Consider the following 68,623-nt stretch of genomic DNA (forward strand, 5'->3'; position numbering starts at 1 on the left):
TAAGACCTTAAGTTAAACCTAACTTACTCGACTTGTTATAATAACTATAATAGTTCGGGCTAGTATAATTAGTATAGGTACCCTTAAGAAACTTGCTCCTATTAATAGTTAGAGTAATATACTCCTTATATATACCTTTACCCTCCTAATAGGGCTTATACCTATTATTTCCCTAATAGACAGTGCGACTAGAAGTAGTATATATAAGTATAGCCGGAAGATAGTTAACGTTAGATCTAGAGGCTAGGTTAAACTTCTTATCCGCCCTACGTATTATAGCTACGATAGCTAGGTATAAGGGAGAGTTGCTACCCTTTTGCTTAAAGGTACGTATAAAGATAATAACGTCGCTATTGCGTAGCTAGGGAGGTATCTCGTTAAACTTCGATTTAGCTAGAGCGATTAGGATCTTCTATAGGATCGCGACGGTAATCTCGATCTCCTTTAAGGCTGCTCTCTATTAGTATAGGAAGGCGTATCTAATTAATAAAGCCTTACTATTATTAATTAACTACTGCTTATTATAGCGACTAGGCAACTTCTTATTCGGATCGTCTCCTCCGCTACCGCTACTACTACTACCTATACTAGTAGCTAGGCTACCTAGACTAGGCTAAGTTGCTATAGCTATAATAGTACCTCTAGTTAAAATTAGGTTATATTAAACTATATCGGAGAATTTCGGTTATATATTAGTTAGTAGAAAGAAGAAGTTTAAGTTTAAATAGAGAGCGTACTTCTTAAATATAGACTGCTAGGCTTACTATAGGGTTCGCTAAGACAGGGTCTAAGCAGCAAACGTATAGCAAGTACGACTTTACTTTTACTTTAATATATATAAAAGAACTAGACTAATTAGCGAACTAGGAGAAGCAACCCTATATTACTTAGAACGTAATATATAGGTCACTTATATCTAATTAATTATAAGGCAGTTATACTTTGTCTAACAATGCCTATAATAGCTAAGAAAGGGAAAAGTAAGGGAAAATAGCCTTTTATTCTAATAGGTTCTGCTAGAAGGGGAGTATTATAGATTAGTTAGTACTGCTAAATGCTAAGGCCTAATTTCCTAGTAATATATATAGCCTCTAGCTTAGATAGAAACTTAATTCCTTTCCTTATGCAATTCTATAGTTAATCAATTAATGACTTGTTCTACTTAGCTTAATCACAACACATTATGCCTTCATTGACTTTTTCAGAAGCATTTCCAGCACCTACAGTGACTTCTATATATAAAAGGCGCAAGCACAGCTGAAATGCACTCGGATGACTGGCATCTAGAGAATGATCCTAAGAAAAGAAAACGCATCCAGGACAGGCTGGCTCAACGAGTAAGACGTATGCTCAAATATGACAATGTACGAGTGATCATGCGGCAAGGCTGAAGCTTGTGCTGTGAATAGGCAAACGTCTCCGAGAAGCGAGGAATACAGACAAGACTCGACAAGAAGTTCGCGATGGACTGGCCTCAAATATCGCTCATTTTGTCTACGATGCTCCTTTCGTAGTAGAATTGGAAAGAGATGTCAATGAGAGCAATCTCGAAGTCGCTCTTAAGCCATCATTACAGCCGAGCACGACTCGAGAACAGCGAATCTCCTTGGCTTACGAAATTCCCGCTCCGATCACCATCTTCGGTGCCCTCTTCATCAATGGCAAGGTGCTAGGACTTTCATGCTTCAGTCAAGTGGCGACAAGATCATCACCCGCCTCGCCGGATGTACCACTATCTTTGCGGCCAACGGCGACGCAGCTCTTGACGCTTCACCTTACAGGCATCGATCGATTCCCGTTTCCAAAGATGCGAGACAACTACATCAATATGGGCGGGTTGATCGATGAAGAGGACTTTTCTCTCGACATATTCACCAAGCCAAGCTTTGATATCAAACCTGGTGGACCTGCCTGGGACCCAGATGCTTGGATTCCTGCAAAATCATTTCTGGAGAAATGGGGATTTCTGATGCAGTGAGTGAGAGTGGTCTCGGCTCACGACTATCCCCCCACCGACGCTTTGTTCGCTTATATGGATCTGGAGAGACGACTATGCCTTCCCAGCAACCTCCCAGAACCAATCCACAACCTCCTGCCTCCTCGGTCCCAAACTCGGAATATGATCCGCATCAATCCTCGCAACATCAACCTCCCTCCCACTCTCCCTCTCAATCATCTCAATCGTCTTCTTCTGAATTTCCGCCGGAATACACAAATCCTTCTCACAAAACAACCACGAAACAGCACCGACATCCTTATACCCAGCACGAGTCAACTCACTCGCAAACCCCATACCAGAATGCTGAACCCTTGTCTTCACCCACGCCTGACCCTCTTCTGGCGTGAGATCCGAGAAGGAAATCGCTGCGGTTTTGGCGGGATCGGTGTGTGTTAACCAGCCTTTTTCCCGAAATGATCAAAGAAAGTCAGCAGCAGCCATCCTCAAAAAGTAAGGGAACCAGTTCGAGTTTTTTTGCCCCCCCTTACATCAACAGTTGATCAGTCCACTTCCAATGCCACGCCGCATTGATGCTTCTCAGCTTCTGACCTAACTTCTCCCAAAAGAGGGTTGGTTCGTACGATTAGAAAGCATTCTGATTCTTCTGACTGTCAGAAAAGTGGGTCGCGGAACTTGAGAGCTGAAAATCGCTCCGTTGCCCGAGCGCTTCTGGTTCATAAAGAGGGGAGCAATAGAGTTGCGATCAAGAAAAGTTCTCCCTCTCCTAGAATATTCCTGCATGTACACTAGAAATTCCATTCCCTATTCGCAACATGGTATCGTAATCCGAAAAAAAAAAAGAGAAAAACAGGTCCCAGTAATCCCATCCGCTCGCTGTCGCTCAAATCGCTCCCCAAAAAAGAAAAATCTTACTTATACGGTGCACGTCAAACTGCAACAAGCGCCGAACGCATCACAGGCACACTCGCATGACGATTCTCCTTCTCTTTGGCTTCAGCCTGCTGTCTCAAAAGCGCAAAACCAGAAGCACTCAAGGCATGTCGTTTATGTTTCATCTTCACCTTCTCCTCCACATTCAGCCTTTTCGCAAGGTCGACGAGACTCTTACGTTTACTGAGTCTTTTGCTCTCCGGTCGTGCTGCAATGATGCCAGAATCTGGACGTCGTTGGCCGGAATTTCCGAGAGATGCTAGTGGCGATTCCGGATAGACTTCGTCGAGGACTTGGCTGAAGTGTTTGTCTAGACTTGTGAGGTCTTGGTCGTCTAGTTCTCGAACGCTATCGCGAGTCGCCGCCATGGAGAAATGTGGGAGCATGGAAGCGTATGTTCGTCGACAATCTTGGATGCGCATGGGACGGGTGGGATTCATTTGGTTGAGTTTCTCGGCTAGGATTCTTGCAATTGCGACTCTGTGACTGCGCAATTGGCACAGTTCCCAGGCCCAGAGGTGCTTTTGCATGAGATTGTGGTCGTTTACGAATGCGGCTTTGAAGTAGGTTGGCGGATGGTGGCCGGTGCATCTGGCGTTATGGTGGAATGTGAATCCGCAATGTTGGTTGAGGTTGGAAGATTGGAGGTGTCGCTCCAAATCTTTTTCGTTCGCGAAGTAGATGCGGCATTCGTCGCACTTGTGTCGCTTTTCTGTAAAGTCGAGCGAGTGATCTCCCATGTGTTGCGCCAGCGCATCCCCACAGGTGCTAAAGCTTTCGCCACAAAGGTCGCATGAGATTCGATCCTTGCGAGATCCTGGTTGCCGGAGGAGTTGTTTCACAAAGTCCATGGTCTGATCAGTAACCCCAGGCTCGTCGCTCTGATATCCAGAGTCGTTTGATTCGCGGGTGTGCGTTTGCCAGCTATGGTCTCCTTCATAGATCCAGTAGTGCTGAGACATGGACTTGCGCATTGGACATTCATACATTGGATCGATTGGTGGACTGTTCGACACCTGCACCATGCCATCGCAACCTCCAAGACCACTGGCTAAGTGCTTTGGTAGGTAAGAAGCAGGATACATCTTACCACACTCCGGGCAAGGTTCTCGATTGCTGTTGTGCCTTGTAGAGACATGCCGGTCCCGCTTCTCATTCGTCGAAAAGACCTTGTCGCAGCTCATGCACGGGTAGTTTAACGTACCAGCGCATTGCTGCGTGTGTTCGTAAAGGCGAAGACCGGTCGAATAAGACTTTCCGCAAGAGCAACAATATCGGCCAGATGGGTCTCTACCGAGGTCGCAGTGGAGGTGTCGTTCTTGAACTGTTTCTCTTCCTTCGGTCATATATTGCGCAGAATCCCGCTTGCTCGGTTCACCCGAAAGAAGCTGAGCAGCAACTCGATGGAACTCAGCGGGATCTACATTGATATCTGTGGTGGAGAAATGAAATCCCGGTAGCAGCATAGCTTCTGCTTCAGCCGGCACGAATCTTGGAGTTGTCGGCATTGGTAGATCGAAGCTTTCATTCGATGATGCTGGAGAGAGCGTGAGCCGTGGTGTCGGTGGGGTTTGCAGAGGCCATTTGCTTTCATCCATAGTGTTTGCATGCCCTCCTGGCGAGGAAAGCATGTTGTCTTTGATAACGATGCTCTGCTGCTTGTTGAGGTCAATGAGTGTGCTGCTGATATCAGCGCGTGCAAGCGAGCGATGATCTGAGGATAAAGAGTGTCGTCAGTGTTCGCTGACACCGAAGCAAGGGGTCGAGTGTTACAACACACAAGCCGATACTTGTGTGAGCAAGCAATTGAGTTCGGGCTCCGAGAGAGTGGGTGTAAGATAGTACATGTCGGAAGGAAAGAGAGTTTCCTATATTCTTACCGCCTGACCACTACGACCTCCTTCGGCGCAGGTACGCGTGTTAGGATGACATAGACTTCATGCTCAGCAGACAATGGAATCGCCGCGTGCCATGGGAACGTTGTACCGTTCGCCACCGCTCTATCAACCTGGCAGCTCTGCGCTTGAGCTCCAAGATGACCGAGAGGTGTGCAAGGAGCACTAGCACACACGGTCTTGAGCACACCGACCAGTTGGCGTCGATCAGCGCAACGACCTTGGACGAAAGGGGTAAGCTGCCGCCTCTCGTGACCACTTTTTCAAGCTCCTGCGACGCCTCGACTTGGATCGAGGCAGGACTTTGTCTTGGACACACCACGGATCTGAGCGAGGAGGGCGTCACCAAGAAATGAATGTCCCAGCTGCTTGGCCGTTCGAAGAAAGTGCTCGTGGCCAGGCCAGGATGCATCATTGAGATCTAGCAGCAACTTCATCCTTTCGTTCGACCACATGCTTCGCTACGGCGTTCCTGCATATGATAAGGCGGAAGGATGATCGGTCAGCAGAGCTTGAGCAGGTTTACGACTGCCCCTCGGCCGACGGCGACGAGATGCGGATTGGGATGTTACTGTAAGCGATCCTGCCGCGGAGTGAGATGTTGCGATTTGAACTTGCGCCAGGTACTCGACCAATCCAGCGCTGTACCGGGCCAGCCCTACCGGTCTACTACACATCGTACAGGTGGTGTAGTCACAAATCCCTGCTCCTGTCCGACGCGATCGAGATCATTGCTAGCTACCAGGCATACCATTGCGCGAAGAGCATAATTCTGTGCAGCGGAATGACGAAAGCTGTTCCGACCGTTGCCATCCAGTAATCAAATGCGTTGCTTTTCCTGATTTCTGCTTCCGGGTGCCGACCGTTGTGCCCGTGAGGCCCGAATCGACGCGACGTCATCCGCGAAAGGAAAGGGCGTAGTTCTAGAAAGCCGTTTCTTCATCCGTTCAGCAGCCATTAATGATTATTCCAGTAGTGATGCTGTGAAGATGTGCAGTAATCAAGTGCTCACTTCGATATAGTATGCATAGAGTAGATCATCATGCACAGGCTAGCTGAAGCACGACCGGCAATGTATCGGAAAGGCCTTCCGATATTTCGATCAATACAAGTCGCGATCGAGAGATACACGATTGCGGTGCGTCATGAAGCAGCCCCGATGTCCTCGGTGGATTTCGATCGAGAGAGCACCGCGTGTCTTCAACCATGGATGCCTCCGACCTCTCGCGCTGCCTTGCGAAAATCAGGAGCCGAATAATAATGGCCCTCCCCTCCTGACCGGAAGAGCCGCAAACAGTTCCGTAAGGCTGCTTGTCGGCAGCGCATTCCGAGCGTGCGCAGTGGAGATTTTGGAGCGATCGAGAAATGCATGTGCCATCGAACCGCGCGATTCGATCTCGGTCGTAGAATAGAGCAGGTACCTTTGCCGTTGAGACATAGATATCTGCTTCCTGCACTCCTGACGACCACGAATTTCTGACCCAGAACTTCAGCCGTTGGGCAGTGGGCTTGAGAGAAGATGTTGGTCGGGACGTTGGTGTTGGTGAGGATTCGGAAACGGAGGCAGACATTCACGGCTCCGATATCACAGTGGACGCGCCTACATCTACACTCTCATCGGACCGATCGCGGTCGCAGGAAGATTGACTTGGAGTGTATGCCCAGGTGTCAGGGTCCATCACGTGCCTGATGCCTGAGGCTGCAACTGCTGCACTCTATCTTCGGACTTCTATATAGATTAGTCCTTCTTCTAATACATTAGTTACATTAAGTGGTTATAAGCCCCCTGCGTTTCTAACGTATATAACACGTATTCTAATAGTTAATCCGACTACTACGTAGCTAGCGCTCGTTACTAAAAATTGCGCCGATACTATTATCGTCGCTACTACCCTTACTACCTCTTAAGTATTCTAGCAGGTACTAGTCCGACTTAAGTCGGTTACTATTAGTATTAGCTATCCGCTATACTAGTTCCTAATAATAGTATTAGCTATCCGCTATACTATAATATAGGCGCGCCTATCGGACGCCTCTTAAAATAAGTCTATAGTCTCTTTCTATATTATCGCCGTCGCTATTAGTAATAGCTCTCCCTACTACTACTAACGCTTATATAAGCAATATTCCTAAGCTAAAGAATAAGGAGAATTATCTAGTATAGGCCTACGCCGCTAAGGGTGCCTTTAAAGGTATATAGATATAGCGCTATATCTAAGGGACCCGCCTAAAGCCTAAGATTAAACTGTTATCTACTAAAACATAGGAGCAATTTAAAGACTGCTAAGACAAATAGGAGGCAAAGGACTAGTCGGCGCGTACGTAGATATTCGCTAACTACGTATCTAAGATCTAGTAGTCGTTGCTTAGACTCGACACCTCTAAGGCAGTATAGGATTATCTATATAAGAAATATACTAGTAAAGGTAGGTCTACTAAGTTTATACTCTACTAGGAATATATTACCCTTTACTATAATAGTAAGGACGTTAAGAAGTTCTATAACAAGTATAAGAAGAAGCTCGGTGCCTTAAAGAATACTAAATTAGCTATTAGCTAATATTAGGCTGTCTATATGTTTATTATACAGATCTCTCTATTCTACGAGGCTTTTATATAGATGCGCTATAAGCAGATGCGCGCCTTAGAATACACTATTAATAATAGCACCCTTAATAACATTATTAGCGCGTTGCTTAATAAGAATGTAGCTTAACTAAACTAGGCCTAATATAATAGTTTCTTCAGTCTCTAGCGCTAATAATAGCAAGGTAGCAATAGTAACGGTCGAGGTAACTCGAACCGTAGCGGTCGTAGTAGCCGCGGAAACAATAACAACGGTCGAGGCCGCGGTAGAAGCAACTAGAATAGTTATTAGTCTAATCGCGAGAAGTGCTTATACTATTAAGGCACTTACCCTTCTAACCGCTACTATACTAAATACTCTTATCTAAAGGAGGAAGACCGACTGCGTCGTAAATAGTAGAAGGCTAAGAAGAAGGGGGTATAGTAGTAGCAGCGTAGACTAACTGCTTAGCAATAGTAGTAGCCGCCATCTAGTTAGAATGGTGCTTAGGGGCTGTATGCGGCTAATGCTACCCTAGGGGTGTTATTAGGCCTAAGCGACAATTACGCCTTTACTATAAACACTATAGTTACTATTAGCGACTAGGTGTCTACGGCTCTTACTGCTAACACTCGGACTACTAATTAGGTTGTCGACTTAGGTACTAGCATATATATAGTTAATAACCCCTCGCTGCTTATTAAATATAAAGGCTGCTATATCCCTGTCCGGTTTAGAGGCAACACGAAGCACGCTACGATAGTTGGTATAGCTTAGACAGAGGTTGTTAATAAGCGTAGTATAAGCAGTATAAAGTTGTCTAATATACTGTATGTGCCTAGTCTAGTAGCTAACCTTCTATCTACTAAGAAGCTTGCCGACAAGGGTTGTTTCTACCGTAATAATAAGTGTGTGCTATTTACGATAGTAGAGGGCAATAAGGTTACTATCGCTTAGACATACCGTAAGAATAGTCTCCCCTATCTATGTATACTAACCTCTAGTCCGGATAGCTAGGTTGTTACGCTTCTATCGAAGAAGGGGGTACTAACAGGTACGATAGAAGAGTAGCATCTGCGATATAGCTATATTTATTACCGCAAGCTACTAAGAATAGAGTCTAAGGGCTAGATTGTTATTACTAGCGCTAAGAACGACTTCCGCAACTGCATTGCCTATCGCATAGCTATATTATATAAGGAATACAATCGGCTGCTACGCGTACGACTATCTACGATCTATTACATTGTCTATATAGATATAGTTACTATTACTAACCCTAGTCTGTTATAGGAGCGCTATTTTATACTGTTTATATACGCTAAGTTAGGCTATCGATACGAATATACTAGCACGCTTAAGTTAGGGGCTGTAGTAGCTATTAAGGACTATCGTATATATATTCGTATATAGACTAGTTGCTTAATCCTAATCTACCGCCTCGATAGAGGGGGTAAGTACAGCGGAAATCAGCTGTTAAGCTAGGCTCGTAATTAGGGCATTATACTATAGGTTATAGCACCTCATTCTTCGACTTAGAATAGCTTTACTAAAGTTAGCAATTACATCGTATATACGACTACGAGAAAGATAATGCTACACGCTAACCTTCTAAAGTCTCTATAGCTATATACTATTGCCTCCGCTATATAGGTCCTTAATATTACGCTAACCGCTAACGGAGGAAGCCTATATACTATTGTAGCTAAGGAGCTTAATTAGTTACGAACGTAGCTACGCCTACAGCACCTTCGAGCTTATAGCTATACTATAGTTGCCTACGATTATAGTGTAACTTGCGAAAAGAAGATAGACAGTAGAGGCCTAGTTAGCAAGCTAGTTAGCTATGCTAAAGGCTCTATAGACTCTGGAAAATACATAATTTACCTACCTAATTAACACAAAGTTATCGCTTCTAAGGACGTCTAGTTTATTAAGTTAGGGGGTAACCTCCTACTTCTAGATAGCATAAAGCCATACACTAACACTAACGACTTGTCTGAAAACGAGTTTGTTACCCTTAAGTCTATTATGCCGGCTTTGTTTAATTCTATAAGCAACGAGGCTCCGTCGCCTACCGAGGCTGCTAGTATAGTCTAGCGGCTTCTAGCTTAGTAGGAAGAACAGCCTATATAAGGACCTATATAGGGTATTAAGTTAGCTAATAAGGTTGTTAATCTATTGCCGCTTAAGGATAACCTTCTAGCTGTTTAGCCGCCTTTAAGTAATAAAGATAGTTTCTAGTTTGCTAAAGAATAGCTAGTATACGACCCGTAGGCTAAGAAGGGCGAGCCTAGCTAGTTGCCTAAATTTGAGCGGCTAACTAAGACAGGCAATCGTTCTATACGCAAGACACGAAGCAACAAGAGCGCTCGTAAACTGTTACGTAGATATCTGGCCGATTATAGCGTCTAGCGGTCGACTCGATATATAATAGCTAATATACCGATAGCCTATATTAAGGGCTTTATAGCCTCCTACTACATTGCTAAGCAGTCCGACAAGCCTAAAGAAACTATCCCTATTCCGAAGAGTTATAAGGAAGCAACTTAGTCGCTATATTAGCTATAGTAGAAGGAAGCTTGCGAGGCTAAATACAAGTTACTAATTAATAACTATATATAGGTTTATATATCTTAGTTAGAGGTGCTAGAAGGCAGGAAGGTTGTTCGTAGTCGTTAGGTCTTTACTATCAAGCGAGACGCTAATAGAAATATAAGCCGGTTTAAGGCTCGTTAGGTTGTCCGTAGCTTTACGCAGGTTAAAGGCTAGGATTACGACGAGACCTATACAGCTATCGCTAAGCTATCTATACTGCGGGCCCTATTCGGCCTAATCGCTTATTACGACCTAGAAGCTAAGCAGTACGATATTCTAACTGCCTTCCTTAACGCACTTATTAGTAACAAGCACAAGATCTACGTTAAACAGCTATACGGCTTTAAAGACCGTAGTAGCAAGGGTATAGTTTGCCTACTGCTAAAGGCCCTATATAGTCTAAAACAGTTACTAATGCTATAGTATAAAGAGCTTCGGAAGTACTTAAAGAGCCTAGACTTTATTCTAATAATGTCCGACGTCTGTGTGTTTAAGCACGTTGTTAGCGGCTCGATTATTGTTATCTACGTCGATAATATAATTATTATCGCCTACAGCCTATTAGCACTAGAAGCTATTACTTAGTTGCTAAAGGAGCGCTTTAATATACGAGAACTAGGCGACCTTTACTACTATCTCGGTATACGCATTATCTACGACTGTAACAAGCGCACTATCTACGTCGTTTAGGACGCCTACTTAAATAGGCTCTACGAGAAGTATAGTATGCGTAGCTATATCGGTCTAGCTACTCTAATAGCGCCTCGTTACGCTAAGATATCTATTTAACGCGCACCTAAAGGCTATACAGCTAGTGCCGCCTTTAAGACTTAGTATTAGGAGGGTGTTAGTAAAGCCCTCTAGCTAGTAATAATTACTCGGCCGGATGCTTGCTATACTACCGGCCTATTATTACGATTTATTTCTAACCCGACCGAGGAGCATTATACCGCGCTTCTTTAGCTAATTAAGTACCTAGTTAGTACCCTTAGCCGTAGCATACGCTTCTAAGGCAATTAGAACGAGGCTAACGACCTCAAGTTTGCTAGATACTATAATGCCTTATAGGCTAATAATCCGGTTACTCGCCGCTCTATAAGTAGCTTCTACTTTACTATCGTAGGCGGACCTCTATTATACAAGTCTAGCCGCTAGACGCTCGTTATACTATCGTTAACTAAGGCTAAGTATGTTTAGCTTACTATAGGGGCTAAGGAAGCAGTTACCTTAGCTCGCTCCTTAAAGGAAATTAGTTATAAGGGCTATATTCTTCTAGTTACGCTCTACGAGGACAATTAGTCCGCTATCGCTATTACTAAGTCTACTATTAATAGCCGTATAAAGCATATAGATGCTCGTGTCTACTATATTCGAGAGAAGATTGCTAATAGTACTATTATCGTCTAATAGGTTAGTATATATAATTAGATAGCCGATAGCTTTACTAAGCCGCTTAATAAGACTAAGTACGGCCGCTTTATTAAACAACTAAACCTAGTAGATTGCAAGGCCGCTATTAAGAGCGCTACAAAGCTAGCTACTAAATACTAAGAAGAAAGGGCCTTTTGTTTGCTTTGTTTATATAACCTAAGAGTAGTCTAGTTTGTTTACCTGTTTCTACTTACCTAATACCCCTTGTTTGCTTTGCTAATAGAATGGCTATTGTATTGTTTGTTTCATTCTATGGCGATATGTACGTGCTAAGGGGGTGACTTGGAGTATATGCCTAGGTATCAGGGTCCATCACGTGCCTGATGCCTGAGGCTGCAACTGCTGCACTCTATCTTCGGACTTCTACATAGATTAGTCCTTCTTCCAATACATCAGTTACATCAAGTGATTGCGACCATGGACTGCGACGTGAATGATGCTGTGAAAGATGCTCATCAACCTCGAAAGGGCTATCGGCATCCCTTCTTTTAGTCTCATCGCCGATGAAGCCGACCAGCGTGCAGAACCACGATGGTGACAAGTCAATGGACAGACGAGAAAATGCTATGTATGACGGAACGTTGGACAGCCTGTGACACGCATCGTCCGTCTATGCTTGATCTGACCCCGCCATGTTCTTGTATCGTTCTCTTACATGCTGTCAGCAGCTGCAGTGGACGACTTCGCGCAGTGCAAGTATTGAATACGCCAACTTGCTCAAGAGCTTTCCGCGTCTGGAGGATGTCAGTAATCGAATGGCATGTCTCGGCCCCATGATCACGTCGTTTTCCATCGGCAATGAGAACAACGGCGGGAGAGTGGCGCAGGATCGACTTGCTTGTGCGCCATGCAAAGACTTCAAGACTTCATCAGCTCTGCATTATTGGTATAAGCGAAGGTGCATTCAAGCACAAGCAAGGAGAAAGCATTGTCGTGAAAGCCTCATTCGGTGAGCTGAACTTCGCTCTCACATGCAGAAGAGCTGTAGAAGCGGAGGTAGCTAGCAGCAAAAGTCCGAAGTGGCAGGTGTCAGCATCACGAAAGTGGACTCTCTACCGCAGGTGGTGCAGACGTGGCGAGGCGAGCGAGGTCGAAAGTCCAGTCCAGATGTGGTTGAGGCGAGCAGTTCTCTCTCTGCAGCCAAAGCAGGTCTGGGGTGCGGCTGGCAGGATTGTCCGTGCTTGCGAGCAAACGAATGGTTCACAGGAAGTTTCAGGTTGAATTCGCCTTTTTCATGCTGCTGAGCGGCGGAGGAAGGCGGCTTGCATGATGCATGACTGGGGCTGTGATGGTGATGGTGATTTTTGGACGCTCATCAATGTCGGTGTGAGAGAATGGGAGGAAGATGATGGGTGTCTCCGAAGGCGTCAAAGACAAATCGAAGGCAAGGCGTGCCAGCACTCAGCATCGGGTCTTGCAATAATAGAAGGGTGACAATGATAATGCGGACACCAGTCCCACATGGCATCGACAATGAGGTGGCGGTATGGGGGAAGGACGGCCGGAATATATGGTCGCAGAGGCTGAATCACTGTTGATTGCAGCCAATAGAATATGCAGCGGCGGCGGCGGCGGCGGCGGGCGATGCAATGGACGAATCAAGGAGGAGTGTCCCCTTTGAAAATAGACTGCGCTTGACCCGAGTCGACTAGCCTGAGCCTCAGGCACTGTACATACAGCATTGAGGCCGGACACTGAGAAGATCGGCAGGCAGCACAGTGCAGTGCAGTGTGCATGGAGGAGGCATTCTTCATCCTCAAAATATTCTTGCGTCGTTGTCCAGCGCTACCGACCAGACGTGTGGAATTCGAGGAGCGAAGATTGCGTGCCGACCCGCGCTGTAAGGGCTTCGTTTTGGGTTGGTGCAGCTTGCTTCCCCAACGTGGACAGAGCCAGAGCCTATTCTGAGCTGAGTTGCAGCCATTGACTACGCAATCTTCTTCACACGCTCACTGCCGCCGCCGCTACCACTACCGCTACCGCTACCGCTGCCCGACTACCCTCCATCCACGCTCGCTTTATCCATCACTGACTACTGTAGCATTACTATTGCAGCAGCGCTCATGAGCATTGTGCTGCCCTGCCCTGCCCTGCCGCCACCCGAAACACGCACTGTACACGACCCGTGAGCGCCTGCTTGGGGCCCCCGTAGCCCGCTCTCAGACTCACCATTCGCTTTCACCCCCGACCACCACACGCTGTACCAACGACGTCTTTTGTGGAACGCGACCCGATCGACCTGTAGATATCACGCCACGCCACGCCACGCCACGCTTTCTGCCATCTGTGACCTTCATGCGACCATAGACGTGGGCCAGGAGCAGTGGTCGCGACCATCGCATTGCCGCGCCATACAGCACAAAACACACTGCCCCAGCTGAGCATATAGCACACAGCACGCACCACACCACCTCTATGCCGAAGGGACTGAACCTGAAGGCATTTGGACGGCGCAAGTCCTCAGGCAACGCCTTGGACCTTGGGCTCCCGGCCGACGCGGGTGGAACTGCCCCGTCAGAACAGTCCAGCTTTCGCGTGCTCGAGAGGCAAGACAAGAAATCCGTTTCATACAACAATGAGAAGCCGCATCGCCCCTTCGCTTCGCCGCTGAACACGCTGCGAGGAAAGTCGGTCGACGATCTGGGACGCGCGCCGAAAGCGTCTGCGGGCACATCGACAAGGAACCATTCCGCCTGGCCGCTCAACGCCGCTAGAGGCAGCGGCGGCACCACCAACTCAGGCTCAAGTGGCTTCTACGAGAGCTCCGGCGCCTCGGCAAGACACAGTTCGACTTCCACCCTGCCCAGCAGCCTGGACCAGGACAAGACTCCTGAGGACGACGACCTGTACCCCGTGCGCAAAACCCACACCACCACGGGCATGTATCGGACAGTGCCTCCCAATGCAGACGAGCCTCCACCCCCGCCAAAGTTCACTTCCAGAGCATTGAGGACCTTCTCCTTCGGAAACAAGCACAATCGAGGAGCATCCAGGGATAACGATGTGCCTCCGCTTCCTCCACTACACATTGACTCCGCTCCCTCCCTTCCACCTCTACCCATGCAGCCAACGCGCTCTCACAGCCCCTTCAGAGAGCGAGCGATGACGAACAGCAGCTACGCCAGCACCGCCGTGCCACCGAGAACCGAGCTTAGATTGGACGATCCGGACTTCGGCAACGACGACTTCGGCAGCATGTTTGAAAGTCTCAAGAAGGAGCCAGCGTGGGAACCGTCACCAATAAACACCTTCCACAGAACGGTAAGCATGACGGTGGATGCAGCGGAGAACTGATGAGTGCTGATCAGCGACTAGGAATCCGAACCCATGTATCCGCCAAGGACACATTCCCGGAATGCCCTCACCCCATCACCGAATCCTCAAAACATTTCGCGCAAGAACAGCAACTCACCCTATTCTTGTGACGATGAGAGCTCCAACGATGGTCTCCTCCACAGTCCAGCTCTCAGTTCTCCTGCGCTTCCGGACGGCGGTCCGAGCGGAACCGTTAGAAATGGAATTACCCAAGCTTTCCTTGGCAGTTCCAAGTCTGGTTACTCGCGCGTTCCTGAACGCTACACTTCTCCTGGCCCCGAACACGATTCACAAGAAAGCCTCTCAGGCTTAATGATTGGCAAGCCCAAGGAGAAAGAGCGTGCATATCCAAACCGACAAGCACACGTCGAGGATGAAGATCGTTGGGTGAGAAAGGTTGAGTTGAGAGATGGGCCTAGCCCACAATTGTCAACCTCCTCGAACAAACTCTCTGCCTCGAGTACGGGCAAGCAATCACTAGCCGGACCTTCTCGCGGTGGTGCTATTTCACCTAGCTCCGCCGGAGACTCTGCTCTTCTTGAGTCTAACACTACTACACCACGAGCCGCTAGGAAACTCAACGTTTCTAGCGAGCACTCGATGTTCGATTCATCCCCCAGTGCGCCAGCGTCTCGGGCCATCGGGCCAGGCGCTGGCCATCAGCGAACCGAAAGCGGTACTATCAAGAAGATGACGAAAGCACAGTTCAACGCACTGCAGAGGCAAAATGAGAGCAGTGCGGAGCAAAGCGAAGAGGAGGAACATTCTGGCGATGAGTATGATGACGATGATGAGATTGAGCGTGCAAGAAAGATGGCATCACAAAGACAGAAGCAGGAAGCCAACATGTCGGTGTATCGTCAGCAGATGAAGAAAGTGACGGGTGGAGGACCGACTGACTTGCCGTCGTCAACAGCTTCGACTGTGCGACCTGGGCTGGATCAAAGATCGAGCTCAGCATCTGTCAATGGTGGTGGCATCGGCCTACACTTTGGCGGCATCGGCGGCGCTCCACCTGAGGCCACCCAACGCGGTAGGGAGGACGAGGACGAGGATGACGATGTCCCGCTTGGTATCCTCCAAGCACATGGCTTCCCGAGCAGCAGCAGGCCGCCAACTCAACAGGGCGAGAATGATCTTGCGCACCAGCGAAGAACATCTGCTTCTGGATCGACAGTGGTTGGCGGAGGCGCTGGGCAAGGTAATCTGCCACCTTTCGCCCGCCGTCTCCCCGCCGATCCATACTTCGGTGCTGGCCTCGTGAACGCAAGCACACGAGAGTCTCTAGCCATGAATGGCTCGGGCGCTTCTGTTGTCGGAGTGCCTCCATCAGCACCACTGCACCCGATGCAGCAGCAGATGCCACCGTCGATGCCGCAACCGGCTCCAATGGGTCACCCTGGTGGTCTTGTGGGTGTCATCGCTGGAGAGGAGCGAGCGAGAGCCGCACGCAGAGGCAGCCCCAACCCTGCCGTTTTGATGGGACAGAACATGCCGCTGCCATCCAACATGAACATGCCACCGATGCCCCGCACCATGTCGATGGGTAATCTTCCGCCATCATCTGTTCACAATCCCAGCGGCTACCCTCCAATGCCTCCAATGCCTCTAATGCCACAGATGGGCATACCGGGAATGATGCCAATGCAAATGCCGCAGCAGCAAGATCCTGGTTCGCAGCAAATGCAGCAACTCATGCAGATGCAGATGCAGATGATGCAGAACATGCTCACCATGCAGCAGATGCAAATGGGTCAGCCTGGATCACCGTCGCCACAGGTACAGACACCTCAACAGCAGCAACAGACCGGAGACTACCTCGGCGTTAACTTCAACCAACAGAACCGTCGAATGTCGATGGCCAGTCACGCTTCGAATCAAATTGGCCCACCTGCCAGCTTGGCCAACCAAGGTCGTTCCATGACGATGATGAGCCCGCCCTCTGGCTGGGGAAGTGCAGCCAACCCCAGTGGTCCCAGGCCGAACAGTGCCATGCCATTATTAAATGGCTATGCGCCATCCGTCCAAGGGTTGAACCTTCCAGGCGGCGCTCCCGCGAATGGGTACGCTCCGTCGATAGCGCCCAGCGAAAGAAGCAATATCGGCCAGCCGTCACGCTATCGCCCTGTCGCACAAACTGGAGGGGGATCAAGAACGCAGAGCATGACTTCGAACCTCACACTTCAGGCCTTCCAGAAGCAACAGACCTCGCCAAACTTGCCGGGAACCCCATTCAATGCCAAGGAGGTGCAGACTCCTAAGCAGACCATCCGCATTGTGGACAAGCCGAAAGGCGCACCAAAAGTAGCTGCGCGACCGACGGACGATGATGACGACGATGGGTGGGCAGCTATGAAGAAATCTCGCGAACAAAAGAAGAAGTCCAAGTGGGGCTTCAAGAAGGAAAAGTCTGCGAGTCACTCTACAAACGAGCCCGCATTGAGCGAAATATACACGAATCTGGACTAGGAGCCTGACACACCACGCCGAGCGGAGTCACGATTGTCCTCCGCACAGAGCGTTTTACGAAGCATATCTCATCGCAGCGACCGAGAAAAGGACACTGGTCCTGAGCATGTCACATCTTTCGAGACTGGATAGCCGAACGCGGCTTTTCGTGAACCTACATACTAATTTGACCTACTTCATTGTGTATAAGTGAAAGCATTGCGATGGATACAAAAGGGGAGGGGATCTTTTGGATAACGCACCTGCCCTGCTACGCATCAGGCTAGAGTCGGTGGCGTAATGTGCTTTGTCGGAAAAGGGATCTTGACATACGAGGACAGGACGTATGCTTCTACTATTGTTAAAAGCAGCATTGTTAGGGTGGATCGACCGTGGCATGCTAGATACTGTGTTAATACATTAGTTTGCAAAGAAGGACACCTCCCTCATTCCTGGATTGTGGACGTGTTGCATTTTCGGAAGTTCACATGCAGTTCTCCGCCGATCTTGCTTAGCGTCATGCGGCTAGCCTGGCTGCTCGGACCCACTCTGGAAACGTCGTTTGCAACTTCGTCACTCACTCATTGAAAAGATTCTCTTTGAATGGGAACAACTCTGCTTGCTTCACCATCAACGCCGACTCCAGAGACTTCTCGACCCAACTCGACCTGCCACAATTTTCGCCTTAAAACCAAATATCCGCTTCCAGGGCACGTTCCTTGGAGCTGGGGGCGACATGGCTGGTCAACAAGAACTTCCATATCGGCGTCGAGATCTCATTGACACGCGCAAACGCCAACGCTCTGCAAGCCCTACACCCATACCTAACAAGATGGCGCGCGCAATCCCAGGCGATGCCGAACTCCGCCGCATCGTCTATGGTCACCGCATCCCAAACTCCATCTTTGAGCGACTCGAATCTCGCTGGATCGAGTTGAAGGATGAGGCGGCTAAACACGCGAGAGATGCGGCCAGCAACGCGAAAGAAGCCTCCAAGTCCGCGGCTCGAGGCATCGAAATCGGAAAACGTTGCAATCAGATTCATGATTTGAAAACTGAGATCGAGGGGAAGGAGAAAGTGATGCGAAAATTACAGGAACGTAATGGGGAGTCTGGCAAGTTGAGGGCGGAGAAGAAGGATTTGGAGGAGTTTATTGAGACTCAGAATCAGTTGATTGAAATTGGGACGAGTGCGTTGAGGGATCAGAGGATGAAGGTTGGGAGGTTGGAGGAGGAGAATGAGGGGTTGAAGGGTAGGGTGGAGGAACTTGAGACGGAAAACGGTCACTTTCAGGATCTTGTTGGTCAGATGGGTGAGGCGGAAGGTGAGGAACTTGTGGGGCTTGCGCTTGAGGCTCAGGCGATGAGGACGTTGGGGATGGTGAAGGGGCTTCAGAGGGAGGTTGAGGAGAAGGATGCGAGGGAGGCCAGGCGAGTGGAGGAGATTGTCAGGTATGAACAGCAGATTCTTGAGGAGCGAAGGAAAGTCACGGAGGCGGAACAGAAGAAGCAGGAGCAGGCTAAGCTTATTGAGGAGTTGAGGGAGGAGGTTGAGGCTGCAAGGCTGAAGGCTAAGGAAGCTGAGAATATTGCTGAGGAAGAGGGACGGTTGATTAAGAGGTTGTTGGAGCTGAAGTAGGGGGCGGTGGAAGGGAGTGCTCGTGTGCATGATTACAGCATGAGTTGAGTTGGATTTATAGCCGATCGCATGACATCGAAAGGCGCACAGGACCTGGGAACAAGACAAAAACTTGCATAGTTGCGAGACCTGAACTGGATCGAGGTACCCAGAACAAGTCTCGAGCTTTCGGGAGATGCAGGTATCTTCCCAGCTCGATAGATCACGAATCCATATCAATGGCGAGATCACGCAAGGAAGGTCGAAGTCGCTTTCGGAGCGGCAGATATAGTATCTGCAACCTTGAACCGCGACCTAGGAGTCGAAGAGAGTACCCTTTACCAACGACTTTAACCCAAATTCCACAGCTATCCTCAATGCGAGCAGATCACGTTGATATCGATCGATATGTGTACTATGATGTGTTGTGAGCAGCACAGTCCTGGTCATAAACGATCGGAAGAGATTGGCCATCATGGTTGTTCATGATGATGATCATTCTCATGCACGGGTATCATAGAGCTTGTATCATGACCATGAATGACACAAGCTCAGCAACAATTCGCGTGTGCCGAAGAGCTATATCAGAGGTATGGAAATCTCTCAAGAGCGGAACAACAAGCTGAGGACGGAAACTGAAGATGCCACATCACATGCAAGCTGAGCTTGCAAATGTGGCAAGAGCTTGCCGTAGAAGCATTCACTTCAACATCAGCCAATTGCCAAAACTCACTCTTCAACGCCAAGCTCTGCAATCTCTTCTTCTCGACATCAAACGTCAACACCCTTCCTCGACACAATATCCATCGACAAACACCAGGCGCTTCTGACTTCAACTCACATAACACAGTCCAACACACTCACAACTCGTCAGACACTCCATTGCGCATGGCCAACAACGCGACCGAGTGCGCAGCTTCAGTGACTATGATCTCGAGTGACGACGGTGCCGCTTCCGAGCCCGCAGCTGCGCAACAGCGTGAGGTGACTTCAGAGTGCCAGCTTGGTAGCGAATCCAAAGAGATCGCAGCCGGATCTTCAAAGAAGCCAGTCGCGATTGACGCACCTCAAGACACGTCTGACGAAACCTGTTCTGGAGACGGTCCGCAAACTGCATCTGTTGTCGGATTGGCTGAGAAGAATGGGAAGAAGAGAGCTGGGGAGGAGCATGACGAGGAGAAGCAGTCCAAGAGGGCGAAGACTGGCGAGGAGAATGGGTCTGCTCCGGGCGGTGAGAAAGCTGGAGAGACAAAGAAAGAGGAGACTTTCGAAGATCTCAGAGCTAGATTCAACTCTAAGCTCCGGAGGCACAAGGACAAGATCAATGAGCTGGAGGAGGAACTCCATGGGGCGAGGAACAAGTTGGAGGAAGTTGAAGAGGATCGTGACCAGTGGCGTAGTGATTGCCTCGACATGAGGAAGAAAGAAGAAACCCGCATTGCCAACAAGAAGGAAAAGGGAAAAAATGAAGAAGCCCACAGAAAAGCTGTACGAATCGAGGACAAGAAAGCTATCAGGGCAGATGTTGAGAGAGACGTGGGGGAAAGGTTCGAGAAGGCTGAAAAGAAACTCAAAGGGCAGCTGAACACCAAGGCCAAGAATTTAGGCGACGATATCGAACGCAAGCGGGAGAAGATCGAATCTCTCGCGAATGAGCTTCGGGAGCTGAAGGCAGATCACAGAGACGAGATCCGCATTCTCAAAGACAAGCTCAAAGAAGCTCAAAAGGAAGGAGGACCGAAAGCCATGGAGAAGGTGAGGCAGAAAGACGTAGAATTGAAGGAGAAAGACAAGGAGGTTGAAGAGTGGAAGCGTCGCGGGATGGAATTGAACAACTCCATCACTCGTCTGAACTCTGAGGTCAATGCGGCCAAGACCGGAGAGCGGCAGTCTCAGGAGGCACTCGACAACACATTCCGTGAGAATCAGACCCTTCAGCAAACCCTCGCCAAGTCCAAGAGAGACCTTGCGAGCTGGAAAGCAAATGCCATGCACGCCAACAACAACGGCGAAATCCGCGAGAAGCAATTGACGGCCAAGTTCAAGCAGACCGAGGAAAACTATCGCCGGGAAGTCGACTCTCTCCAGCAGAGAGCTAAGGCTTGTGACACTTTTCAGCAGGCTAACAGGGACCTCAATCGCCAAAACGAGCGCAACAACGAACTGCGCATCAGCAATGCCCAGAAACTCGAACTGCGCATCAGCAATGCCCAGAAACTCGCAGACACCCAAAACCAGTTGCAACTCGCTGTCATCGAGAAGGACAGAGCCCAGGCATCGGAGGAAACCCTGAAGGTAGAGCTGCAGAAGCTTACAGACGAGAACAAGAGCCTGCGCAAGGTCTTCGCTCGAGCCCAAATCTCGCCTCCTGCTGCTGTCCTCACTTCGAATCCTCCCAACTCGGTTCCCGCCAGTCCATCCAAGGACCACAACGCTGGTCTCAGAACTCCAACGACACTGGACGACACTCGTCCCGCGGAGGAGTTTGTTGAAGCAGCACAAGACGGCAGTTCTGCTTCAAAGTCCAATGCCGCCTGGGCTTTTCCGACCGGAATTTGAGCTTACACGGCCAAATTGCATGATCTTTCGAAAAATCTTCCACGATCCAAACGACTTCTGAAAACCTTGGTCCCTTACGATTTCCTAATCATCTATGTCCACCCCATCATCATCATCATCACGATCTCATCACATCACGACTAGCGAGCTAGCTAAACATGATCAAATCAAGAGAAAACAAAAAAAAATCAATAATAATCCAATTCCACCCCACCCTTCTCACCCCTCACACTCGTACCCCCAATCCTCCCCCCAATCCCATCCTCCAAAGCCTCCAACCCTTCCCTTTCCAACCTCTCCTTCACCTCATCAACCTCATGCCAAACCCTCAATAAATTCCTCCCCGCGATCTTCGCACAATCTTCCTCACTCACCCCTTCCTTCAACAGCAACTCAATCAATTTCGGGAAATCTGCCACACTCTCCAAGCCTCGCGGCGTGCTCTGAATCCCATCGAAATCCGAACCTAAGCCGACGTGGTCGTATCCGATCAGGTTCCCGATGTACGTGATGTGGGAGACGACGTGTTCGATGGTGTTCGTGGCGTCGACGTAGGCTGGGAGACCGGTTTTGGAGGCAGGGTCTTCTGTGCAGGAGATGAATTCTGGGGCGAAGTTGATCATTACGAGCGAGTTGCGTTGTTTGACGAGGTGGAGGATTTCGTCGGGGACGTTGCGGGGGTGCGGACAGATGCTGTAGACGGAGGAGTGGCTGAAGATTGGTGGGGCGAGGCTGCCTTCCCATTTGTATTTTTCTTCGTTTGATGTCTTGTTGCCGCCTAACACGTCGCGCATGGTGTCGGGTGAGACGTGGGAGAGGTCAACGAGCATGCCGAGACGGTTCATTTCGAGGATGAGTTTTCGGCCGAGATCTGATACGCCGTGCCAGTAGGGCTTTGATCTTTGGGAGACTCCATCTATGATGACGACTGCGGCGTCGCTGTAGAGGTTGTGGCAATTCCAGTTGAGAGTGGCGTAGCGAACACCGAGTTCGTGGTAAAGACGAAGGGTGGCGACTGAGTTGCCGATTTGGTGAAGGCCTTCGATGGCGAGAGGGCTAATTAGTTTGCCGGCTTCAAAGTTGGCTTCTGCTTCTGCTGCACTTGTCGACAGCGTGAAGTATTTGGGATACTTGGCGCCGAGACGTTTGAAGAGGTCGATTTGGTCCAATGTGGCCCTCACGTAGGGTGCGTAGTTCGAGTCGGAGAAGTCGAGTCCATCTGATGGACATGGAATCCAGGCACTCCAGAATGAGCCACCGAGTTGACCTGCATCTGCTCGTGGGAGGTCGAAGTGACCAGTAAAATCGCCTTCCTCAAACGGTGCCGTGAAATTGGATTGGTATATGTGGTCGTTGTACAACGCTCGAATCAGGATTAGTAGATCATTGTGACCGTCGATCAGCGGGTTCTCTCGTAGTATCTTGTGTGCCGTAGCTAGCTCCGCTGATGAAGCAGACGTCGTTCCACGAGCGGCCTTGGTCGAGAAGAATTCGGCCAACTTGTGTGGGTCGAAGACGGTATAGCCAAAGATTACACAAGTGAGAATGAACAACAGCTGGAAAAGGGTCCAGGTATTACTCTTGGAGTCCGCAATTGCCCGTTCCAATATCGGTGATGCTTTGTTGTCAGATTGATCTTTCTTCTTCTCGTCGGGAAAAGCTTCTGCCATGGCGGCCTGGTCGTGTGCTTCTGAACCACGATCTATTCTGATGCTGTTCTCGCGCCAGAACATATTGAGCTATCATACCAATGCTGGCCGGCCACTCGGCAGTTCCCTTGGTGAATGGTAGGCAGGGAGGGGAGTGAGGTTAAGCATGCGGAACCTGGCGGAACTTGAAACTCCATGTCTGTGGGCAGCACCACCACCACGCGACATCTGCAGGCGTGCCTGAAAGCACAGGCAGAAGGTCTTGGCCTTGGCATAAGATTCGTACCTGCATTGAGCGTGCGACTCCATCGAACTCATCTGATCAGTGAGTGACATACATACAAGATGGGCCTGATATCGGCATTCACGCTCATCCGGACCATCTCGCTCTTCCACCTCACCGCTGCCTACTTCTTTCTCACCGCCCCGAGAGTTCTTGCTGACCAAAATGTCGTCTTTATCCTGGGCGAGTCCATGCGCATGGTGAGCGAGCTCTAAGCGACTGCAATCTTTCTGTTGCTGATACACGGCCGCAGAATCACGCGACGTCGCTTGACAAACCAAGCGAAGCTTCAGCCTTCATCGCGATTCTTCTGGCTTTCATTGGACTGGCCGATCTGACCGCAGCATCTATGCACGAAGAAGCAGCACTGCACTATTGGACGTCCAATGTGCCTGTCCGACTGGCGTTTTTATTCGGTCTGTCTGGCTATGTGTATCTCTTCAGAGAGGACGGCGCTTTCGGCTCGGGTTCCACTGCGAGCGCAGGCATAGGCGAGCCGTTGCAAAACAGTTTGGTGTTTACCTTTGCCTTCCTTGAGATTGCCATGTGGTTTTGGGTATGCTTTTGCGAACCTTTCTCATCTGCATCCACAGACGCTGATGTACTCGGCAGATCTTCACTAGCTTGCGTGATGAGAGACGACAATTTGCGCTGAGGAAGGCTGAAGAGCTTCAAGCGAAGGAGGACCGACTATGATCCTACTTGCCATCTTCACTATATCGCAGAACAGCACGAAAGCAGCTCTCCTACGAGCATCTTTACCCATTGTTCAACCATTCCTGCCTTCCAAGCTCTTGCAATTCTGCCCACGTTCACGCGGGCTTGTGGCGACTTTCGAGGTTGGATTTTTGATTCGCGAGTGCACGTCGGAGGGCGCTATTACAGCTCTGATTTCCTCTACGGACGCTGTCGCGCGTGGTCTCAGACTTCCGGAGAGGAAGTTGCTGTTCTTGTGGAAGGCGCCGTATAATAAGTCATTCCAAGCCCTGGCAGTGTAAAGAACTCCAGATGACGGTGTCACCATCGCGCATAAGGCCGCCAGCGTGAGTCTCAGCCTCCGGCCAGTGGCGTCGAAAATGCTCCGCCAGATGTCGCCGACGCGGTTCAAGCGAACCTTGTCTTCTCAAAATGAATCATCTGAGTGGTTCATCTCCTATTTCGATGCCAATTTTAGCTGCCTTGGCGAAACGTTAACCCAAATCTGTCAACAGCCGCCTTTGTTCAATCATATTCGCACTTCCACCTGCAGGAATCTTTTGCAACTGAACCGCAGCTAAGTGGACGAAGCGCTTGTATAAATATATATTGACGGTCTTGGTCGGGTGTGGCGCATTTCATGATGATCAGTTTTCCGACTCCCACATGACTCCGGCTATATATTGTTAAGCCTGATCGCATTACAAACAGAGTCCGCCTGTCACTGTCAACTCTAATAACGCAAAAAGAGCACACGATCACAGCTCCCCGCCAGACTCAAGGACAAGGACCAGGACCAGGACCAGGTACCCATACCGCGGAGATGTCCAACAGCTTATGGCTCAAACGAGTATGGATTCCCTCTCTGGGTGCTTCAACTCATTTTTGTCCTCATATTATTGGTGGCTTCCAGCTTTGCCCTGTATGGGCTGGCCTACATTGATAGGGAGGACGAATCAGACACATACGACAATGTCTACACTGCGCTTGAGTTAGTACCCTGTTTAGTGCCGTGGCCGCTGTTTACATTGCCATTTGCGGATTGACCATACTGTTCACTCTCGCCGAAATAATAATCTTACTCGCACGCAAGCGACTCATCAGTCCTGTGGTCGCAGTGTCGCCCGAAAGCATTCCGACCCTGATCTGGTTCATCATCTTTATTCTGGTCATCGTGGGCGTTGCGCAGAGGGAGGTGGTAGTAACAGTGCTCTTGCTTTCATTTTCATAATCATTGTCTTGTGAGTTGAGTCTTCTTCGCGGCTCCTCGTCGGCCATGTGAGCTTTGTGCTAAACTTTTTCGTAGCGCGACCAGCCTGGGAAAGCTCACATACAGCTCCGTCATCCGGCATCGCTATCGCAAGAATCGCAGTGCTGCCCGTGGGACCTATAGCGCTCCGGGCAACGCGGAGACAGGGCTGCAAGCCTTGCACTGCATACATATAACCCCAGCGCTGGAGCTCCGGCGAATCCGTTCCGGTAGATAGAACTATTCAGCGAGAGTTGAATTATTGTGTTCTGAAACTGATCTTGTCGGTGTGGTGACCTTCCCGCGACGCTTCTCCCAACCCAACAACTCACCAACAAAGACCAACAGGCGACGCAGCTGGATACTATGTATGTGTGATGACAGCGCGCCGAACGGTTCGTGTGAGATGCAGCAGAATGCAGGACGATACCAGGTGGCACGATCGTGTGCCTGTCTCGTCTTGTACCAACATGTCACCAGAAGTAACAATGCATGATGCCCGGTCCGGCGGCCCTGTTCATCAGCAGCTTTTGTTCGACGGCTGTTGCCGGCTCGCCAGCATTTGCAATTCTCAACGTCCTTCTTTGGTATTTCCCAAGAAGCTTGCTCCTCCACCCTGGCGGCCAGCGGTGCCAAAAGGCCAGAGTGCTATCTTTGACCATCCGAACCAGACGCTTTATGTATGGTATGCTGGTGTGTTTCACAGGCGATCTGCAGCTGGCGTCGGCCTGGCACTTGAAACACGTTCACCACCATAGGCTTTCGACGGTCAATGATGTCTATTCCAAGCAGTCTGCCATGTCCTCACGTGCTCCGGGAGTAGTGAACGGCGAGTCAGTGCCACAGTGCCACTGGCGATGCAATTCCATCGACGCCTGACGAGGACCAGCGTCTTCTCACGTGGCAGACCGCTTTTGCTCTCGGCTCGCTTCCATTTTTGCTTTGCTCATGTATCGCGCGCGTCTCACAGTCACACATCGCCGTCGAGGTTCGAGATCGAGCATGTCATCGGCGCCTTGGGCAGCATTACTCGTGCTTCCGGCAGACACCGAATGCTAGAATATGAATTATGAAATGCCCCCGAATTATGAATAGCGCTGCCCAAAAAGTCGCAGATCATTACCGCACGTGCATTGCCCGGGCGGCAGACACCTCCCTACATCCTTGCCAGACCATCGAGCGCTCCAAGAAAAGAAAAATTTCTCGAATTATCTTCCTCGTCAATGCCCAGTCAGAAGTCTGTCGCCGACCTCGTTTCCGCGGCATCTGCATTGTGATTATTATTCACCCACCCGCCCGCGTTGCAGTGCGCAATGGGCGCTTTTGTGACGACCGAGAAACGATCTTCACATCCCTGCAGGCACGACGAGAATGAGATAGGTATGGGAGTCGCCGGCGGCACGCACTATGTTTCGCCCTGCTTCCACCCATTTGCGAGGCGCGCCGGAGCCTTTGCCTTTCGGCACTTCACACCACCGTTGGATGTCAAGTGATGTCAGTTCGGCGACCTATGCCTGTCAATAGAAGGTTTCTCCCCCGGTTTGGCAATGCCCACGAAATGGAGACGGCAAGCAGAGCTGGCTGGCTCGCTCATTACCCTTGCTGGGCACGGCCGCCAACTCTGCTAGCCTGGTCCTGCGACCTGGGCTATCGAGCAGTCTTGCACGTCCTCGGGCAAGCGTGTCTGCCTGGTGCCAACAGCACGGCCATGCCATGCCGGGGCACCCTGGAAGACTCCTCGCACTGAAGGGTCGGCTTGGGCAGGGACTGAGCAGACCGCGTCACAGCCTGCACAGCGAAGATCCTGGTGGATGGTGGAAAGCCTTGTGTGTCCTCAAGGTTGATGGTTCGACTGCAGCACGACCCAGGCCGCAATGCCAATTCGCTGGTTGGTGCATCTGGTTGCGCCTCACGTAAGAAAGAGCCTTGCCGTCACTCGTCCACAATAATCTCTGTACCACAGTGATCTGCGAACACTAGTCTTCCCACAGCATTTGCGTTGTTGCAGCTGCAGGCCAAGTCTGCCGATTGCACATAATGACCTCCGGCGCACCAGCGGAACCTACGACAACAGGTTACGCTCCTAACGAGTCCAGGAGAGCTGCGGCACTGCCAACTCGTATCGAGGAGCCATTCGCAAGACAGTACGTGCGACCCTCAAGCCGCATCGATGGCGACGGTGACCTGCACGAAGGATCTTCGACTGATCGAGAACAGGCAACGACTGCAAGATAGAGATCCGTGGGCTGCTTCGCGCCCGCCGCCAGCGCTCAGGTATGCTCATACCTATACTGGTTCTGCTCCATCACACACTCATCAGTCTGTGAAAAGCTTTCCAGCTCCACCGGGGTTGCCATCTGCCAACCGCACCACGGCGGGATACCCGCCTTTTTCTACAACACAAGCACAGCGCTGGGCCAGAGAGGAATGGTCCAGCCGACCAGCAGCGCCATATCAAGAGATCCCATTGCTCTCGGGCTGGGCGGCATCACCACTGTCTGCTCAATTTCCTACCTCGCAGACACCGATGCCTCCCGGAAGTGATCGGAGTCCTCGCTCAGGCTACTCAGCGTATGGAAGCGCTTGGCCCGGACCGCCTCTACGCCGTAGCTCTTCCGAAGAGGCGCGAATGAGCCCGTTGGTGGGTGCATACTACGGTGGAGATGCAGGCTCCAGTGCCGCCAGTCTACAGAACAAGGCTTTCCCCCAGAGACGACCATCTAACAGAGACGAATTCGACGGACCATCCCAGCTCCTCGACAAACCAGACGATAACGGTATCGAACCGAAAGAAGAAGATTTACCCCAACTACCCATCACTTTATACGCCCAGGAACAGGACGAGATTCTATCCAAAGTAAACGACAGATTGTCACAATGTGCGTTCGACTTCGTCGCCAAATACCAGTTTCCCATCCCCATCGAACCCGACAAGCGACCAGTACGAGTACCCGGCGACCGAGAGTGGTCGGAGTGGGTTTACCTTCTGAAGCGACTCGCAACGAAGAGACGCATCCCAGCACGGGTGCTGTACAACGGTCAAATCAAACAACTAATCACGATCCTCGAAAACAGCTTGGAAATGAGACATGCGGCCAAGCATCAGTCTAGGCCGCTGAAGGACGACAGAAACATTCTTCAGCTCATCAGCTCAGGACTACAGGTCGCCAAAATTTTGAAGGATGCACCGGCGATGCAATATCTCGACAGTCTGTACATCCAGACGGAGCGGTTGATTCAGAGCCGCAGAGCACCAGCGCCCTCGCCATTCAACACGTCCATGTAAGCGTGCACGTGAGGGTACTAGATCACTGCATTCCCGGACTTCGCTTCAATGCAGAGGTTTGACGTGGCTATAGGCTTTCGATTCTCCAGCCACAGCAATTCAATTCCTCGGTGCGACAACCCTCTAATATTGCTCCGGGCTCCAAGCACGACGTCACGCTTTACGGCACGGTGCACGAGGCATGGTCGATTGCTAAGCTCAGCTATTGACAGGAATAAGAGCAAGATTTCCTTCTAATGTGTATTCGAAGTGCTGTATTCTGTATCTCTTTTGGTCGGCTTTCTGGACATATTAGCCGGCAAGAGACGACAGATTCGATCGGCAAGGCGTTTTCCGAGGCGGCGCAAGCACGGAATCTCTTATTCGGAGAAACGGAAGACAGACGAAAAATTCGCCATCATCAGAGTCCCCTAGGCTCTGAGCATGTACGATGGCAGCGAGAAAGAGAGTTCAGTAAGGATCGGACAAGTTCTTTGAGAGAGAACGGCACAGCGGGATGTTGCAGGATGTTTCATAGAGTTTTAAGGTTGGATTAGGACATGCAGAAGAAATGTAGGAAAACGTGTGAGATGTTTTTTTTTTCGAAAAAAGACAGCGCATCAAAATCCCAGGCGAGAAGCGAGCTGGGACAGGACATGAATACTCGTACGGCACGGCAAATGCGAGCATTGGGTGTAGTCGGAACAGAAATTGCTACCTAGACGCTAGCACTATTTTCGACGTCCATTTCCTTTGAACCTTAACTCTGACGTGCCAACGAGCTTCTTCACAGATGAGGAATGTGGATGCAAATTGCCGGAATATCCACCAGATTGGTTCAATGAAGATGGAATCACTTATTAGGTAGGGCATCCACTTTCCTCCCAAGGAAGTCCATGACTGTACCTGCTAACTCTGTATCTCCCGAACTGTCATTTTGGTTTTTATTTAGATTTCCAATGTGTCCCTTATTCTATGCACAATCCCTGAAGGACATTGCAGGTCTCGTGATTCAACGTGCAGCATTGTAATAATAAGAAAGCACGATACAGTACATTGCCTGTCAGGCGTATGTAGCGTGTGATGAGCCAATCGAGATTTGTAAATTTGCAACAATAATGGAGTGCCCGGCTCGACGTCCGCATTATTGGTGAGCTGCATGTCAAACATGTGAGGACCTTCGCGCTTTCGAGACACACGCCTTTGACATCCTTTCCCGTATGTACGTACGCCGGCAGTTCTCTCATGATGTCGGCGTATGCTCCCCTTTCCAGGTCTAGGTATCCCGCTTCCAGTCTTCCAGGGATTCTAAATATCATCAGCGTCGCCCTGGACCAGCATTACCTGCGTCCTGCGGCCAGTTGTCGTGTAACTTCGTCAGTGGATCGATGACGGCGAACTCTTGGTCAGGGCATGTAGTGGAGAGGCAGCTGTTCCCTTTCCGGCTGCAGTGAATTGCTCACGATGGCTCGTGTCTGGGAGCTAGTGATGGAGCCCACCATCCAGTATATGGTATACACATTGTATATTATACCATCATGACCATGTATACAGCCTTTACGGCCGGAGAGTCGATACAGGCTTAGCAGCCGGACTTCCTAGGTTATCAAGGTATTCGCACGGGCCCTTACCTGTATACACCGGGTATATACTGGTATATTATACGGTGTATACAGGGCCAATTCCTAGTATACCGAATCCTTCTCGCCAAGCATCTTTTCCAACCTCTTCCTGTTGCTGAACTTATGCCATATCAATCTGCAGAATTGCAGCAGTCTGGCAAGCTAACCGGGAGCAGTCCGTCATCCACAGCAATACAGGTGAAACAGGCCGTGAGTCGATATCACGCAAAGCTGTGTCTCCGAGACATTGGAATAGCTTGGTCACTGGCGCGAAACAGGCTGGCGCGCATGTGGTGCTCAGCGAGACTGGAATAGCAGAGTTCTCTGCACTGCACTTGCCTTGAAGCATATTCTACTATGGCAGGCGCGTGCGTGCTTCGAGGCAGTAGCTACTACGCACCTGTCAACAGCAACAACTCCCTCCCTCCTTCCTGCTTTCCCTATGCACGACGCATCTCAAATCTTTCGCGCAACCATTCGCTTTGCCACCGCCCATAAGGATCTCACATTTCCATCCCACCAAGTCGACTCGCTCTCGCAATCACCAACTTCATGATGGCGCATCTTAGCCAAATGATCGCTTTTCTCGGCCTTGCTTCGCTACTTGTCGCTACACCCGTCTCTCAGTCCTCTTCGTATGCCGTCGGATATGCCTCAGACAACGTAACACTCAGCAATCTTGACCTTCTCGATATCCACAGCACTTCCGACAATCCCAATGAGGCGGCCATTCACTGCTATACGGACGATAAGTGGTGTTACGGGATCTCTCGTATATGGGCAGCGAGAGCGCTCAATTGGTTCTGTAACCACTTCAACGGATACATCTTCATGGACAGCTCCACTTACAATACTGGCGATTGGTGCGCTCATCGACCTGAAAAGGACCGAGACCAAACAGCTCACCAAGTCACCTAGGTATTACGCTCCAAGTGATAAACCTCACCGTACGCCTTACATCGATGAAGTCTGGGAGGAGGGACATATCAAAATGAACATCTTCACCATCGGCACATGCGATCCGCCTGTGGAAATGAATTTCGACGTCTGCTATGTCAATATGATGGCAGCTGTTGACAGGTACGTCTGCTTCACGGGACTTCTTTTCAATGATCACAAGCTAATGGCACAGCTGCGATACGGTCGGGGAGAACAACAAGCATGGTGGCACCGCTAGTTCCGGCTGTCTCCAGTATTCGTTCCAACCGAATCCTCAATTCTGGCCAAACTGCAAGGTGCGTATTTCCTTGGTGAAATGCCTGCTCAATATTCTGACTTTCTTGTTCAGCTGAGGCAAGATCAAACATGAGGCCGAACTGGGTGGGAGGCCGAAGTTTCGTACCGGCGGCTTCGCGCTCAGAGTCCACAGCATGACACGAAACAGTAGGTATCATCATGGGAGTCGTGGCACTGCATACTTTATTACGGCACTGCATATCTTGACATCTGCAGGTTTTGGCATCAAGAGTACAACAGCATGAAGCATATACAAGTGCAGATTGACGTAGATAAAGTCAAATATAATGCATTATGGGTACTGTGCAAGCTGACTCTTCGAGGCCCAGCACAGCGGTTCACACCGCTCCAAATGTACAATAATATCACTCGAAGCTGCATTTGTGAAGGCTCGGCTGGCGCTACACAAGCTGAAGCGTCGGTCGTTGTTCTCAGCCATTAACGGATGTGTTGTCAGATGTCTCAGGCATATCCCTGCAGTCAAATGCTGGTGTTGCAGGAGCGAAGCCTCTGACCGTACCGATCGCGAAAGTGTGTTCTACATCATGTCAGATCCACGGAGCAAGGATGTTAATCGCGGCCTCACATGAAGACACAAAGTTGTTGCAATGGCATTGTTCAAGTGACAGATGACAGGTCACAAGTAGAAGTTTCACAGCCCTTTGGATGCTGTGGCATGTCTGTGATACCAAGACTCGAAACATATCACTGCTAAACATACATAGCATGACACAATCAATACTCTACACGGACCCCAACCACCACACCGCGATGAACACGAGGTTCTCCTCCTAGACGCCATGATCAACAGTTCGATGCACCGGCGGTCACATCATACCTTGTGGGACAAGGGCCCGATTTGTCAGTAGTCCGCTTCAGCCTTGAAGCCTCACTTTCTACTCCCACATGGCTGCAAAGTTGCAAACCGGCTATGCTCGTTCAGAGACACGTGGAGTGCCAAGGAGGAGATCAGATTTGGGAAGATGCGAGGGTGGGGTCTGGTCTGGTTTGATGATGTCTGATGGGTGATGGGTGAGGTGTTGATTCCCTATTCTTGTGTTGATGTTCAAAGCAGACTTGGGCATTCGCAGAAAGCCATGAAGACGCAGCTCTGCTTTGGATTGGCCGAGTCAGGATATTGCAACGTGAAGCTGGTGTCCGTGGTAGTCGCACTGATTCCGTTGGAGTTGCAAATTGTGCTGTGCCTTTCAGCGCGGTGTTGGCCAGCAGCATTCATAGTCTTGGAGTCAATGCTGACGTTGCGTTCTTTTCAATGTGCCGCCGGTATAGGAGACGCTATGCAGCTTCGTGCACATGCAGAAGCGGCCTCGGCGCACCTTCGAGCTGCAGGTTGCAGCACATCTTCTCCCTTGCAGAAATGGCTTTGTTCTGAGAGGTCGGTGAGGCAGAGTTTATGCTTTTTCTTGGCGGAGTTTCATGCGGAGAAACCCAGTCCTTTGTCGAAAATTTATGTCATTCGCACTTGCCGAGCATCCCATACCGTATCTGTGCTCACTTGCGCTCTTTCTTTCTCTCTGACTCTTCACCTCACTTATTTGACTCACCACCTCACGTCCCCGCATAGCATAGCATCTCTGGTATAAGAACAGCTCGCTGCTACACATTGCATTCTCTGGACCTTCCTCCTTCCATCGACCTTTGAGCGAGACCACAACATGTGTCCGACACCAGAGGCCAACGGCCACCCCAATGGCACCAATGGCACCAACGGCAGTTCAGTCAATGGCTCCGGCGAATATGTGTATGTTTGACGAAGATGCTCCTCCGCCCTAGATCCGCGACTGACCTCCCCAAGCGGATTCCCCAGCAATTTCTCATCGCGACCGCAAACGAGAAACCCCTACGCGCCAGTACCTGATTTCCTGAGCAACATCTCCAATTTCAAGATTATCGAGTCAACGCTGCGCGAGGGAGAACAATTCGCCAACGCCTTCTTCGACACCGAAACCAAGATCAAGATCGCCAAGGCACTTGATGAATTTGGCGTGGACTACATCGAGCTCACATCACCCGCAGCAAGCGAGCAGTCGAGGCTGGACTGCGAAGCAATCTGCAAGCTCGGATTGAAGGCCAAGATTCTGACACACGTAAGGTGTAACATGAGCGATGCCAAGCTTGCAGTCGCAACCGGCGTAGACGGTGTGGACGTGGTCATTGGTACCAGCAAGCATCTCATGGAGCACAGTCACGGCAAAGACATGGAGTACATCAAGAAGACCGCAATCGAAGTGATTGAGTACGTCAAGTCGCAAGGCAAGGAAATCAGATTTAGCTCGGAAGACTCTTTCCGAAGTAATCTGGTTGATCTCCTCACTCTGTACAGCGCTGTCGACAAGGTTGGCGTAAACAGAGTCGGCATTGCGGACACCGTTGGCTGCGCGACTCCACGACAGGTATACGACCTGATCCGAACGCTCCGTGGCGTTGTCAGCTGCGATATCGAGACCCACTTCCACGACGACACGGGCTGTGCTATTGCAAACGCATACTGCGCGCTCGAGGCAGGTGCAACACACATCGACACCTCAGTTATCGGTATCGGTGAGCGGAATGGGATTACTCCGCTCGGTGGCCTCATGGCCCGCATGATTGTCGCAGACCGCGACTACGTCAAGAGCAAGTATAGGCTGGAGAAGATCAAGGAGATTGAAGACTTGGTCGCAGAGGCAGTTGAGATCAACGTGCCATTCAACAACCCAATCACGGGCTTCTGCGCCTTCACACACAAGGCCGGTATTCACGCCAAGGCCATCCTGAACAACCCATCCACCTACGAAATCATCAACCCTGCAGACTTCGGCATGAGCAGATACGTGCACTTTGCATCCCGTCTCACTGGCTGGAACGCCATCAAGTCGCGTGCTGAGCAGCTCAGCCTGGAAATGACTGATGAGCAGATCAAGCAAGTCACGCTCAAGATCAAGGCTCTCGCAGACGTCAGACCGCTTGCAATTGACGACGCAGACAGCATCATCAGGACCTTCCACTCCAACTTGAGCGCCGACAAGGAGAAGCCACTGCTCAACCTCTCGGAGCAGGAGAAGAAGAAGTTCGCCAAGGCCGAGGCCGACCTTAACAAGGAGTCCGAGAAGCGGGCGCTCGATGAGACGGTTGATCAGCAAGCCGATGTCCCAGTGGCCAAGAAGACCAAGACTGCGACTGTATCATAGATGAGGACGCTCACCTCATGTTCAACGATATCTACGACATTTTCAAAATCCTGCTATTCAGGTGGCGTTCCGGGCAAGTTATACGCGGAAGGCATAAAAGCGAAGCGAAACAGCATCTGTACCTAGTAGGGCAGACCTCGGCATTGCCAGTAGAGTTGAGAATAATTCGAAACAATTGCTAGAAGCCAGAGAGCACGCGAAGAGGCGCCTATTTATATTACGTTGTTGACCTGCTTTTTAGGAGTATGATGCGGTCGTGCTATTGTGAGAGACTACCTGCTGGAAGGGACGTGTACGCCCGCTTTTGAAGAACCACAGCAAGCCTGACGACAAGGACACCGCGATTCACAGAACGCAGCCCGTCTTCCCGCCCAAGATCTGCAGGTATCCCGTCTGTCATCTCCAGATACCGCGCCTTTGTTCCGCTCATGGTCTACAGTGGAGCGAGTTTTTTTCATACCCCGCAGTATCTCGCATAACTCGGGAGACGATCCGCTGCATGAACCTGCGCCATGGTTTCTCCATCTACAACTAGAACATCATAACCTTTCGGCGACGTGGGGCAATTGTACTATTCTATTCAGCTGACCTATACTGGACGAGAGGAACGCCGAGCGATGTGCCAGGAAATGATACTTGAAAGGGTGCGTACGAGAAAAAGCTGACTGATGAGAGCTGAGCAAAGGAAGTGGATACCACGACAAGAGTGCGATTGCCGCGAACCATTATCCTCTCAAGGGCTATTGCTGTGAACTGTTACACAACAGGTCAATCGCTAGTTAGCTCTCACTACGAGCTTGCTCAATTCGACCCGAACCGACCATTCGCCTAGTCTTAGCGGAACTACGAGGCGTGTAAGGACGGGCTACCAAGGGTGGCGGGGTGCAGTATGGCATCTCTAGTACAAACTAAGGTTCAGCCCTGCAGTGCACTACTGAAGGGGAGGTGCGTGTCTATATAGGTCCCAGAAGCTCGCGCCTGTGCCGCCAACCCATCAACTGCCCAGCCTTTGCCTGCACTGAGCTTCATTGCGTTCAGGATACCTGATCATCTCTTGAAATGGCGACCAACGGCGTTAATGGCCAGACCAATGGCAACCACATGCCAGCTCTGCATACCTCTCCAGAAGAGTTTCTCAAGCAGGAATACGACTTCGTTATCTGCGGTGGTGGTACAGCAGGTCTGGTTGTCGCAGCACGATTGACCGAGAATGAGGATGTCAGCGTCGGAGTAAGTGTGGAATTTGCAGTGTTTGCTGGAGACGATGGATAACGTCGTTGACTCGTTTTGAAGGTCCTCGAGGCTGGCACCTGCAAGCTTGGTGACATGCTGGTCGACTCTCCCGTGATGTTCATGCAGACTTTCAACAACCCAGACTACGATTGGGGCTTCAAGACAGAGCCACAGGTGAGAGACAGCGTTTTCCGCGAGAGGAAACCTGACTGATGAGATCCGTTTCATCAGACTGCCAACAAGAACCGCAGACATCACATCCCGAGAGGAAAGGCTCTTGGTGGATCTTCAGCTATCAATTACATGATGTACGTTCGTGGCTCGCTTCAAGATTACGATGACTGGGCAATCATTGCGGATGATGAGAAGTGGAATGCGGAGGAGATGATGAAGTACATGCGCAAGCACCAGACACTTGAGCCCATCTCCGAAAGTGTCGTTGATCGGTCCACTATGCCCTTTGTTGGCGAACATCACGGCACATCTGGACCTGCTCGGACTTCGTTCAATGACTGGAGACTCCCGATTGAGGACGACTTTATCAAGGCCTGCGACGAGGCTACTGGAATGACAAAGAAGCCAAATGATCCATGGAGTGGCGACCACATTGTAAGGACATAAACTCGGCGTGGCAAGTGAGCTGCTAAATTTTGTTCTTTCAGGGCTTCTACAACACTCTGGGACTCGTCGCCCGAAGTGGTCCAAACAAGGGCCTCCGATCTTATGCAGCTCGAGGATACTTCCAAGCAAACGCACATCGACCCAACCTACACGTCCTTACTTCGGCCATGGTCTCTCGCATCGAGCTTGATGGCAACAAGGCCACCGGTGTCACCTTCACTAGCGGCGGCAAGAGCTACACCGTCCCAGCCAAGAAAGAAGTAATCGTTGCTGGCGGTGCCATTCAATCACCACAGATTCTGGAGTTGTCCGGGATTGGCAACCCAGATATCATTCGAGCTGCTGGAATTGAGCCCAAGATCGAGAACAAGGCAGTTGGCGAGAACTTCCAAGATCACGTCCTTACTGTAGGCTGCTGGGAGGTGAAACCCGGCAACATGACCCTCGAAGCCATCCACAACCCAGCCGTGATGGAACAAGCTCAGAAACTCCTCGCAGAGACTGGCGGAGGACCTCTCACCTCAATCTGTACCATGCAGGGCTTCTTCCCATACAAGCAATTCGCCACGAAAGAAGAGCTCGACCAATGCATCGCCGGTATCGAAGCCGATATTCCAAACCTCACTCCATACCAAAAGAAGCAATACGAACGCACAATCGCCCACCTCAAAGACGACAAATCCGCCAATCTTCAAGTCGTCCTCGTCCCCTCCCATTTCGGCATGGAAAAGGGGATCGAAGACCAATCCGGCGTCTTCCCACCACCCGCAGACCCAATCAACGATCCATACGCCATCAGCGCAGCAATGTGTCTCCAATATCCACTGAGCAGAGGCACAGTCCACATCAAATCCTCCAACCCCGACGACCACCCCGCCGTCGACCCCGCTTTCCTCAAACACGAAGCCGACGTCGACGTGCTCGCCGCCGGCCTCCAAATGCTCGGAAAAGTCGAGCAAAGCAAGCACCTCTCCGACAAAATCTCCAAGCGTCTCTTCCCTCCCCCCGACGCGGATATGACTTCTACGCAACAAATGAAAGCTGCGGTCCGAGACATTTGTATGAGCGAGTATCACCCTTGTGGCAGTGTTGCGATGGGTGATGCGGTGGACACGAAATTGTTGGTTAAGGGGACTAGCAATATTCGGGTTGTGGATGCGAGTGTTTTTCCGAATCATGTTAGTGGGAATATTGTTAGTAGTGTTTATGCTGTGGCGGAGAAGGCGGCGGATCTTATTAAGGAGCATCATCTTTATGGGGCTTTGGGGAAGGGTGCTAGTGCTGCTTGATTTGAGGAAGGGAGGGGGGATGATGTATGCATAAGTTTTTTACGATGTGAAGATACGCTTCGAATTACATGGATGCTTCAGTTTTCAGCAACAAATTGGGCAGTCGGTCGTTGATGAGAAAAAGGCATTCGTGATTGCAGAGAGTGAGTGAGTGAGTGAGTGAGTGAAAAGGAGCTCTGACGGATCTCCATAATTCCATGCACCGCCGCTGGAATGGCGATGGCAGTCGTAGGAATGCTTGCTCGTACATAAGAGAGTGTGCTCTCTGCGAAGAAGGTAGGAAGAAATCTCGCTCGCTTGAACCTCACACTACATTAGATTCCACCGAAGATGCAACTCACGAACCTCATTGCCGCTAGCCTGCTCGGCTTGACTTCCGCTGCACCTCACGTTCGACGCGACGGCGATATTGGCCACCACGGGTAAAGGGGTTTTTGAGGATGAGGGGACGGAGGGGATGGGGAGTGGGATGGGAAGGAGTGAGAGGGGCATTTTTGGGGTGGGAGAGTGGGAGTTTCCCGGGGAGGAGGGGGATGATGGGGATGGGGATAAGAGGGATGAGGATTATGTGGATTGAGAGTTGGGGTTGGTGATGGGATGTCGAAAACAGAGGTGTTTGGATAATACCGGCCCCTTTAGGACTCACATGCGCAGCTAATTGAACAATTGGGTGCCGCCTCCTCTTATTTGAATTAGCAAGATGAAGATCTGTGATTGAACCAATTCACAACCGAGAATTCATCCAACATTGCCTCTTTTCCCTGCTCATTGCACATATAATCTCTCCAGTTGACCCAATTAATCTTCATCTGATCCAACCGGTAATCGACGTAGATGCAATCATCGACGTGGAAGTCCTGGTACAACTCTACGCGTGGTGATGTCTCATCGTTCTCCAGCCACCCAACGATATCGTAGATTCTGGGTGCTGCCTTTGGCGTAGACACCGTAGTCGTCTTCCTGCCTCTCATCTCGTGTAGCTTCTGCTTACTGACTGGCCACACATAAAGACCCCAGCCAGATGCAGATTGACGACGAACGTTGTCGAGGTATCGCCGCTGTAGGAGGACCGCTGCTTCGACGATGCCACGAGATGACTTGAACTGATTTCTCACAGCAATCTCAAACCCTAGCATTCGGACGAATACTTTTTTGCGCACAGCTGGCAACATCGACCGGGTGAAAATGGGATTCTGGTAATTTCGTGCTCGATTGATGACGTTTTGATAGAAATTTCGAGTGACATCATCGTTCTGCATGGTCTGAGTGAGAAGGTAATTCAGAGGCTCGAATTTGTAGTCGTCCAGAGGAGGCCAATTGGTTGGAGATACGTGATGCTGCATGCCGCCGACCAATATAGCCAGATGCAATCGATGTTCTCGTTGAGGTCCCATACGCAGCTCGATATCCAGCTTCGTCGAAGGCGAGGTTGGGAAATTGGATGCTTTGGAGGGAATCAGAAGCGTGCAAAGGTAGTTCCATTGCTGCGACAACGATGTGTCCGATGCTGTTGTTCCTGTATGTTGAGTGCTCTTTCTTAGTGGGAAACTCTATCATCAGCCATGCTGCAGTACCTCCAGGATTCCCAGGCGGCATTCGCATGATTGTGATGCGCTCTCGATCGATGAAGAAGATCTTGATTTGAAGCTCTGCACCTAGAGAGTCCTTGGTAAGCTTGCCTTCGCTGATGAGATATTCGATAAAGGCGGGCGGTGTGAGGCCAAGCCAGTGATCAGGCATCGTTCCTGCTCCAGCGAGCTTTGCTGGCGTGCAGTGACGAGCAGGAGCATTGTGACGAACAGCATTGTATACATTCGCCCACAAAGAGGCCTGTATTCTTGCTCTAAAAAACTTCCTCTGCTCTCTAGGCGAGGCATACGTCTGAGAAGTCTTGTCGAAAGGCTAAAGGAGGAGACCATTTTGATGTTCCGAGACTCTTCTAGTACGTTTTCTAGACCATCCACCCGGGCAAAGTTGTAGAAAAGTTTGGCAGTCTTGTATTTCTGATCTTCAATACTGTAAGGCAGTGAAGAACGCGAAATGGCTTCCCATTACCTCGCGAAGACTCCAAAGCAGTTTATTAATGACTAAAAGGCGTCAGGGGCGCTCAGCAGAGGCTCTCATATCAAGGCACTGACAATTACAATCTTCGTCGTCAGTATCGATGGCAAAGTCCTGCTTCTGAAGCGTGATGGCGTGGATGACTGTTATCTCCCGACGACCACGACTTCCGCTTCCCAGGGACCGTCCTACGATACGGCATACATCCTAAGTATCGTATTCGACACGCTAAAGCCTGCTCTGAAGCAGAGCAATTTCAGCGATTCCCTCCAGGTTGTAGACATGGCTTTCGAGGAGCCTGTGATCGATGGTTTGACCGATGGTTGTAACCTTGCGGTGATCGCGACAGTTTCCAGCATTCCTCCAGACCTTTGCGATGAGTTGAAAGGGGGTGATGGTCTTATGACTCTGTCCAATATGGAGACCGACATTCAGAAATATGGGCTCACATCCGGTCTAAAGGCGGAATTTCTCGCCAGAATTGCGGGTCGTTCCGGGATGTATTGCAAGCGGAATCCTGATCTCGATGACGAACAGCGGAAGACGTTGCTTCTGAAACAGCTCTCGGTGGTATCTGCCACGAAGGAGATTGCCCGCGAGCTGAAAAGGAAGATGACATTCTCATCCCGAGAGACATGCAGAGCGAGCATGCAGTCTTGTTGTTGATGCAATTTCCTCAGGAGGAGTGCAAATCATACCTCATCAACGAGGTTGTCGCATATTCGCATGACGGTCGTTGGGCAACTCGGGCAGGTTGTGTCTCTATGCAAGACGCCGACTCGGAAGGTGGATCTGTTTGGGGTAAGCTGCACATGACGAATGACTGGTTGGCTGAATCGGTTTTCGCGAACGACGGACGTCTCCTGGCGACTTGGGTTGAATGGAAAGATCAGCGGAGGAAAGCCCCAGGTCAGCAACAGGAGATGGTTGAATTCAAGCTCCTCAACTGGCTTGCCTAGAGAATTGGGCCTCAGCTAGACGAGATAGTAACCAGTCCTGATCAATCTCCAAATCTCCACATCTGACTGCATTTCCTCTAACAGGCATTGGGCAAAGCGCTGGTACTGTTGTGGTGCATGTTTGGAGTATACCTTGAAGCGCACGACCACGTCCAGCAGTACCGATTCTCGCTGGTCCAAATGTATGCTGCCCTGCTTGTCGTATCCTTCGCGTGCCCAGGCCTTAAGAGTCAAGCACCGTCGAGGTTCAGTGCCATATCTAATACCTCTTATATTATGTAGCAGTCTTGATTTTGAAGTCTTGCTCTGGAGATTGGGCAGCAGTCTGCGTGTGAACAGACTAGGAACAGCGACATACGCTATGGCACTATGTTCATTGCTGGCCAGAGGGATCTGAAAGCGCCGCTCGTCTTTTGGCCACGTATCAACAGGCAACCAAAAGTTCGAGAAGACCGCTGAACGTACGTGACTGCTTGCGTATATGCGTCTGGTCTCTTCTCTGATTTGACGGCAGATTGTGTCCAGTCGTGTAGGCAAGGTACCTGTCGCCGAATCCTCGCTTGGGAGGAGAACGAATTCATATATGAGATAGCGTAGATCAAGAGGTATGCTCGTAAGAAATCTGTTGGTGGAAGCCATGCTACTGATCGGATCGGCCTGGTGGATGTGTGTGATGGTCAGGTATGTTGAGGTTGAGAACGGTTCGTGGGAAGCTTGTGCTGACCATCAGACACGTGGCTTGGCAACTTGGCAAAGCAGAGACCCATGCCTCAGGTGCTGATCTGTTGTGGAGCACCCACCAGAATGCTCCTGATGGCGTTGAGCTGTTCGCTGGAAACACCACAGCTTTGAAGGTACTCCTCTGCACCTCCCTCATCCTGAATGTAACCCGACACTTTCTCTACCCAATCCTTCGGGCATCCAGCAAACTCCTCGCTGAGACCAATGCTGCGTACGGACTGCAATCTCTGCTCGCGATCAGCTGCCAAGCCTTCGATACTCGTGAGATAGTCTTTCTCAATCGCGTGCTGATCGAGGCCAAGCAGGAGCAGTACCAGCAGAATGGTAAGACCAGTCCTGTCCTTGCCCTGCGTGCAATGGACCAAGACCGGGTAGTTCGCCGAATCCGCCAGGACATCAAAGACAGACTTGATCTCAGTCTTGCTATATTTCAGACTGTCCTCTGCCAGACCGACCAGGCCCCGCTTGTTCATGACATTCTCGCCTAGAATGGAGATAGCGTCAGTGCGGTAGCCAATGCTGTAGTAAGTGAATAGCTTTGCAACATTCCAATAAGATAACTGTTTGAGGAGGGCATTTGTGTAAGGCCGACCATTCAGAGAGATGGACTCGTATTTTGTTCCCGGTACACGGAGCGCTGCCATTGGGTCTTTCTTGTTGTAAGGCTTGGCTTCCGCGGGATCTGCAGGGGTCGGAGGGACTTTTGAGGAAGACTTCCTGGCGGCCTCTATGTGCTCGGTCTCTGAGCGAAGGTCGATGATGGTTTTGATGTGGTAGTGGTCGACGAGCTTTGACTTGGAGTGTGTGTCCAGGTATCAGGGTCCATCACGTGCCTGATGCCTAAGGCTGCAACTGCCGCACTTTATCTTTGGACTTTCCGTAGATAGTCCTTCTTCTGAATACATCAGTTACATTAAGTGGTTATAAGCCCCCTACGTTTCCAACGCATACAACACGTTTACTACGTATTCTAATAGTTACTCCGACTGCTACGTAGTTAGCGCTCGTTACTAATAATTGCGCCGATACCGATATTATCGCCGCTACCCTTACCGCCGCCCTCGAGTATTCTAGCAGGTGCTAGTCCGACTCGAGTCGGTTACATAACAATAGTATCGGCTGTCCGCCGTATAATATAGGCGCGCCTATCGGCCGCCTCTTAAGACAAGTCTATAGTCTCTTTCTATATTATCGCCGTCGCTGTCCGTAATAGCTCCCCCTACAACCTCTAACGCTTATATAAGCAACATCCCTAAGCTAAAGAATAAAGAGAATTATCTATTATAGTCTTATGCCGCTAAGGGTACTCTTAAAGGTATATAGGTATAGCGCTATATCTAAGGGACCCGCCTAAAGCCTAATGTTAAGTTGTCTTCTAAAACTTAGTTAGAGTTTAAAGACCGATAAGATAAATAGGAAGCAAAAGATCAATTAGCGCGTACGTAGATCTTTGCTAACTATATCGCCGAGGTTTAGCAGTCGTTGCTTAGTCTCGCTACATCGCAGGAAGTATAGACTTACCTATATAAGAAATATACTAGTAAAGGTAGGTCTACTAAATTTATGCTCTACTAGGAATATATTACCCTTCGGTATAATAGCAAGGACATTGAGAAGTTCTACAATAAGTACAAGAAGAAGCTCGGTACCTTAAAGGATACTAAATTAGCTATTAGCTAATATTAAGCTGTCTATATATTTATTATATAGATCTCTCTATTCTACGAGGCTTTCGTATAGATACGCCGAGAGCAGATGCGCGCCTCCGAGTACACTATTAACGATAATACACTTAACAACATTATTAGCGCGTTGCTTAATAAGAATATAGCTCAATTGAACTAGGCCTAATATAACGGCTTCTTTGGTCTTTAGCGCTAACTACAACAACAAGGTAGCAATAGCAATAACAACGGTCGAGGTAACTCGAACTATAGCGGTCGTAGTAGCCGCGGAAACAGCAATAGTCGTAGTCGTAGTAGAAACAACTAGAATGGTTAGAATCGTAAGAAGTGCTTATACTACTAAGGCGCTTACCTATCCGATCGGTGCTACACCAAATACCCTTACCTAAAGGAAGAAGACCGTCTTCGTCGCGAGAAGCAGAAGGCTAAGAAGAAGCAATAACAGGCGTTAACTGCTTAGCAGCAACAGCAACTACTATCTAGTTAGAATAGTGCTTAGGGCCTATATACGGCTAATACTACCCTGGGGGTGTTATTAGACCTAAACTACAATTACGCCTTTACTGCAAACACTATAGTTACTGTTAGCGACTAGGTTTCTACGGCTCTTACTACTAGCACTCGTACTACTAATTAGGTTGTCGACTTAGGTACTAGTATACATATAGTTAACGACCCTTTATTGCTTATTAAATATAAAGGCTATTACATTCCTGTCCGGTTTAGTAGCAATACGAAGCACGCTACGATAGTTAGTATAGCTTAAACTGAGGTTGTCAATAAGCGTAGTATAAGCAACATGAAGTTGTCCGATATACTATATGTGCTAGGTCTAGCAGCTAACCTCCTGTCTACTAAGAAGCTTGCCGATAAGGGCTGTTTCTATCGGAATAACAAGCGCGTACTATTTACTATTATTAACGGCTCGGAAGTTACTATTGCTTAGACATACCGTAAGAATAGTCTTCCCTACCTCTATATACCAACCTCTAGTCTAGATAGTAAGGTAGTTGCCCTTGTGTTAAAAAAGGGGGTGCCTAAGAAGGGGGTGCCTGCAGGCACTATAGATGAATGGCATCTGCGATATAGCTATATTCATTACCGCAAGCTACTAAGGATAGAATCTAAGGGTCAAATTGTCATTACTAGTGCTAAGAAGGACTTCCGCAACTGTATTGCCTATCGCATAGCTATGTTATATAAGGAATACAATCGGCTGCTACGCGTACGACTATCCACGATCTATTACATTGTCTATATAGATGTAGTTACTATTACCAACCCTAGTCTGCTACAAGAGCGCTACTTTACATTGTTTATATACGCTAAGTTAGCCTATCGATACGAGTATACTAGCTTACTAAAGTTAGGGGCTGCAGTAGCAATCAAGGACTACCGTATACACGTCCGTATACAGACTAGCTATTCGATCCCAATCTACCGCCTCGATAGAGGGGGTGAATACGGCGGAAACTAGCTGTTAAGCTAGGCTCGTAATCAAGGGATTGTACTGCAGGTTATAGCGCCTTATTCTTCCACTTAGAACGGACTTGCTAAGGTTAGCAATTACATTGTATACACGACAGCTCGGAAGATAATGCTCTACGCTAATTTGCTAAAGGCCCTATAGCTATATATAGTTACTACTGCTATATAGGTCCTCAATATTACTCCTAGAACCTTAGAAGGTCTTAGCCCCTATGCTATTGTAGCTAGGGAGCTTAATTGGTCTCGGAAGTAGCTACGCCTTTAACATCTTCGTACCTATAGCTATACTGCTATTATATACGATTACGAAGTTGCTCGTAGAAAGAAGATAGATAGTAGAGGTCTTATTAGCAAACTGGTTAGCTATACTAAGGGCTTAGTGGACTTAGGAAAATATATAGTTTATCTTCCTAACTAGCACAAGGTTATTGCCTCTAAGGATGTCAAGTTTATTAAGTTAGGGGAGTTGTCGCTTCTAGAGGGCATAATACTATACGCCAATCCTAATAACCTAGCTAAGAACGAGTTTGTTACACTCGAGTCGGTTATGCCGGCTCTATTTAATTCTATAAGCAACGAGGCACCGTCGCTATAGGAAGCCGCTAGTGTAGTCTAGTAGCTTCTAGCCTAATAGGAAGATGCTTTAGAAGAACCAGCTTAGGAGGTGGCTAATAAAGTCGCTAATCCATTGCCGCTCGAGGATAACCTACCGGCTATTCAACCTCTATTAAGTAATAAGGATAGTTTCTAATCCGCTAAGGAACAGCCTATATACGATCCTTACGCTAAGAAGGGCGAGCCAGGCTAGTTGCCTAAGTTTGAGCGACCTGCTAAGGCTGTTAGTAATCGTTCTACGCGCAAGACCCGGAGCAACAAGTTAGCTCGTAACCTCTTACGTAGGTACCTAGCTAATACCGGTGTTTAACGCAAGGCGCGCCGCTAACTAGCTAACATACCGATGGCCTATATTAAGGGCTTTATAGCCTCCTACTATATTGCTAAACAGTCTGATAAGCCTAAAGAGACTATTCCTATTCCGAAGAGCTACAAGGAGGCGACTTAGTTACTATATTAGCTATAGTAGAAGGAGGCCTATAAGGCTAAGTATAAGTCACTAATCGACAACTATATATAGGTATATATGTCTCGGTTAGAGGTGCCTGAAGGTCGCAAGGTTGTCCGTAGCCGATAGGTCTTTACTATTAAGCGAGACGCTAATAGCAATCTAAGCCGGTTTAAGGCTCGTTAGGTCGTCCGTAGCTTTACATAGGTTGAAGGACAGGATTATAACGAGACCTATACGGCTATCGCTAAGCTATCTACGCTGCGAGCACTGTTTGGCTTGATTGCTTATTACGACCTAGAGGCTAAACAGTATAATATCCTAACTGCCTTCCTTAATGCCCTTATCGGCGACAAGCACAAGATCTACGTTGAACAGCTACACGGTTTTAAGGACCGTAGTAGCAAGGGCATAGTTTGCCTATTACTAAAGGCACTGTATAGTCTGAAGCAGTTACTAATGCTATAGTATAAAGAGCTTCGGAAGTACTTAAAGAGCCTAGACTTTGTACTAATAATGACTGACGTATGTATATTCAAACACGTTGTTAGCGGCTCGATTATCGTTATCTACGTCGATGATATAATTATTATCGCCTACAGCCTGTTAGTACTAGAAGCCGTTGCTTAGATGCTAAAGGACCGATTCAACATGCGAGAACTTAGTGACCTGCACTACTATCTCGGTATACGGATCATCCGTAACCGCAACTAGCGTACTATCTATGTCGTTTAGGATGCCTATCTAAATAGGCTTAGTAAGAAATATAGTATACGTAGCCGTATTAGTCTAGCTACTCTAATAGCGCCTCGATACGTTAAGACATCGATTTAGCGTACACCTAAAGGCTATATAGCTAGTGCCGCCTTTAAGGCTTAATATTAGGAGGGTGTTAGTAAAGCCCTCTAGCTAGCAATAATTACTCGGCCGGATGCTTACTACACTACCGGCCTATTATTACGATTTATTTCCAACCCGACCGAGGAGTATTATACCGCGCTTCTTTAGCTAATTGAGTACCTAGCTAGCACCCTTAGCCGTAGTATACGCTTCTAAGGCAACCTAAACGAAGACGACCTCAAGTTCGCTAGTTACTGTAACGCCTTATAGGCTAACGATCTAGTTACCCGCCGCTCTATAGGCGGCTTCTACTTTACTATTATAGGCGGACCTCTATTGTATAAGTCCGGCCGCTAGACACTCGTTACACTGTTATTAACTGAAGCTAAGTATATTCAACTTACTATAGGGGCTAAGGAAGCAGTTGCCTTAGCTCGCTTATTGAAGGAAATTGGTTATAAGGGCTATATTCTTCTAGTTACGCTCTACGAGGACAATTAGTCCGCTATTGCTATTACCAAGTCGACTAGCATTAATAGCCGCACAAAGCATATAGATGCTCGTGTCTACTATATTCGAGAGAAGATTGCTAATAGTACTATTGTCGTCTAATAGGTTAGCATATATAATCAGATAGCCGATGGCTTTACTAAGCCACTTAACAAGATTAAGCACGGCCGCTTTGTTAAACAACTGAACCTAGTAGATTGTAAGGCCGCTATTAAGAGCGCTGCAAAGCTAGCTGCTAAATACTGAGAAGAAAGGGCCTTTGTTGCTTTGTCTGTTTAACCTAAGAGTAGTCTAGTTTGTTTACCTGTTTCTGCTTACCTAATACCCCTTGTTTGCTTTGCTAACAGAATGGCTATTGTATTGCTTGTTTTATTGTATAGCTATATGCACGTACTAAGGGGGTGACTTGGAGTGTGTATCTAGGTATTAGGGTCCATTACGTGCCTAATGCCTAAGGCTGCAACTGCCGCACTTTATCTTTAGACTTTCCGTAGATAGTCCTTCTTCTAAATACATCAGTTACATTAAGTCTTTAATCGATCGCTTAGAGTAGCATCGTCGGGAGCGGCACTTCGGTAAAGTAGACCGGTTAATAGAGTGCCGGACTCTGTTAATATAGCGATGTCTCGAAAGTTAGGGACTTTATCGAAGTCATTGTTTGCTATAATATACTGTATACTAGCAAAGCCACTAATGCCGGAAGAGCGTATATGCCAAGTTTCGAACACAGGATAAAGAGTTAGAACGCGATAGCCGAATATAGTATCGCGTGGAGGCTAGGATTATAACGAGCAGGAAGTATAATGTCTAGATCCTTCCTACCTTTGAAACAACACGTAAACTAGTTCGTTAGCATCGAAGAGTGTTAAGGGCCGAGCAGTGTGTATAAGGATATACTTATAGCCCTGCGAGTGCTGATAAGTCTAGCGAAGCGGAAGGCTAGGCCTAATACGAGCGCGAAATAACTATACGGTATATACTGCCCTTATTCCTTCCGTCTTTTTAACTAATGCAATACTAGCCTTAGATACGGCGCGGGGAATAGACCGTCTTTTAGCTAGTTTATTACTAGTCTTAGATATAGTATATACTATCCTTCTTCCTTTATATATATTTAGTATTATCTATTCTTTTACTCTTACTCTTGCTTTAAATTCTTTTACTAGCTATATTCCCGCCTATCCTATTCCTACTTATACTATTCTAACTGTTAGGACTAAAGAGGTTATACGTAATTAGTATATAACCGGGCTCGAGTAAAGCTAGGGTCTCGATGCCTTAGGTAGAGCTTAGCGCTTAGTAGTAGGCTAACTAGCCTGCCTTCCTCCTTCTCCTCCTAGTTCTCTATCGAATACTACTCGTACCTACTACTACCCTATCTACCTACTAATATAACCCTTCTTATATAGTATTCGATCTACCTTTTAAGGGTAGTAGCTAGATAGTCCTTATTTTAAGCTTTTAGCGGTATAGCTACGAAAATCGTTAATCTAACTATATTACGCCCGAAGAACGGGACCTATACGTACTATTCTATCGAAATAACCGTACTAATTATTAAGCAAGGCCTTCTATACGGCCTATTATACTAAGTTAAGCATACTAGACCGATATCTACTAATTCCGCTATATCCGCATCTTAGGGGCCTATAATACATTATTAGTGTTATCCCCTATTACAATAGCCGGCTTATTACGAAGTAATAATAACCGTGCTACCGCTAGCAGCGCTAGCAACGATAACGCTAGTAGTATAGTACCTACTAAAGTGCCTACTAAAGCACCTGCTAAAGTGCCTTCTACTAAAGAGCCTACTACTAGGCCTACCGAAGAACCTGTAATTCTAGGTAACGACCTAGAGTTGCCTATTAACGATATACTTAATAACATTATTAATCGACGATATAGCTAGCTAGCCTTTAGCCCCTAGCTAGTAGCGAGACTTTAAGAAGCTACCTAAAACAGGCTCGCTACTTTGCGTTAGGAATAGTAGCTAAAGGATAACCTCCTCGAGCTTCGCCGCCTTTAGGAAGACCCTACTACTACTAAACTAACAGTAGGGCCTTCCTTACTATTAGTCTAGAAGAAGGATGCTAAACTTAAGGACTATACGTATTTAACGGCTCTAGTCGCAAGCAGTATAATAATTATATACGCGATTATAAGCTTAACTAGCGAAATGTACCGAGGGCCCTTCTAGACGACTATTTACTAGTCGTCTATACGATATAGTATATTAATAGCGACCTAAAACGTACCTAGGATAACCATTTTGATTCCCTCGATAATTAGACTGCTATTTAGTAGTAAACCTACAAAACCATTATACTAGACACCCTTAGAAACCCTATACTAAGGCAATAATATACTTAGGACCTGTATCTTCGAGCTAAACAAAAGACTAATTAATTAGCTCGTTTATTCGAGGCCTATTTAAAGACCCTCGAGGATAACCTTCTAGCTAAAACTAATTCTATATAGATCTCTAAAATACGCCCTAAGCTTAGGTAGGAGCTTATTCTCGAATTGGAAACGAGCTATTTAACTCTAATAAAGACTAGAATCGAGGATCCGACTAACTAGTACTAACCGTAGTAACCGTAGTAGCCGCGGGGGAAACTAAGGTTCCTACTATAATAATAATACTAATAATAGAAACAGTAACGACCGTAGAAGAGGCCGTAGCCGGCGGCTATATAGAGGGGGCCGCGATAGAGGCCGTAGAAGGGGCTCGTATCCCTATAGTACTAATCGCTTAACTAATAATAGCAGCAATAGCGGCTATAGCAACCCCCTAACTAGATTGAAGTGCTTTAATTGTAATAGCACTAGCTATCTACTAGGCTAATGCGACAAACCTAAGGACTAGGCCCGAATCGACCGTACTACCGCTAAGTACCGAAAGCACCTCTTAGCCGCTAACGCTACCCCTATAGGCTAACCTTCGAAAAAAGAGTAAGCGCCGCACTAACTGTTAGCCTTGTGCGGCGTAAAACTATCGACATTATACTAGCTATTATACGCACCTGTCTTATATAGGATATATATAGAGACAACTATAAGACTAAGGTTATACTAGATCTAGGAAATTTAGTTAGTGCCCTTATTAGCTATCGCCTAGCTAAGCAATTAGACCTCCGAAAATTGCCTAGAACTAATATGCTAACCCTTGCTTAGTTTAATAACGCTCGGCACTTGACCTATAGGGCCTACTATGTTCCTATAGTTCTAAAGGACGACCTCGGAAATAAACGCCTACTAGACTTTACTGCCTACGTAGTAGATATAGACAACCTATATAGGGGAGCTACTATTGTTATTAGCAACCCTATTCTTAAGCACTATGCTATAGTTATAGACTTAGGCAGTTAATAATAGCTATTTAGAATCGCTAGGAGAGAGGACATTAAATATATAAAGGGCTACGCCCTAGGTAGAAAGCGCTAGCCTTAGGTATTCGGCCTACGCGACTCTAACCTACTACTTAGCGCTTAGCGCACTGTACAAAACTATTCGGATTCACGTAGATAGACTTAGCTCTTTATCGAACCTATTAAGTCTTATATCTAGTATCTACGTACGCGTTGCTTACCCGTAACATTAGGTTCGATCTTTAATATAGGAAACGCTAAGGTTTATTAGGAACCCGAGCAAGATAGCTAGGGGAACGCTGCCTCTACCGCACTAGAGATAACTAGGGACGAGATTTATCGTACCTTCGAGAGTCTCTATACTAGATAGCAGACGATAGAAGCCTAGCTATAAGCTACTCGTTCCGCGCTCTAATACGCGGAAGCGTCTCGCTAGCCCGGGCCTCCCGAAGCTAGTTTAGTACGAGACTAGTCTACGAACGAGATCCTAAAGGGACTGCTAGAAACTCTCTCGGCTTCCGGCTAAAACGTAACGGCATCCCGCGAGTAGAAACTACTATCGTAGGATAGGAAAGCCGAGTCGTTCCGGGACTACCTACTACGACTAAGAAGTTCGTACCGAGTTCGTTCCGGGCTGAAACTAAAGCTCTCCGAAGATTACTACTAGGACACCGTATACGATACCCTACCGGTAAAGGAACGCGCTAGGATACGCTACTTCTAGGAAAGAGGAAGCCTTACGAAAGGAAAGGACCCCGAAGCTTTCTTCTAGCAACTCGAGGACGTCTTCGCGGATAGCAACGAAGCTATAAAGGCGCTAGAGCAACTCTAAGCCCTAAGGCACTCCTAGGGACAACCTTAGCACGACTACTAGCTAGAATTCTAGACCCCGCAGTAGTTCGGGTTAGTTTGGTTTAGTTTACTAAGCCGAAACTCTAGTTTAGTTTAGGTTGGTTTGCTAAGCAACTATATAAGTAGCTAGTTCGAACTATATAATTTATCGGTTTTTAAGAAGTGTACGAATATATACGTAGCTTCAAGCAAGCCCTTTATAAGACTTAGTAGTGTAGCCGGTAGCGTAGCCGGCATTTTTAGTCCTTAGTACTTATAGAATTTTCGAATCCTACTTAGGCTACGTAGTTGTATAAAGGTACTTATATAACCTCAAATCTATAGACAATTAGCTAAGGGCACTAACCAATTAAAAGCATATATATATATATATATATAAGGCATTATAGTTTAGTTCGGAAACTGTACTCCTTAGGTATAAATTTCATCCTTTCGTTTACAGTTCAATTCCCTAACTACTTAGCAGAATGTCTTTATCTAGATCTAGGCAGAACTTATCGATTTCCCTAGAAGTCCTCCTCCTTAAGAAGTTTATATACTTTCCTACCGAACTATTCGATAATATTAAGTACTAGGATAGCTCCTCCCTCGGTATCGGTATAGTATATAAAAGAGCTATAAGGCAGCTCTATAGAACGTTCTACTAGTTACTCGCTATACTAAGGCCGAATGCTAGTTCGTTCCTTAGAACTCTTAGTTATTTAGGAGATATAAAGGGTAGGGTAGGTAGTAACTTCGTATTATATAAGGAGGTAGAGGCTGCTATAGAAGAGGCCTTTAACCTATAGAAGATAGTAAAAGATATAGAGGCAGCTACAGGTCTAGGTACCTAGTTGAATTTCTAGTAGGTAGAGTATAAGGATATTTAGAGGGAGTATTAGGTAGAGTTGCGAAGGCAGGTGTATAATATACTCTAGAAAACAGGGATAGTGCCTATAACTATAACTATTAGGCTCTTTAACCTTCCTTATTTTTCCCTGTTTTCTTTTTATAAAAATCTAAACTAATACAAATCAACCGGAATGTCTATCTTCTTTTAGTTATTTGAAAAACCTAGCAGCGTAGCTAGCAGCGTAGCCGGCAGCGTAGCCGGCAGCGTAGCCGGCCTTTTTACTCCTTAGTACTAACGGGATTTTAGGAGACTTCTATTCCGTACGGCTAATAAAGCATACTATACTATATACATATGCTTAGAGAGTATTTAGAGCGCGGTATACAGCGCCGTATAATAGCGGCTTATTTCGTATATAGAAAAGCTTATAGATAACACTACGAACATCCTTTCTACTAGAATATCTATCCTACCTAGTACCGTCTCGAATATAGATATTCTAGCCTTTTAGAATCTAATCGAGTGCTTTGAAATCCTTGTCTATAATCGTTATACGCTTCGCGTAGATAGCTATAAGGTTAACCGCTAAAATAGTATTAGTATAGTCCGAAAAGAGGTAGAAGAGAAATATACATTCGAAGATACGAACTAGGTAGGCTTCTATAGCCTCTTAAAGGGCGCCTATCGCGGAGGCTTAGAAGCGAAGGTCCGTTCTATAATCCTAGGCAATTTCGCGAACAAGTCGTTAGAAAGGAGCTTTACGGATTAGAAGCTTAGAACTCTTCTAATACTACCGAATCTAACGGAGGGCTACGGCTAAAGAAGGATTAGTAAAAAGATAGTAAGAATACCGGCTACGCTGCCGGCTACGCTGCCGGCTACGCTACCGGCTATAAATAGGACTTACTTCCTAAGCGCTATCGACGCTTCGCACGATTGCTACTAGCAGTAGAAGCGCTAGTTGTCGTCTTGCGTAGAGCCTTGCCCGCCGTTGTCTTACGCGGAGCCTTGCTCGCGACGCCCTTTCTAGTACCGGAGCTAGCGGTAGTAGTAGCAGCCCTCTTACGTTAATATACTATACTCGTTCTACTATTTCCGGTCTTATTGCGACCCGTAGAAGCACTAGGTCCCTTCTTACGAGGCGTCGTAACTTAGTTAAGTAGACTCGCTATTATAAAAGTCGTCGAATTGAGGAAAAAAGTACGTTACGAAGGTATACGAAGGCGCGCGCGGAGCGAGAGTATTACGGAGGTAGTAGATATAGAGCGTAGAGGTATAGGTATCGATACGAAGGTTAAATATAGCGGTAGTATCGCGGTGTCGCTAGGTAATAGAGTAAGCTTCGCGTAAGCCTATATTATAGTAACGTTAGAGTAAGGAAAGAAGGTAGGCACGGCTAAAAAAGGCAGGCACGGCTAAAAAAGGTAGGTACGGGAGACTTTGAAATATAGCCGGCATATATAGCCGGTATAGTAATAGGCGAAAGCCTCCTTTTAATAAATAGCCGGCGTAATAATAGTATCTTACTATAGTATAGATATTCTTTAGTAATGCCTTTACTAGCTATAGTAATCTTATAAGTAACCTAGGCCTATTACTAGTAAATATAAGAAATATTAGGTAGGCTATACTAAACAAGCTAGTCATTTAGTAGGAAAAGGCCTACTACCGTCTCTATATGCCGGCTACGAGTGCCGGCTATCGCTCTAAATTCAACTCCGCCCTATCTCGGAGGCTAAGGTACCGAGCGGAAACCCTATAGCTTATATTCACTCGGTTGTCGCGGAGCGCTTATAGGTAAGGTATTAGAAAAGAGTATAAAAAGTACGAGAAGAGTATCCTAGGATATAGGTCGTAAGTAAATAAGAGTAGTACGCCTAGTTATTTATATAGTACGTTACTCTATACGACTAAGAGCCTATATTATCTTATACTTCGCTTATAAGACCTCGACTCTACTAGTATACTATCGATCTCTTCCTCGGTCGCTAATACGCTGTCTTAATTCTTCTTCGAGTTGCCGGACTTAGTACGTATCTATAGCTATGCAATAGCGCTACGTATTATAGAGAATTTCTCGTTAAAGTTTCTCTCTCGTAGGCTTGCTATCTGCCTCGTAGTATAGAGGATCAAAGTACTAATTTTAAAGAATCTCCTTATAGTTAGGATGCTAGGGCTCCTTAGGACCTTTGTGTTTTAGGTCTAAATAGAGACGTATTATAAACGTTCTATCGCCCTTTCGCTTACTACCCGCTAGGTCGCGATATGCGAAGAAACTAATCTGAATATAGCTCGTCTCTATAATAGCCGGGTAAATATAGAGCGCTAGGTTTCTACTTCGTACCTTAGATTTAGGGACGGCGCGGAGATAAAATTAGAAATGTAGCCGGTACCTATAGCCGGTAAAAGGATGCGAAAATAGGCCTCCTCCTAGGTTAATCTAACGACTAAATACAATTTCTAACTAATCCGCTATAAACCGACGCCGAATTTTAGCTAGAAGCTGTATATCTTTATTTTAAAGAGTAACCCGCTTCGTATAGATAGCAAGGAGGTTTAAAAGCTTAAGCTCGGTTACGAGAAATGCCTCCGTAGCTTCCTAAAGAGTACTAATCGCCTTAGCCGTAAATCGTATACTAGACCGAAAATCTAATATAATTTCTCGGACGAGTCGCTAGAAGGGAGTCTTAGGGATTAAAAGCTCGGTCCCTCTTTTGTTTTAGAAAAGCCGGATCTAGCGAAGGGTAATAGTACCTAGTTTAAAGCGCCGCTTCTTTGTCGTCGAGTCCTACCTTATTCTCTTTCTTTTAATAGAAAGATAACTTTTCTTCGTAATAGTCTTCGTCCGCCTACTCTTTTTAGCCTTTTCCTATCTATCTATAGCCTTCTTGTTTTTCGGTACTATTTTCCGAGGAACCCCCTTCCTTCGTATATACTACGGAGAGCCTTGCTCTTCCGATATCTCGTTCTCGCTACGGTCTCCCTATACTTAGCTTACTTTACCCTTGCCCTTTAGCCTCTAAAGATATTTATCTACGCGTTTAGGCGACGAGGGTATATCGGTAGGACCTAGAAAATTAATAAGTATATAATCGTAAGGAGACATTAATGCTTCTTGCCTTCTAGAACAAATAGTCTTCTATTAAACCGCCTTATTAGGTTATCGTTAGATTCGAATAAAGGATAGTAGCTTAAGGAAGGGGAGGTAGCCGGCTTAGGAAGGCCCGAAGAGCCGAATCCTTAAGGCATATTTGTCTTTAAGAATATAGGGAAAGGGAAGAAGGAGAGGAAGAGCGAATAGAGAATTAGAAATAGTCCGTAGGTAAGCGGGGTCGGTTGCTATAGCAACTAGTCTGTTTAGGTCCTAGGAATTCGAAACACATTTCGGATATATACCGGCTATATACGCCGGCTATATTACCTTATACGTAAACGCTTCGTCTCCTTAAAGCTACTCTAAGCCTATATACGTTTCCGCTTCTCGACCCGGTATTGCCTTCTACCTCCGCCCTCCTCCTCTTTGTTATCGCTAATTAGGGTTTCGCTTAGACTAAATTTCGTATTCTCTTCGCGCTCCTAGGTTTCTTCGATCTTAAGGTTTTCTAATTCCTCGATCAACTCCTTTAGTATAATCTTTAGTAACCTGCCTTAGCGATTCTAGTAGAGGAGATAGTATCGGAATACTATAATAGATTCGAAGGTAGTAGGCGAGTATATTCGATTAAAGCGGCCCTAGTAACGAGCGATACTAAAAGACCTCTTATAGCCTATACCTACGCTCGGGATAGCGAGGACGTCCCGAGCGACCGACGCTATCGTTAGAAACTTAGGCTCTAACCGCTGCTATATAGCGAGAATATCGTCTCCGAATTCGTCTAGAAGACCGGTAAGATCTAGATATAAAGGGCTACGTCCTAGGTAGAAAGCGCTAGCCTTAGGCATTCGGCCTGCGCGACTCTAACCTACTACTTAGCGCTTAGCGCACTATACAAAACTATTCGGATTCACGTAGATAGACTTAGCTCTTTATCGAACCTATTGAATCTTATATCTAGCATCTACGTACGCGTTGCTTACCCGTAACATTAGGTTCGATCTTTAATATAGGAAACGCTAAGGTTTATTAGGAACCCGAGTAAGATAGCTAGGGGAACGCTGCCCCTACCGTACTAGAGATAACTAGGGACGAGATTTATCGTACCTTCGAGAGTCTCTATACTAGATAGTAGACGATAGAAGCCTAGCTATAAGCTACTCGTTCCGCGCTCTAATACGCGGAAGCGTCTCGCTAGCCCGGGCCTCCCGAAGCTAGTTTAGTACGAGACTAGTCTACGAACGAGATCCTAAAGGGACTACTAGAAACTCTCTCGGCTTCCGGCTAAAACGTAACGGCATCCCGCGAGTAGAAACTACTATTATAGGATAGGAAAGCCGAGTCGTTCCGGGACTACCTACTACGACTAAGAAGTTCGTACCGAGTTCGTTCCGGGCTAAAACTAAAGCTCTCCGAAGATTACTACTAGGACACCGTATACGATACCCTACCGGTAAAGGAACGCGCTAGGATGCGCTACTTCTAGGAAAGAGGAAGCCTTACGAAAGGAAAGGACCCCGAAGCTTTCTTCTAGCAACTCGAGGACGTCTTCGCGGATAGCAACGAAGCTATAAAGGCGCTAGAGCAACTCTAAGCCCTAAGGCACTCCTAGGGACAACCTTAGTACGACTACTAGCTAGAATTCGACGGCCTCCTACTAAGCGTAGGTAGAGACCGTTAGATAGACGATACGAAAATCGGTTATTTAAAGAACACCTTCTCGAACGCGGCTAAGACTTATACTGCCGCCGTACTAAAGATTAAGGATTACTACCTCTATATAGAGGAGGTCGAGCGGATTATAACGAACCTCGAGTCGATAGATTAGTTCAAATAGGCTACGAAACGCTAGCAAGAAAGGAAGAAAGAAGCAGCGAGTCCTACGGTCGTTATTCCCCCCTATACGGCCCCTACGGCGAATCCGAAGGTCGACTCTAATAGAGACGTAGTTATAAATCCCGCTTAAACTAACGCTTCCTATAGAAAGAACCGCGGAGCCTAACAATCGACGGCGGGGAAACCTAGGGCTAAATAGGTCGACTCTATAGAAAGAGAGAAGCGTAAAGAGAAAAGACTCTACTTCCGCTACGGAGCGAGCAGACACCGTATTTAAGATTGCCCGTACGCCCCGCCGGCTTAGCCTACTAAGATTAGTATCGCCTCCGTATAACCTATTCTAGAGGATACGGAAGAATAGTCGGACTTAAGCAGTTCCGACTCGGGAAAAGAGTAACTCCTACTCGTAGTTAGGAGTCGGGAATAGATAGAGTACGGGCAAAGAAATAGGAAGAAGTTAAAAAGGATATAAACGGGAATCTTATATATACCGATATAGTCCTCGAAAATAACGTCGGAACTTCTGCTCTTATCGACGAAGGATACTAGCATTACGCTACAATTAATGCAGGCCTAGCTAAAGGCCTCGGACTTAGCTATATTAGCCGTAAGTCCCGAGAAGTAAAAGGAGCGTCGGCGGCAATATAAGACGCGAAAATTGTAGGAGTCGTCGCTTTCCGGACAGAAATTAACGGATTCTAACAAACGGTATACGCTTACGTCGTACTAGGATTAGCTTTTCCCCTTATCCTAGGGAACCTATAGAAGGCATATAGTAAGGTCCGGACCGCGCCTAAAAAACGACGGTACTACTACGGGAGGGCTCGGTATTAGATTAAAGAAGGGCGCTATTACCGCGAGGTCGATATAAACAGGAATATCGCTACGATTAACGCCGCAAGAAGTCTGCTTGCCGCGACAATTACTAAGGACACTAAAAAGGCCCTAAAGACGAAGGAATACCCGACGATCGAGGAGCTAAAGAAGAAGCTACCTCCGGAGGTTCGCGATACAGCCGCGCTGTTTTGCTAAAAGGAAGCCGATAAGTTAGCGCCTTATCGCCCTAGTATCGACTATACGATAGAACTCCGGGAGAAACTAGACGGATCCCTACCTTAACTCCCTTAGGGTCCGCTCTATAGTATATCGAAATAAGAACTCTTAGTCTTGCGGAAGTCGCTAGACGAGCTCCTAAAGAAGGGGTTTATAAGACTAGCGAACTCTAAAGCGGCGGCGCCCGTACTATTCGTTAAGAAGCCTAGGGAAGGACTGCGGTTCTACTACGACTATAGGGCGCTTAACGCTCTAACGAAGCAAGACAGATACCCCCTCCTACTAATCCCGGATACTATAAGGAACCTAACGGAGGCCCGGTAGTTAACTAAGGTTAACGTAGTCTCGGCCTTTTACAAGATTAGAATAGCAAAAGGATACGAGTATAAGACAGCCTTCCGGACGAGGCTAGGCTCGTTCGAATAGCTAGTATACCCGTTTAGTTTATCCGGAGCCCCGGCTATATTTTAACGGTATATTAACACTCTTCTATAGAAGTATCTAGACGACTTCGCGTTAGCGTATATAGACGACGTAGTTATCTACTCGAGCGGGTCGAGGGAAGACTATTTCCGTAAGGTAAGAGCGGTACTTAAGAAGCTTTAGGACGGAGGCCTTTACCTCGATATTAAAAAGAGCGAATTCGCCTAGAAAAAGATTAAGTACCTAGGATTTATCGTCTACGCCGACGGAGGAGGAGTATTAGCTAACCCCGAAAAGGTAGAAGCCGTACGAAAATAGGTAGTACCTAAGACCTAAAAGGAAGTTCGTCGTTTCTTAGGATTTACGAACTACTACCGCATATTCGTACCGAACTATTCTAAGATCTCCGCGCTATTAACTGCGCTTACTAGTAAGGGAACCCCGTTCGCCTAGAGAGAAGAATAGGATAAAGCGTTCGAGACGCTAAAGGACAAATTCTACCGCGCCCCGGTACTTACCTAGTAGGACCCGTCCCTCTCTACCTTCCTTAAGACGGATTATAGCGGGTTCGCGATTAGGGGCGCCCTTATCTAAGAAAAGGCGGGAATCCGCCGACCGGTAGGCTTCTTTTTAAAGAAACTAAACAAGGCGGAGATTAATTACGATATCTACGATAAGGAAATGCTCGCAGTCGTATCTAGTATTAAGTTTTAAGACTCCGAGCTAAAATTATGTAGCCCCTTTACGATTTAGACGGACTATAAGAACCTAGAATACTTTATAGTAAAGCGCTAACTGTCCGAAAGACAGATCCGATAGTAGGAAGAACTAGCGAAGTACTAGTTTACCCTAGTCTACCGGCCGGGAATCGAAGCTATCCTACCGGATACTTTATCGAGGAGGGAACAAGATACATTAGGCTAAGACGATAAGCTTTCGAGGTTCCGGAGATTCTTAGAGCCGGACCTCTCTCTAAACTAGCCGGAAAACGTCTAGATTTCTAGTACTACTATCCGTAGCTTCCCGCGTATAACGAAGGCGAGCCCGTTATCCCTACTCGCGAACGAAACGGAGCCCGCGTAGCCTTCGCCGGAAAGCGCTAAACTATTCTAGGACCTAGAGATAAACGATATATAGAAGAGCATTGTCGAGAAAGATACGGTATACTAGACGGTAGTACGAAAAATCCGTAAGGGAGGTAGAATATTGCAACCGGAAATTAAAGCAAAAATTTAGATCGGGGATTGTATAATAGACCCTAAGGGGTTCCTTCGCTACCGCGGTAAGCTCTAGGTTCTAGGAGCCCTAGCGACGACGGAAACCGAATATAAAGATATAGGGGCCGAGGAACTATAGTAGGATATACTACGTACGAAGATTATCTAGTCGATCTACGACTCGCCGCTCTACGGCTATCCCGGCCGGGATTCTACTGCTTCTATACTAGGTCGCGACTTTTACTAGCCGCTATAGTCGAAGCAGGTGCGGCAATTCCTACGGAACTGCAACTATTATAGACGCAATAAGATATAGAGGGAATACAAACACGGCCTCCTAAAACCCCTACCGGTACCCGACCGTTTCTTCTAGGAAATCTCGATAGACTTTATAACTAACCTACCGGAGTTAGATAGGAACCGGTATCTATAGGTAATTAAAGACCGCCTAAGCAAATAGATCGCCCTTATCGGTACTCCCTCTATAAAAGTAGAGGAATGCGCGGTTTTGTTCCTAAAATACTAGGTTAGGCATTACGGACTTCCTCGTACTATTACTAGCGATAGAGGTACGAATTAGACGAGCACTTTCTAGAGGGAGATATATCGACTACTCGGCGTAAAGCAGAGGTTAAGCTCCGCCTACTACCTACAAACCGACGGAGGTCCGGAGCGCGCAAACTAAGACGTATAGGCTTACCTACGGAACTATATTAACTAGATGCAGTCCGATTAGAACTAATAGCTTCCTACGGTAGAACTAGCGTTTAACGGGAGATACTAAGCGGGGTTAGGAATAAGCTCTTTCTTCGCGACTTACGGTTACGAATCTACCTCCCCCGTTGCGTTAGAAGAGGACCTAGCTATCGATAGACGGCTAACTATAGCGAAACGGGCGGAGGAGTTCGTAAACAAGATTAAGCAGATCTTAGATCTATACTAAGTATAGATAGCGGAAGCTATATAGAAATAAGAGGATAGCGCGAACAAGACTAGAACTCTAGCGCCGGTATATCGTATTAGAGACAAGGTCTAGCTCGACCTAAGGAATTACTAGACCGGCAGACTAAAGAAGAGCCTCGACTCGAAGTACGCTAAGTATACGGTAGAAGAGGTATTATCGCCTATCTTAGTACAACTCTCGGGGATACCTAGCAACATTTACCCGGTATTCTATACCGACCTTCTAAGACTTGCGAGCCGGGACCCCCTTCTAGGGTAGGTAACCGACGACGAACAGCCGGACCCTATCTTAATCGAGACGTATAAAGAGTAGTAGGTCGAAGAAATCCTATACGCCCGAAAAAAGAAGCAGGGCCGAGGGCGAGAAGCACTCGTAAAATAGAGCAGGTACTATAAACCTACGTAGGAACCCCTAGACTATATCGCGGATACCTCCGCGCTAGACGACTTCGAAGCGAAATATAGACAAATCGAGGAGAACGACGGGCCTCTAGAAGATTAGGAGAAGAGAGGAAAACGGAAGAAATAACGTAGTAACCTAGAGTTTTTCCGCGGAATAACGGGTTTATAGATTCTAGGGACTTTTGCTAACTTCTAGAGTTTGGATTTTCTTACTAACTTATTAGACTTGGAATTACTAGAATACTAGAGAAGGGAAACATAATTTAGAGCTAGGAAGAATTTTATTTAGGTATTTATAAGTAAGTGTCGGGTCTCCGCCCGAAATTAGAAGGTTACCTTAGGACTATAAAAAAAATAATAATAACACATCCGAAGCTACCTAGAAACCCCTAGAAAACCTACGGAAACCTTTACTCCTCTAGCGGACCTAGACAATTGTTACTAAGACGGAGGGCGGTCGGAACGCTACTAAAAAAGAGAGGTTAGCGAGAGAAAGTCGAAGGGCAGCGAGGAACTTACGTCTAAGTCTATTAAGCTACGACATTAGCGACGGTGTTCGTTACCTCCGAGGCGATAGCGCTAAAACAAACGGTTAGCGAGGGTTTTATCGCGGGGAACGGAGAATCTTACCTAGATAACAACCCCTACGGCTAGAGAGACTTAAGGGCTTTCTAGGCCTTAAGAACCTTAAGAAGCTCGGAGTGCTTCTCGGCGACATTAGCGCGGGTCGCGCGGGTATAGCTAGCGTAGGCTACGTAGGCTATTTAAGGACTAAATAGTTAGCGAGAGATTTAATACGGGAATCGCGATAACTTATAGTAGGGCGTAGGCAATTCTCTTACGAGCGCAATTAGCGCAAGCCCTCGAGCTAGCGGGCTTAAGAAAGGTTAGCGGACCCTACGATAAATCGGACGGGAACCTTATAGATTAGTCGGCGTAGTCTTCGCCGGAGTTGTAGCAACTAACGTAGTAAATTCGGCGAGCTATCTAGGATAAGTTAATTTTACGAAGGGAACCGAGGAGGAAGGGGAGGGACTTGCGGTGTTAGTAGTAGTAGTAGTAGTAGTAGTAGAGGTATATATAAAGAAAAGAGGAAGAAGAAGAAGAAGAAGGAAATATTAATACTCCTAGAAGGCGACGCCGAAGTAAAGGTCGCGAAAGCAAAGGAAAGCGCGACTATAAGTAAAGCGTTTAAAAGCGCAGTTACGGCGCGTTCTAGAAGGCGGTAAGCAGGTAAAAGAGCGCGGTTTAGCAGTCGCGAAGAAAGTTATAGTCGTTAAAACCCTAAGTACGGCAACCCCGACCGGAAAGTAGCGGAAACCCCGATCGTAAAGGAGGAAACTACGAGCGCGTTACTCTAGAGAAGCTTAGATAGGTACAGATCTAACGGATAAAGTAATAGCGATAGAAACTACGGAGGGCTTTCTATCCCCGCTAAGGAAGGGGAGGAGGACGGGGGTAATATAAAGGGCTACGCCCTAGGTAGAAAGCGCTAGCCTTAGGCATTCGGCCTACGCGACTCTAACCTACTGCTTAGCGCTTAGCGTACCGCACAAAACTATTCGGATTCACGTAGATAGACTTAGCTCTTTATCGAACCTATTAAATCTTACATCTAGCATCTACGTACGCGTTACTTACCCGTAACACTAGAGATTATTAGCCCTCTTTCCGAGCCTACGGGTTTGTACTTACTCGCGCGCCGATAGAGATCGAACTCTTCTTTATTTACTTTAGTAGTTGCTTCCTCTTCTGCCTCTACTTCCTACCTACGAAACAGGTATAATATCGGAGCCTTCTAAACCTTCTTTTTCTTTATAGGAGCTGCATTTAGACTAGTTTCTTTCCGACGCTCGTAGAATATCTTTTCTAGAATAGTCTAGTAATGCTTCGGCTATACCTCGTCCGCCTTCTATTCCGGCCTCTGCTAGTATATATCCTTTTCTACTAGGTTAAGCAAGTACGTAACGCTATAGATATCCCCGAACGAGTTAAAGGTAGTACTATAATATTTATACAACTTAGTATAGGAGGTGTCTATAGCTTTCGTTATAGCTACTTTCTAGGGAACGCTCTTCTTAGCTAGCTTAGCTACGGTTTCCTCGAGCTCGTTAAAGAGCTAGTTATAGTACGTAAAGACAAGGTAGATCGTCGGTCCTCGGGTTCTTCTAATCGTAGTAGTAACCTTCGCGTAATGCTTACTAATATCGACGAGATACTCTGCTTAGCGCTATTCGGCGGCGGTAAGGCCGAGCTACTTAATACCCTCGGAACTCTAATAGATCTCGAGAGCGGTACGTAAAGTATATTCCCTCGTAACTATATAGAAAGTCGAATCGAACCGGGTCTTAACGTCTTAGGTAAAACGGAGTAGGCGCTAAGGAGGCCGCTTTTACTATCGCTTATTCTATGCGATATTCTAGGCATCGGTTTTAGGGCGCTCGATTAGGTTCTTTTAAATAGCCTCGAATCGGTTATATCTCTATAAGCTCGAGTTCGTATATATTGCTAGACGACGAAGCTAGAGAAAAAGAGTTAGAACTATACTAGGTTGCCGGCTATAGGTGCCGGCTACGGACAAAAGTTATACCTTATATAAAACGAGAGCGAGGCTCTCTACCTTATCCCGTCTTATTACTATAATAAGTTTCTCGACTTTCGACTTTGCTTTATCCTTATCTAGGATCTTCTATTAGTCGTCGTTTAATAGTGTAATTTTAAGCGTCTTAAAGAGGGCTCGGATCGCGATTTGAACTATATAAGCGAGGTAGGGAAACTTCTATAGGGATATAACTAGCAACGACGTCGGCTCCGATTCGTTAGGGCTAGGGCTATTAATAGGCTCCTCTTTATCGTTATTATCGTGCGTATTATCGTACGTATCCGGAATCGTAGCGAGCTTAACATTCGGAAGATTAAGCTAGATTGTAGACCTTATAATCTCCTCTACGTACGCGACCCTATCGATACAATTAGTAATTTTAAAGACATATACGAGTGAATTGTATATACAACGCCTTATATAATGTTCGATTATTACTAGCGTTGTCCGTAGTAATCGAGATTAGTTTTGTTATTACGCTAACCCTATCTATTGCCGTATAGACAAGCTTCGCTATATCCTTACTAGTATAGGAACCTAGAATTTCAGGGAATCCGATTATAAGTTCCTAGAGTTTCTAATCCGAATTAATAAAGTATAGTATAATCGAGAGGAAGGAGGCTCTTATAGTCCGGCTTAACTAGCTATCGATAGTAATAGCTACTCGGCGAGTATTACGGAGGATCTCCCGAATATCGTCTAACGCAGCCTCTTTGTTCTTTTCGAATATAATACGCTAGGTTGTCGCGCCGAGAAATAGGGGAGGGTAGTTTGTAAGATATAGGTATGTCTTCTATATAGACTCCCTTTCGTAGAAGTCTTCCGGAAGACCGTTTATAGCTAGTATTTCGTTTGCTAGTTGCTTAAAGTCTTCGGGGGAGAAATCGGTAGCCTTTAATCCTAGAGCTTCCTTAAGCGTAGCCTATAATAATTAGCTAGACCTCTACGGTTAATTCAAGTAGCCGGAATCTATAGCCGGAATCTATAGCCGGCAGCTATAGCCGGTAGCTGTAGCCGGTAGCTGTAGCCGGCATTTTAGAAGACGTACCTCTTTCTAGAACGCTGTATCTATATTAACTCTCCTCTCTCTTTAAGATTCCCGATACCGTTTAGAATAGAGATAGTTCGTAGGCGATAAGTTCCTATCCCCTAGTTTCGGGTGTTTTAAGATTAAACCGTAGAAGTTGTAGACAATTACTAGTTAACCTTTAAGTCGAGAAGTCGTATAACGGTGCAATGCCCCCTCTATAAAGAACTTCTAGAATGTGTCCGTTCGCTCCTTACTCCCCTATCGCATCGAGTACTTCCGGAGTTTACACTCCTTCGAACGTAAGTATAAAGGGAACTATATCTTATAGACCTATTAATTAAACTGCTCTATATACTCGGGTTTCTAAAGATACGCCTAGCTAGCCTTTTCGAAGATTTCCGGGTTAATACTCGATGTTCTTATATCTCCGAACAACCTTCTACTTAGACTCCGTAAAGGTAAGGACTAGGTAGTAGTACCCTATAATAAATTCCTACTACTAGGATTCGGAGAGGATAAATCTAGCCCTAATCGTCGTCTAGGACTCGATAGGCTCGAAGGTAAGTATACGACCTCCTCTCGACGTTGTCGCAATCTCGCTCGTATACTAGACTGTTTCGACTGTCGTCTCGTTATTACCCTTCCTAGTGTAGCGCCTAGTATATATACAATATCGGTCGGCATGTTTTAAGGTTTCGTACGGTAAGGTAAGGACTTAGGAGTAGTAGATATATACTAGTAGCTATAGGGAAACACCCTTTCTTTTACAGCATCGTATCGTTAGGAACAGCTAGGCAGTAAATAGCTAGCTACCTTTTTTTTTGTTTCCTAGCTGCCTAACTACTAGATTTTTTTTCCTAGCTACCCTAGCTAGCCTAACTACTAGAATTTCTTTCCTAGCTACCCTAACTACCTAAATTTTGCCTTCTATACGGCGGCTCTCTCCTACTAACGGAACCGAGCTACTATACCTAACGAATCTAAGCTCGTTTTTAGTCTTAATCTATCCTCTTTCGGTATAAGATACTCGATAAGCAAATGCTTAGGCCGAGTCTAACTACGAAACCTAAGACTAACTAACAGCTCTATTAACTAATCCTAATCCTCGAACTCCTTCCGCTTCTTAGTAAAGACCTTAAAGAGCGCTCGAGCTTCTTCGGGTGCCTACGGAGTAGTCGAGATAAAGCCGTATCGCTAAAATAGGTAATCCTTCGGAGGCTTATATAGAGATTTAGAGAATTCTAACGCTAACCTATCCTACTAGTAGCTTAGATTCCGGATACAAGCCCTCTCTGCCTTAGTAAAGATTTTATATAGTAGTAGCACTCTGCCTTCGAGAAACGCTTTCTATTTAACTATTAGTATCTGCCGGCTACGAACGCCGGCTATATATGCCGAGTATAGAATAATTACCTATACCCCTTCCTCCTATAGTAATACTTCTGCCGTCCCTAGATACCTAGCCCCGATCGCATTAATCGCAAGCTACTTTGCCTTTATAGACGCAAAGGCTTCGCTCTAATACTAATAAAGAAACTTCTACTCTATATCGAGGATATAAAGACGACTAGTCTCGATTCTAATCCTTGCTAGCTTTTCGTAGTAGCTTTGACTATGATTTTCTAGATTAATAGGACTTATACCTTAGCCCTTTACTAGTATCTCGTCTCTTTAACTATACTCGATCTACTCCTAGCGCTTATCGTCTATAGCGTTAGGCTCTAAGACTGTACCTGTTACTGGATCGACGTACAGCATCTCCTCGCTTTTTTTAGTTCCTTTATTCGTAGTATTAGGCTCTATCGCGGTATCCTAAACTCTAGTATTATTATTCTCGGCTATCTAAATATCTCCGTTACTATCGGTCGTATCGATAGAGGTAGCGGCTATAGGTCTAAATACTATTAGTTAACGTATTAAAGAAAAATATGCCGGCTATAGCTGCCGGCTACGGCTACCGGCTATAGCTGCTAGCTACGGCCGCTAGCTAGATTGACTTACGCTACTAGAACTTTACGCTCGAAAACTAGCCGCAATTCTTTCCTCCTCTTAGCCTTCTCTTAGGTTGTCTTCTTATTCTAACCTTTACTTTTTTCTATAGGCGCTAGCTATCGATAGAATGCCTTATTCCGCGCCTTTCTTCTCTTATCCTTAGCTCTTTTATCCTTATCTATCTTGTCCTTTCTCTCGCGGTCTCGTACGGAATTCTTCTTCGTAGAGTACTTCTCTTTAGTCTTACGCTTTTTAGTTAGACGCTTAGGCAAAACAAACTCGCGGTCTTTAGTTCTATCTTCTATTTAGCGCGCGGCGCGCTTCTCTCTTGCTATTATAAGGGAAAGGGGCGGGGGCGCAGCGTATAGTAGTTGTTGTCGGTATAGGTATAGAGGAAGAAGTTAAAAGTGTTAGAATATCGCGAAGCCTTAATTGTTACCGCCTACGTAACGTTATATAGGTAAGCTTTCGCAACTATAGCAACTACGCCCCGGCAATAGTAACTACGCCCTAGCAACGGCAACTACGCCCTAGCAACGGTAATAAAGCGTAGTAAATACAACCTAGTAACTATTATAGCCGGCAATCGTAGCCGGTAGTCGAATAAGAGTGTCCTTGTAGCAAAACTACGCCCTAGCAACGGCAACTACGCCCTAGCAACGGCAACTACGCCCTAGCAACGGCAAAAGAGCGTAGTAAATGTAATAGAGTTGCTATTATAGCCGGCAATCGTAGCCGGTAGTCGAATAAGAGTGTCCTTATAGCAAAACTAATACAGTCTCTAGTTTAAACTAGGAATCTATATAGTTCGAAAAAACCAAACTAGAACTAGGGAGCTAGTTCGCCGCTAAGAAACCAAACTATATACGTTTAGTAGTTCGGAAACCGAACTACTACGGGGTCTATAGAATTCGACGGCCTCCTACTAAGCGTAGGCAGAGACCGTTAGATAGACGATACGAAAATCGGGTATTTAAAGAACATCTTCTCGAACGCGGCTAAGACCTATACTACCGCCGTACTAAAGATTAAGGATTACTACCTCTATACGGAGGAGGTCGAGCGGATTATAACGAACCTCGAGTCGATAGATTAGTTTAAACAGGCTGCGAAACGCTAGTAAGAAAGGAAGAAAGAAGCAGCGAGTCCTACGGTCGTTATTCCCCCCTATACGGCCCCCGCGGCGAACCCGAAGGTCGACTCTAATAGAGACGTAGTTATAAATCCCGCTTAAACTAACGCTTCCCGTAGAAAGAACCGCGGAGCCTAACAATCGATAGCGGGGAAACCTAGGGCTAAATAGGTCGACTCTATAGAAAGAGAGAAGCGTAAGAAGAAAAGACTCTACTTCCGCTACGGAGCGAGCAGATACTATATTCGAGATTGCCCGTACGCCCCGCCGGCTTAGCCTACTAAGATTAGTATCGCCTCCGTATAACCTATTCTAGAGGATACGGAAGAATAGTCGGACTTAAGCAGTTCTAACTCGGGAAAAGAGTAACTCCTACTTATAGTTAGGAGTCGGGAGTAGATAGAGTATAGGTAAAGAAATAGGAAGAAGTTAAAAAGGATATAAACGGGAATCTTATATATACCGATATAGTCCTCGAAAATAACGTCGGAACTTCTACTCTTATCGACGAAGGATGCTAGCATTACGCTACAATTAATGCGGGCCTAGCTAAAGGCCTCGGACTTAGCTATATTAGCCGTAAGTCCCGAGAAGTAAAAGGAGCGTCGTCGGCAATATAAGACGCGAAAATTGTAGGAGTCGTCGCCTTCTAGATAGAAATTAACAGATTCTAATAAACGGTATACGCTTACGTCGTACCGGGATTAGCTTTTCCCCTTATCCTAGGGAACCTATAGAAGGCATATAATAAGGTTAGGACCGCGCCTAAGAAACGATAGTACTACTATAGGAGGGCTCGGTATTAAATTAAAGAAGGGCGCTA

At 47.4% G+C, this 68,623-nt stretch overlaps 15 protein-coding genes across 15 annotated transcripts; 10 read left to right on the forward strand and 5 right to left on the reverse strand.

The window, feature by feature from the left end:
• Positions 1-1,262: 1,262 nt before the first annotated feature.
• On the forward strand, positions 1,263-1,978 carry MYCFIDRAFT_189949 (uncharacterized protein; the record flags this gene model as incomplete). The annotated part of the gene is made up of 3 exons (XM_007931159.1): positions 1,263-1,344; positions 1,410-1,513; positions 1,598-1,978. The coding sequence occupies 3 exons, from the start codon at positions 1,263-1,265 to the stop codon at positions 1,976-1,978; spliced, it is 567 nt and encodes a 188-aa protein (XP_007929350.1).
• A 908-nt stretch (positions 1,979-2,886) lies between these two features.
• On the reverse strand, positions 2,887-4,102 carry MYCFIDRAFT_89893 (uncharacterized protein; the record flags this gene model as incomplete). The annotated part of the gene is made up of 3 exons (XM_007931160.1): positions 2,887-3,814; positions 3,878-4,006; positions 4,095-4,102. 3 exons carry the CDS (start codon positions 4,100-4,102, stop codon positions 2,887-2,889), a joined length of 1,065 nt encoding a protein of 354 aa, XP_007929351.1.
• Positions 4,103-5,263: 1,161 nt separating this feature from the next.
• Positions 5,264-6,482, forward strand: MYCFIDRAFT_177353 (uncharacterized protein; the record flags this gene model as incomplete). Its single annotated transcript, XM_007931161.1, has 7 exons — positions 5,264-5,352; positions 5,384-5,496; positions 5,531-5,658; positions 5,700-5,789; positions 5,841-6,185; positions 6,226-6,322; positions 6,349-6,482. 7 exons carry the CDS (start codon positions 5,264-5,266, stop codon positions 6,480-6,482), a joined length of 996 nt encoding a protein of 331 aa, XP_007929352.1.
• Positions 6,483-13,549: 7,067 nt separating this feature from the next.
• MYCFIDRAFT_86885 (uncharacterized protein) lies at positions 13,550-17,576 on the forward strand. Its single transcript, XM_007931162.1, has 2 exons — positions 13,550-14,641; positions 14,696-17,576. The coding sequence occupies exons 1-2, from the start codon at positions 13,796-13,798 to the stop codon at positions 17,162-17,164; spliced, it is 3,315 nt and encodes a 1,104-aa protein (XP_007929353.1). The 5' UTR covers positions 13,550-13,795; the 3' UTR covers positions 17,165-17,576.
• Positions 17,577-17,879: 303 nt separating this feature from the next.
• On the forward strand, positions 17,880-18,782 carry MYCFIDRAFT_78149 (uncharacterized protein; the record flags this gene model as incomplete). Its single annotated transcript, XM_007930752.1, has 1 exon — positions 17,880-18,782. One exon carries the CDS (start codon positions 17,880-17,882, stop codon positions 18,780-18,782), a length of 903 nt encoding a protein of 300 aa, XP_007928943.1.
• A 651-nt stretch (positions 18,783-19,433) lies between these two features.
• On the forward strand, positions 19,434-21,320 carry MYCFIDRAFT_198645 (uncharacterized protein; the record flags this gene model as incomplete). The annotated part of the gene is made up of 1 exon (XM_007931163.1): positions 19,434-21,320. The coding sequence occupies one exon, from the start codon at positions 19,434-19,436 to the stop codon at positions 21,318-21,320; it is 1,887 nt and encodes a 628-aa protein (XP_007929354.1).
• Positions 21,321-21,449: 129 nt separating this feature from the next.
• MYCFIDRAFT_189950 (uncharacterized protein) lies at positions 21,450-23,352 on the reverse strand (the record flags this gene model as incomplete). The annotated part of the gene is made up of 3 exons (XM_007931164.1): positions 21,450-21,472; positions 21,559-22,741; positions 23,308-23,352. 3 exons carry the CDS (start codon positions 23,350-23,352, stop codon positions 21,450-21,452), a joined length of 1,251 nt encoding a protein of 416 aa, XP_007929355.1.
• Positions 23,315-24,250, forward strand: MYCFIDRAFT_198647 (uncharacterized protein; the record flags this gene model as incomplete). The annotated part of the gene is made up of 3 exons (XM_007931165.1): positions 23,315-23,452; positions 23,506-23,808; positions 23,978-24,250. The coding sequence occupies 3 exons, from the start codon at positions 23,315-23,317 to the stop codon at positions 24,248-24,250; spliced, it is 714 nt and encodes a 237-aa protein (XP_007929356.1).
• Positions 24,251-27,157: 2,907 nt separating this feature from the next.
• On the forward strand, positions 27,158-29,218 carry MYCFIDRAFT_56786 (uncharacterized protein). The gene is made up of 3 exons (XM_007930674.1): positions 27,158-27,341; positions 27,415-27,471; positions 27,529-29,218. The coding sequence occupies exons 1-3, from the start codon at positions 27,235-27,237 to the stop codon at positions 28,481-28,483; spliced, it is 1,119 nt and encodes a 372-aa protein (XP_007928865.1). The 5' UTR covers positions 27,158-27,234; the 3' UTR covers positions 28,484-29,218.
• Positions 29,219-30,639: 1,421 nt separating this feature from the next.
• Positions 30,640-31,393, forward strand: MYCFIDRAFT_78154 (uncharacterized protein; the record flags this gene model as incomplete). The annotated part of the gene is made up of 4 exons (XM_007930753.1): positions 30,640-30,947; positions 31,003-31,164; positions 31,217-31,319; positions 31,373-31,393. 4 exons carry the CDS (start codon positions 30,640-30,642, stop codon positions 31,391-31,393), a joined length of 594 nt encoding a protein of 197 aa, XP_007928944.1.
• Positions 31,394-32,915: 1,522 nt separating this feature from the next.
• MYCFIDRAFT_86887 (uncharacterized protein) lies at positions 32,916-34,689 on the forward strand. The gene is made up of 2 exons (XM_007931166.1): positions 32,916-33,082; positions 33,137-34,689. Exons 1-2 carry the CDS (start codon positions 32,997-32,999, stop codon positions 34,509-34,511), a joined length of 1,461 nt encoding a protein of 486 aa, XP_007929357.1. The 5' UTR covers positions 32,916-32,996; the 3' UTR covers positions 34,512-34,689.
• A 384-nt stretch (positions 34,690-35,073) lies between these two features.
• Positions 35,074-37,735, forward strand: MYCFIDRAFT_49972 (uncharacterized protein). The gene is made up of 4 exons (XM_007930651.1): positions 35,074-35,741; positions 35,805-35,918; positions 35,976-36,353; positions 36,407-37,735. Exons 1-4 carry the CDS (start codon positions 35,571-35,573, stop codon positions 37,652-37,654), a joined length of 1,911 nt encoding a protein of 636 aa, XP_007928842.1. The 5' UTR covers positions 35,074-35,570; the 3' UTR covers positions 37,655-37,735.
• MYCFIDRAFT_177357 (uncharacterized protein) lies at positions 35,088-35,540 on the reverse strand (the record flags this gene model as incomplete). Its single annotated transcript, XM_007931167.1, has 4 exons — positions 35,088-35,264; positions 35,302-35,311; positions 35,359-35,419; positions 35,444-35,540. The coding sequence occupies 4 exons, from the start codon at positions 35,538-35,540 to the stop codon at positions 35,088-35,090; spliced, it is 345 nt and encodes a 114-aa protein (XP_007929358.1).
• A 507-nt stretch (positions 37,736-38,242) lies between the features above and the next one.
• Positions 38,243-39,741, reverse strand: MYCFIDRAFT_212055 (uncharacterized protein). Its single transcript, XM_007931168.1, has one exon. It carries the CDS (start codon positions 39,046-39,048, stop codon positions 38,347-38,349), a length of 702 nt encoding a protein of 233 aa, XP_007929359.1. The 5' UTR covers positions 39,049-39,741; the 3' UTR covers positions 38,243-38,346.
• Positions 39,742-41,444: 1,703 nt separating this feature from the next.
• Positions 41,445-42,241, reverse strand: MYCFIDRAFT_189955 (uncharacterized protein; the record flags this gene model as incomplete). The annotated part of the gene is made up of 2 exons (XM_007931169.1): positions 41,445-42,157; positions 42,211-42,241. The coding sequence occupies 2 exons, from the start codon at positions 42,239-42,241 to the stop codon at positions 41,445-41,447; spliced, it is 744 nt and encodes a 247-aa protein (XP_007929360.1).
• Positions 42,242-68,623: the final 26,382 nt, after the last annotated feature.

This window comes from Pseudocercospora fijiensis, assembly GCF_000340215.1.
Source record: "Pseudocercospora fijiensis CIRAD86 unplaced genomic scaffold MYCFIscaffold_7, whole genome shotgun sequence".
Taxonomy (NCBI): domain Eukaryota; kingdom Fungi; phylum Ascomycota; class Dothideomycetes; order Mycosphaerellales; family Mycosphaerellaceae; genus Pseudocercospora; species Pseudocercospora fijiensis.

Coding starts and splice junctions, on each gene's coding strand:
- MYCFIDRAFT_49972 (XM_007930651.1), top strand. CDS start 35,571: ATGGCGACCAACGGCGTTAATGGCCAGACCAATGGCAACCACATGCCA. Junction 35,919..35,975: donor GCTTCAAGACAGAGCCACAG/GTGAGAGACAGC, acceptor CCGTTTCATCAG/ACTGCCAACAAGAACCGCAG. Junction 36,354..36,406: donor CATGGAGTGGCGACCACATT/GTAAGGACATAA, acceptor TTGTTCTTTCAG/GGCTTCTACAACACTCTGGG.
- MYCFIDRAFT_212055 (XM_007931168.1), bottom strand. CDS start 39,048: ATGGGACCTCAACGAGAACATCGATTGCATCTGGCTATATTGGTCGGC.
- MYCFIDRAFT_86887 (XM_007931166.1), top strand. CDS start 32,997: ATGTGTCCGACACCAGAGGCCAACGGCCACCCCAATGGCACCAATGGC. Junction 33,083..33,136: donor AATGGCTCCGGCGAATATGT/GTATGTTTGACG, acceptor GACCTCCCCAAG/CGGATTCCCCAGCAATTTCT.
- MYCFIDRAFT_86885 (XM_007931162.1), top strand. CDS start 13,796: ATGCCGAAGGGACTGAACCTGAAGGCATTTGGACGGCGCAAGTCCTCA. Junction 14,642..14,695: donor TAAACACCTTCCACAGAACG/GTAAGCATGACG, acceptor ATCAGCGACTAG/GAATCCGAACCCATGTATCC.
- MYCFIDRAFT_56786 (XM_007930674.1), top strand. CDS start 27,235: ATGACCTCCGGCGCACCAGCGGAACCTACGACAACAGGTTACGCTCCT. Junction 27,342..27,414: donor GAGGAGCCATTCGCAAGACA/GTACGTGCGACC, acceptor GATCGAGAACAG/GCAACGACTGCAAGATAGAG. Junction 27,472..27,528: donor CGCCCGCCGCCAGCGCTCAG/GTATGCTCATAC, acceptor GTCTGTGAAAAG/CTTTCCAGCTCCACCGGGGT.